The sequence below is a fragment of the Equus przewalskii genome, chromosome 15, assembly GCF_037783145.1.
Source record: "Equus przewalskii isolate Varuska chromosome 15, EquPr2, whole genome shotgun sequence".
In the NCBI taxonomy this organism is placed as follows: Eukaryota; Metazoa; Chordata; class Mammalia; order Perissodactyla; family Equidae; genus Equus; species Equus przewalskii.
In genome coordinates this window covers 72,516,856-72,588,944 of record NC_091845.1, presented here as the reverse complement: position 1 = coordinate 72,588,944, position 72,089 = coordinate 72,516,856, and the positions used below count along the sequence as shown (strand labels likewise).

The 72,089-nt window shown below is 44.7% G+C and overlaps 1 long non-coding RNA gene across 1 annotated transcript; it reads right to left on the bottom strand.

The window, feature by feature from the left end:
* Positions 1 to 21,954: 21,954 nt before the first annotated feature.
* Positions 21,955 to 43,534, bottom strand: LOC139076006 (uncharacterized). The gene is made up of 3 exons (XR_011527181.1): positions 43,361 to 43,534; positions 23,925 to 23,995; positions 21,955 to 22,123 (listed from the first exon to the last, which is right to left on the bottom strand). It is a non-coding gene; the product is annotated as an uncharacterized lncRNA (long non-coding RNA).
* Between the last annotated feature and the right edge of the window lie 28,555 nt (positions 43,535 to 72,089).

Below are 72,089 nucleotides of genomic sequence, written 5' to 3'. Positions count from 1 at the left end.
TCAAGAGAACCTCCTGCAGGGAGCATAAATGAGCGACAGGCACAAGCTGCAGCCCCTGTGAATGCAGTTAGCAGTCTGGATGCTGGGGTGCCCTCCTTCAGGATGCAGCGTGTGTGTTTAATCAGAGACCTCTAGATGGTGCTGTGTCTTCCATAGGAAGGAGAGAGGAGTCTAGGAATGAAGGCATGAAAGCAGGAGAAGCTCCACTTACCATGACTCTCAATGACCCCTTGCGGATATTGTGCTTCTGCTGCCTGGAACTATGGGCACTGCAGGACTGGAGCCTTTATCCTCAGTGGGTGTGTGTGCTTGTCAGGGGGCAGAGTAAGGATCCATTAAACTCCAGGTTATGCTGTAGCCAGAGCATTCTGGACTCCTTGCACCCAGGGCCCAGCAGGCAGGAAGAGGAGTGTCTTGGCTGGGGTAACTGGCTCTGATCAGCAGAAGGGCTACTTTTACGCAATGGAGCGGAGAGACTACTTGTGGAACCCAGGTGACTCCCCACTGTACCTGTGAATGGACGTGTGAAGCAACAGCAGCTTGAAAAGGGTATGACTACCTGTGGTTCAGGCCTCTCCAGAATGAAGGTTTGGATCATGCCACTGTATAAGCCACCAAGGCTTGCCGAGACAATAGCTGAAGATGAGAAGACTTTAGAATACATAGTGTAGAAAGGGAGAGGATGAGTACCAATTGTGGCCTTGAGATCAACTGCAGTGTTGGGTGCTGTAATTTATCCCTCTAAACTCCCTCTTCAAAGTTTTCTTTTGTAAAGAGAGACCCATGGGGACCATGGCATAGCTGCTCCTTGAACATGAGTGGAGGAATGAATCTGTGTGGTATAACTCATGGACGGTGGTGGCCATGGGACCTGCCATTCAGATTTCCTTCATGTGAAGCTGCTACAGGGACCACAGTTGATTGACAGCCCCCAGCTGCTGCCCCGTGAACACTGAATCCAGCGTTCCCCTGCACTGCTCCTCGCCAATGAACGAGCATGGCAGGCTCATTCCTGTCCAATATGGAGTTGTGGAACAGGAATTATGGAGTAGTATCAGTCCCTTCCTGTCCAACACGGAATCCCTCTGATGGGCAGCTTTGCTTGGAAACTCTTTATAGGCCTGATGAAGATTTTCTCAGAAATGTGCTTTGTCTCGGGGCTCCTCCAACCCAACAGCTCCCTCTCTCTGTCTTTCCACAGGGGTTAGACCTGCACGGTGGTCTGAAAGTTCTCCCTGTCTTCTTCTGCTCCACTGCCCCTTCATCCTTCACGGGTATTTCCTCTAGTAAATCTTTTTCATGTATATTGCATCTTGGTGTCTGCTTCATGGAGGGTATGAAATGACACACTGTGTTAGAAAATAGTTTTTAGAAACATCATTTAAGCTTTTCTTGATGACTTGATGTTATGAACATCAAACAAAGTAGCAAACTTTAAAAAAGGCTGCATTGGGATCAACATGTACTTCTCCACTTCATCAGAGGCTTCCCATATTTCTAATGTCTTAAACTTCCTCCACTCCAACCAATAAGATTTTCTTTTCTTGTTTCTTCTTTTTTGAGGAAGATTAGCCCTGAGCTAACATCCGTGCCCATCTTCCTCCACTTTATATGTGGGACGCCTGACACAGCATGGCTTCATAAGTGCTGTGTAGGTCCATGCCCAGGATCTGAACTGGTGAACCCAGGCTGCTGAATCGGAGCACACGAACCGAACTGCTATGCCACTGGGCCGGTCCCAAGATTTTCTTTTTTAAGAGGATGGGAATCTGTTGGTGGTTGTTTCTGAAATGGGAAGGTCATATTGTAAAAGGAGCTGGGATGGCCATTTGTGTGCATGATGGGTAGAAAGAACTGCTCTGAATTAAGAAACAATAAAATGGAGCAGTAGGCAGTGATGAGAGAGAGAGAGAGAGGACCTAAGGATGATGGTTATATAGAGAAATAAGCTCTCTTTTATTAGTATGATATTTGCTCATTTTCTATCTTTCTAAAACTTTCAAACTTCTTGTCTTACGTTTTATGTGCCACTTGAAAAAGCACAGATCTCATTAAAAAAATCCAATTTTGTAATTTTTGCCCTTTAACTGATAAATTTAATCTGATTACGTCTGTAGTCATTACCGATATGTTTGGATTTATTTTTACATTCCACTTATCATAATTTTTCTTGGCATTATTGTTTCCTCTTTCTTTGCTTATTCAGTATTCATGAATTTTTTCATTCCTTCCCCCACCAAATTCATATGGTCTATTTCTATTCTTTTGGTGGTTACTCTTAAATTTTAACATGCATCTTGCCTTAACAAAGCCTTATAGTTAATCATGATTGATACCTTCTTCCTTAATGCAAGGATCATAGAATGCTTGGCCTGATTATTTCCCTCTGATCTTATGTATTGTTCAGAACTGTGGTTCAACCTTATTTTTTAACCCCTCTCATCACTTGTTATTGTTTCATACTGTTAGTGTGAGTTTGATTTAAGCCATGATTACTGATTCCTTTGCTCATCATTCTTCCTTACATCCCATTCCTTCTGGGTTCAGTTTCCTACTTCTTCAAGTTGTACCCTTTAGAATGACCTTCAGCGAGGGGCTGTGAGTGTCAAATTCTCTAATTCATTCTCATTTATTTCATCCTCATTTGTGAATGGAAGTTGAGAAGGAAAAAAAATAGCAGCTTCTGATGTCTGAGACTGGTCTGACTTCACTGTCAGGTCTCGATATTATTATAAACTGATCTGATGCTTACAGCTAAGCCATGTTTTTCTCTTGTTAGACATAAACAGTTTCACAGAACCTCCACTCACACGAGGTCAATGTATAACTTACAAAATACCAAACATGCCCCTCTTTTGCTAAATGAGTGATGCAGTTTTTTTTTTCTTACCAATTGCAGCTTATCCTCACTCTAGCCTTCCCTCCCTATAGATAAGTATTGAGGTACCCAGTTGTAGAATTGCTCTCACTTGCTTATAAGACCCCATCCAGAATGAGTCCTCTGGTTCCTTAGGCCCTCTCCCAAATTACCCAACCAGAGCCCAAATCCTATAATAGATTGTTACCAGCACCCTCATACTGAGACACACCATGGTTCCCCCTTGCTGCAACAAGTCATAAACCCAACTTGTTCAACTATAGGTATGTTTCCTGAAGTCTTCAACTGAAGGGCATTGACAAAGTTTAACGTGGTCCAGGATTTTAGATTGACAGCTATTTTCCTCTAGAGCCTTGAGGACACTATTCTACTGTCTCTGACTTCTGTTGTTGCTCTCAGGAAATGTCAATGTATTTTTGGTAGGTAACCTGTCTTTTCTCCCTGGTTGTCTTAAGATTTTTTTTCTTTTGTTCTGCAATTTCCCTTGGATGTGTCTGCCTATAGATTCATTCTATCCCTCATTTCCCTCAACTTCACTTATAATATTTCCACTTGTCAATTCCTCTGTGCTAGTTTCTGAGTGATTTCTTTGGATTTATCTTCTAATTCATTAATTCTATGTCTAATTTGTTGGTTAACCTATTTAAAAAATTTTTAGATTAAATGATATTTTTCATTTCCCAAACTTCCTTTTTAATTTTTAAAAACAATTAGTATTTTTATGGTGTCTTGTTTTTATCTCTTCTTAAAAGTTCCATCCTTTATATCTTTATTTCAGACATACTTATTCTGTAAGTCTGTAGCCCACAATTCTTCTGTATATATTAATAGCTTGTCTAGTTCTACTGCTTTTTACTTCTTCTGATTCTTGCAAATGGTGGCTTATTTCCTTATGTGAGCTCATATTTGGCAGCACTTTGTATGTGAGACTCCAGGATTGCTTCCTGGGTTAACAGCGTGTTCCTTTGGAGAGTCTGGAATTTGCTTCTGCAGTCTAGGGTCATTTTATTTTTCCAGCTGACTCTTGGAGAAGAAATCCCTTTGCTATTTCTTTTTTTCTTTTTTTGAGGAAGATTGGCCCTGAGCTAACATCTGTCACTAATCCTCTTCTTTTTGCTGAGGAAGACTAGCCCTGAGCTAACATCTGTGCCCCTCTTCCTCTATTTTATATGTGGGACATCTGTCACAGCATGGCTTGATAAGCAGTGCTATGTCTGCGCCCAGGATCCAAACCAGTGAACCCCAGGCTGCCAAAGTGTAGTATGCAAGTATGCAAACTTAACTCCTACACCATTGGGCTAGCCCCATCTGTGCTATTTCTTTTAATGCAGGTTTGATGGCCATGATCCCTCTCACTTTTGGTTTGTCTAAAGACACTTTTATTTCATACTAATTTTTGAAGGATATTTTCTCAAGGTTTAGAATTGTAGATTGGTCATTATTTATTTGCTTTTTTTCCCTGACATAGTTGAAAATCATTCCATTGGTCTTCTAACTTTTATCATTCCTGTTACAAAATCAGATGTCCATCTTAATGTCTCCCTTGAAGGGAATGTGTCTTCTTTTCAGGCCATTTTGAAGATATTCTCTCTCTTTCTCCCTCTCTCTTTCTCTCCCTCTGTTTTCATCGGTCTTACTCTGATGTGCCTAGGTGTACTTTTCTTCGAATTTTTCTTGTTAGGGGTTAATAGAATGTGTGGATTTGTCTTTCAACTCTTTGGAAAATTTTGGTCATTATCTATTCTTCTCATATTGCTCTTTCCCATTCTCATCATTCCTCTAATGATCTTTTCTGCATTTTCTTATCTTTTTTCCTTTACGTACTTATAGATTTTCTATTGACTTGTGTTCCAGTTTCCTAAGCCTGTGTCTTTTCTTTGTCTTCAAGCTTAGCCTTATTGTCTACTGCTTTATCTTCCCGTTCAGTAATACTCTTTTCTGCTGTGTTTAATCTTTGTTAAGTCCATCTAATGTGTTCATAATGTGTTTAAATACATTTTGAGATATTATATTTTCTGATTTTAGAATTAGTTTCTATTTAAATCTTTCCAATAGATTACAATATTCTGAAGAATGTGTGTTGATGTTCTTTTTCTCCAGAGAGGATTTACCTCCCCTTCTGGAAGGAGATAGAGTGGTAATAGATCACTGTAATAAAATTAGGGACTGTCTGAGTTGCAACTGAATTGCAAGTATTTTCTATTAAAAGTAAACTTAAATAAGTATATTAACAACAGTTTACTCATTAAAAATTTTAGTTATTAAAGAAAATACTATTTTAAGTAATATTAAGGAAATACACTAAAAATTTAGGTATAGATTTATGTCTTTTTATCTAATCGTACACACATTCACTGTCTATATAACTTGGGTTTTCTATCATGCTAAATAGCAATTGATTTATATTCACTCAGAATATTCACTTATTAATTAATTTAATCAAGTGTATACTAAACTCTAGTGCCATACACTCCTCAAGATACTCAAAGTTTAGAGAAGGAAATGACATATACACAATTACATATCAGAGTAAAATTCAATCAGTGCCAAAAGACAGGGTTTTCAATGTTTCTCTTTGTTTTTCTTTCTTTCTCACCATTGACTTATGACCTGGACATATATAAGGTAGACTATAGCAGATGGGTAATGCCATAGTAGTTGGTTGTCAGTCCACCATTGCTCTTGCATTTAGGAGAACACACTGGATCACAAATGTCACAGAGACCATTTGGGGAGCTGCTTATCTCACAATGGTGTCTCCCCTCCAGGAATGGCCTGACAAAATAAAGATGGGGCTCCAGGGGCCATGTCTGTGCTATATGGCTCTAGATGTCCCCCTCTGTGCTCTCTGGATGAAGCCAGTCTGTAGTAAGAGAGAAGAAAGCCAATGAATTCAGCATGCAAAGGGAAGCATAGAATCCTGGCAGTGTTTGAGTCCCTGCTTCTGCAATTACATAAGATATCCCAGCGTGGTGGTTTAAAAACATGTCTGAAAATTGTTTTGACACTCTTCCCACTGAGATGTAGGTTATATTTCCCCTCCCCTCAAATCTGAGTGGGCTTGTGATTTGCTAGTAACCAATAGAGTACAGCAGATGAGACACTATGTGTCTTCCAACAGTAGGTCATAAAAGGTGAAACAACTTCAACCTTGTTAGCTGGAAAAATTGTTCTGGAGCCCTGAGCCACCATGTGAGAAGCTCCATTACCGTGAGACTGCCATGCTGTGAGGAAGCTCAGGCCATATGGAAAGGCCATGTGTAGATGCTCTGGTTGACAGCCCCAGCTGAGGTCCCAGATGACAGCTAACATCAGCCACCCAGGCGTGTGAGTGAATAAATCTCCAGATAATTCCAGTCTCCAACCATAAAGTCATTCCCAGCCATTGAGTCTTCCAAGTTGAGGCCTCAGATATCATGGAGCAGGGGCATTCCCACTGTGCCTTGTCCAAGTTCCTGACCCATATAATTCATGAGCATGATAAAATGGTAGTTTTAAGTTACTAAGTTTGGGCATAATATGTTACACAAAAATAGTAACTGGAATATTAAAAAAATCTTCCAACGAATCTTCCTTTTGGCCTAAGCTAGTTTGAGTTAGGTTTTTTCCTTTCCAGTCAACAAGACCTGACTAATAGAGAAAAGGAGTGAAAATGATGTTATTGTGGAAATAAACTTGGTCTCCTTTAATTTATTTTCAGAAAACATACATTTAAGTACTTCAATATTAGTAGCAAAGTCCTCTCAACTTGCCCGATAACTGACAATGCCTTTTGGCATATGGTGACTCAGGTTGAGAACCACTGCCTCAAAGAAGACACAAAGGGAGACGGATTTGTGGGAGAGTGGAGCACGGGAAGAGTGATCATAAATTGTGGGCCTGGTGCAGAGGGCTGTGTATTTGATGCCCAAGCAATCAGAGCACCATAGCCTTCCTCATGCCAGCCTGGCTTTGCATTCAGGCTCACAATTTTGCCCTGCTCTGCTGGTTCCAGCTTTACAAGGGGCCCGGTCTCCGGGAGGCATGACAGTCTTGCCTGTTTGCCCCAGAGCGCGGAAGACCCTTGCCTCCTGCTGCTGCTCTCAGCGCTTTCCCAGGGTACCTGCTTCCTGCAGGTAGCTCCCATTCCTCAGATGGTTTCCAAATTGTTCTTTTATCTCTGACCCTTCTTTGTCCAGAAAAGAAGACATGATGGAGAAAAAGATCATGCTGGATCTCTTTTCCCCACTGTGCCAACTTGTCTCCAACCCATTGATGATCTCCTTCAATCGCGATAGCTTTCTTATGGGAGCACGCAGTTAGTCACCAACTAGGCACCTTTGAGTCCACCAATAACTAAGGAATGTTTGCATGGACCACTCAGGGTAATTACTTCGTAGGTTTCCCCAAAGCCGGAGTCCTTTGCAGTGTTTTCTTCCTCATCTGGATAAAAACATTTTCAATCCCCACAGTCAGCCTTTAAACTTGATAGCATGGCAGCTGGGGTCCAGCCTTCAGTGTGGCCCTGAGCTGCCCTGCGGGCAGTAAGGCTGTGCCAGCTTGGCTTCCCTTGCTGAAACCCCCAACCCACTGTGCTGCTCTCGTTGTGACTTCCTTCTCCGTATTTTTTGTAACCTGGATCTCCAGCTCTCGTTTCCACTCTTGCTACGATATCTCATGTCCACCTATTCCTCCTCCACTTTATCCCTTTGCTTTTTTTATTTTTCATTTCTAAAACTTTTTCTGGGTCCCTGTGTCTTCAGTTTAGAAAATGACCTCAGAGTCCCTGGATGGATTTCATTGGTCAAGGAGGTAAAGGCCCATGGAAGAGGTACAGAGAAATGAAACTTCTCTTACCTGGAGGTTTCTCCAGGCTTCTAGACTCTTTCAGACTCTGAGCTATGGAGACAAATCACATCTTGGCACAGGCTCCCAGCTCCACACAGATGTGAGTGGTGAGGGTGGCACTGGGAACACCCCAGAGAGCTGTGCTCCAAATTCTAAAGGCTAGAGGCTCCAACATATGGGCACTGGGTGGGACTGAGCTCAAACACCTGGGGACTCCAGAGGTGGGGCTGGTGGTTTGGTCAGTTTTCTTTGAAGACAGCTGAGAGCGACAGGACTGGTGAGTAAGGCAGAAGGGCCCTGGCAGGGAGGAGCTCTTAGTAGGGAGGGGGCTGGTTGGAGGGCGTCAGCCATAGGAGTAGACCAAGGACGAGGAAGCGGAGAGCAAGGATCGGGCCGGGGCAGGGGAGAGAGGAGTCTGGGTCTGGAGCAGGAATCTGCAGAGGGCTGCTTAGTGGCTTTTCCTCTGGGAGTCAAGAGGATGGCTCTCTGGTATTCTGACTGTCTAGAGACCTATCTCATGTTTCTCACTGAGAGTCTGCATTGTGCAGGGTGTCCTCCCCACTCCCAGGGCCAGGAGATAACCAAGGTGGAGAAATAGCCCTAATCAAGTTCATACATCACAGCATATTGGATCATCACGAGCCCCTCTGAAAGGAGGGAGGGTGCGGGTAACTATCCCCACTCTCAGGAGAGAAAGCAGAGGGCCAGCAGGAGAGCAGGTGTGTTCTCACGTACACTGTTGTGGGAAATAAGTTAGTGTAAGTTCCCCAAATCTGTGATTCAGCTTATTAACATCGTTTCTGCTAGCGGACAGAATTTTTTAATCGAAACTCTGAGAGGATGAGAAGCTCTCGATCTGTTTTTGAAAATGCAAATCAACGAATAAACTGCAACTCTTCATTGAGAAAGAAAGATAAGATGATTAGTGAATATTTATCTACCAGTTACCAAAAATGTTAAGTTAACCTGTACTTATTCTGTATCTTATCATAAAGTTGTGTTTCTGAAGGTGTATTTACTGAAAGAGGCAAACACTAGCTTTCCTAGTATATTAAAATTTTCTTTTTTAAAGATTGGCCTTGAGCTAAGATCTGTTACCAGTCTTTTTTTTTCCTTCTTCTTCTTCTCCTCAAAGCATCCGCAGTACACAGTTGTGGGTCCTTCTAGTTCTGCTATGTGGGACGCTGCCTCAGCATGGCTTGACGAGTGGTGCTAGGTCTGTGCCCAGGATCCGGACTGGCGAAACTCTGGGTCGCTGAAGTGGAGCACGTGAACTTAACCCCTCGGCCATGAGGCCGGCCCCTAAAAGTTTTGTTCAATAGTTCTAAGGCCAACTGACTTGTAATTGGTAACCTTGAAAAAAAAATATTCATTTAGAATGCTAGATCATTTATTGTAAAACTCTGAATTTGTTTCTTTAGAGTTGTAATTTATGGCTGCTATAGGAAGTTGATTTTATTCACCAACCTTGTGATAATTAACCTGCAACCATGACCTTACTGATCAAACTATAATGAACTCAACCAGTATAAAAGTTTCTCTTAGAATCAGGAATGCGCCTAAGAAACATCTTACAAGTAAAAAAATAAGAATGTCTGTTCGGTTAATTTTCAAACACACACAGAATGTTGATTTTCCATAAAGCCATGATACTTCCCACCTCTGGGCCTGGGGGTGTTTGGCTTCCTCCCTCCTCTGGCTCATTCTTATGGGCCTTCAGGCTCACCAAGGGCTCAGGGTCCTCCAGGAAGCCATCTCTGATCTTCACTTGGGAGGCCTAGGGCCCTATGTCTGCATTCCCACCGCACTCTGAGCTTGCCTTGATCATTTGGTTTATGAGATCAGATTGAGATGGTCTGTGTGCTTGAATCTGTTTCCCACCTCACTGTGAGACCCCAGCAGACCGTGATAGTGTCCTCACCTGCCATCTTTGTATCCTGTGCACAGCATCCTAGGGCCAAAATATTTACTGAACTGCAGCGGGAACAGAATTGGAATCTCCTGGAACAGTGCTCTTTTCATCCCTGCCCTAAGCTGTCTCTTGAGTTTATAGTCCCTAGGGCAGAAATGTTTGTGTGTGTGTGTGTGTGTGTGTGTGTGTGTGTGAGAGAGAGAGAGAGAGAGAGAGAGAAGAAGGGAGATGGGGGATCGGGGGGCTGAGGGGAGGAGGAAGGAGAGGGTGAGAGAACAGAGATGAGCAGGTGACCTAGCTCTGAATTTTCTGATAAAACAGGTGAACTGGACTGGGTACCAAGTGACCTTCAGTGCCTGGTGTGATGGACTCTTCCAATCTTGCTATTCCCTTAACTGCAGACAGTCAACCCTATCACTAATTCAAACCCATTGCTACCCACCAGTTGCTGAGCACCTACTGTGTACCAGGAAACACACTAGGCAATTTACATGTATGTATGTTAACTCCAAAGCTGTAACCCCTGCTCCTTAGAGGTCTAGGATACAGGTGGAGCCTCAATAAATGGAATCCACCAGCTGACTCAAACTTCGTTCCAGCCATTCATTTCCACCTCCTCTGCCATCCAACCTACTCCCAGTGACTAATATGCCCTTCTTCTCCCTGCCCCAATTTGTCTTTTGGTGGAGCTACTAATGAGCAGGGAGAGGCCATAGGAGGACAGGAAGAGAAGGAGGAGGAAATGGAGGAGGGGGAGGGGCAGGCAGCCAAGGGCGTGGTACTCTACAAACCAGGTCATTCATCTTGCATGTCCCTGAGTGGGTGTCCCAATTACTTAAGGTATTTTAGGTTCAAAGATCCATCAAGACACCTTTTCTAAAGGACCTGCCGTATGCCCTATATCTGTCTTGTTTCTCAGCAGGAGATAATGATGTATGGTGCATAAATCTTTTCAGAGTGCCAATTAATGCCTGGTCTGCTTCTTTGAAGTGATGTGAGCACTGATTCCTCAGGCTGGGTTCTGCTTAGAAGCCAGGGGAGGGCCTGCTCCTTTGGCCGAGTGAGCTCCAATCAGCTGAGAGAGACGGAGCTGGAGAAAAGCTGCTTTTTCAGGGTGACGGGTCTGCAGCGCGAGCATGCCCTGTCAATAGCAGGGGAAGCTATGCTGGGTTTTAGTTATAGTCACGAGGAAGGATCCTATTAATCAAGAGCCTAATCAGCTGGCTCTGTGAAATGATGGTGAGGGTGACCATATAATTTATTGTCTAATCTAGGACACTTTTGAGCCTGAAAAGAGAGGGCTATTAATAATTATGTCGAGAGAACAGGTGTAAGTCGGGACTGTCCTAGGCAAACCAGGACATATGGTTACCCTAAGGTAATATATTAACTTTATCAATTAATTCTTAGAAGTCCATGGAACAGGCTCACTCCACACATTTAGTTCTTCAGAGGAAAGCAGGTCTCATCTGAGTGTCCCTCTCCTACATGTTTCTGCTCTGTGTGTTCAACACATATACAGCATTTTGCAGGCTGATGCTTTGAAAGAACAGATAGGCCTGCATTTGCATTCCAGCCCTGCCACTGACTAGCTGAACTCGTAGGGTAACCGACCATCCCGATGCCGTGACTGTCCCAGTTTTAGCATTGAAAGCCTCATGATCCAGGAAGCCCTTTAGTCCCAGGCAAACCGGGACAGTTGGTCACCCTCTTTGGCAACCTCACTGAGTATAGAGTGTGGGCATGGAGTGCTGTAAGCAGTCAACATTGGGTTCCAGCCACAGAGTGGGCCACCTGAACAGAACAGTGATGATGGACTGGTACTGGAAGTGTTAGAATGATGGGGATCCAGAGGCAGGTGGAGAGGGGCCTCCAGGAAGCAGCTGTGAAAGGAGAGATGGCCCAGAGGCTTTATTAGTCAAGTGGAGCATTGATGGTTCAGTGGACAAATGTAAGCAGAATCAAAGCAAAGAGAAGAGTAACCCCAACAATGGCCAAGAGGGAGGGCTGAAGTAGCAACTGGAGGGGAGGACAGGAAAATGCATAGACAGCAGGGGAGATTGTATGTGAAAATCCCCCTCCCTCAACCCTTTGAGCTCACCCGTGAGACACAGAGAGGAGAGCTGAGTTTCTGGCATTTGGCAAGGAGCCCAATAAGCAAGTGGATCAGGCACTAACCACCATAGTGACCACCCAGCACTGGGGTTTGGGACATAAGTAAGGTGCCTTATAGAGTGCAGGGCATGGAGTGGCTGCTCAGTAAATCTGAACTTGTTCTCCTTTCCATTTTGTTCTGTCCAGTACAATGTCCTTCCCATCTTTCCTTTACAGACATGCTGGTCTTCCCCAGAGAACACGTTTGGAGATGTGATGAAGACAGAAAGAATGCAATTATCAAACAGCAACAATAACGCCAAAACCCACCATAATGCCAGATAGGTGAGGCCAATAGGAGCCATACCTAATTCTTCTTTGTTTCTCTCCCTCTTATCTATCTATCACCTATCTTCTAACTAATCATCTATCATCTATCTATCTATCTATCTATTATCCATCTATCTATCTATCAATCAATCATGTATTCGTCTTTTATTGTAAATGTTACTGTACTGCCTAGGACAAGTAAATTAGTTTCTTTGAGAATCTATAGAATGTGGGGGTTTATCTAGCTAATCTCTCACATTCCATTTGACTCTTAGAATTTCTGATTCCGGAACTGTGTACTTTCTGAAGGAATTTTCTTTATATCTTCCCTGTGAAGTTCAGAAGCACCCTCAAGGGCCATGAGCTAAGGATGAAGGTAAAACTCTAGCCCATGGGAGCATCAGCAGGACTCCCACGTGGCATCCTGGGGAGCACTCAAAAATTGGTCTTGCTTGGGGAGCATCAGCAGGAGTGCTGCATCCCGCAAGAGCATCTGGAGGACTGCTGTATCCTAGGAAAGCACCTGCAGGACTGCTCCAGCCCAGGGAAGCATCAGAAGAACCTGTCTGCCCCACAGGAGCACAACAGGACTGATGCAGCCCAGAGGAGCGAGTGCAGGACTGCTCCGGCTCACGGCCAGCTGAAGCCTGACCAGACATGCCGGGTATGGGAAGCTTAGTGTCCTGGCTTTGTTTTCCTGTGGGATAGGGGAGTCTTCTCCCCTCTTTCTTCTGTTTTCTTATGCCTTCCCTCATCCCAGTGCTCATTTCCTAAGGGTGGTGGTAGCGAGGAGAGAGATGGATGTTGAGGACGTGGTATGCTGACCAGTCAAGTCTGATGGACAATGGGACCTTTGCCAGGGCCGCCATGGTCTGAAGGCCTTTCTACAGGTTAAGGACGTATACTTCATGATTCATGAACTTCCTTGCAGAAAGAGACAGCTTCTGCCCAGACCCCGATTAGGTTACACCCTCTTATTGCATGACTTTTTGACATCCAAGGTAGGAATAGCAAGGGAGAGAAAAGGCAGCTAGGGAACTTTGGTGAATCACAAGTTCTGGACCCTCTGTTTGGGTCTTAGGTTTTGCATCTGCAAATGAGGAGCCACACTAAACCACTCGTTCTTAACTCTTTTTTTCTTTTTTGTTAAAAACTCCTCTGAAAATCCATTGAAAACTATGGACATTTGCCCAAGAACAGTGTGCAACTCTGTGTGTGTGTGTGTGTGTGTGTGTGAATGCTTTTCATATGATTTAAGGAGATTTGTAAACTCTTGGAAATCCATCCACGGATCTTATGTTTAAAACCTCAGCATTAGGTGATGTATAAATTCCTCCCAAATTTCAGCCTCTCTGATTCTCCTATAGAGAAAGGGTGGAAAGGTTGAAGGAAGAGAGGGCTGGTGGTTGGTGGTCAGCGGGGGGCAGATCCACTTGATGATGGAAGCCAGCCTCTGCAGCCAGAACACTGTGTCTGGCCCTGGCAGCAGCACCACCTCCAAATGAGCTACTGGAATGTAAGAATGCAGATTGATGAGAGTAATAACCCATTTTCAGATTCTCTGGGCATGGGGATGGCAGGTGTGCAGAGCAGGCAGTGTTCTCTGCCAGTTTTGGAGGAAGAACACCTCGGAGACTGGGCATGCACCAGTATTGGCTACAGCTAAGCCAGTGGTGGGGAGCTGCTTCCTTCCAGTCGCAATATCTGCTGTGTGAATCTGGGGGCCCATGAGGTCCCTGCGTGGTATGCTCCTGGCAGCTGTCATCCTGGGACTTCATGTGACCTTGCTTGGGCAAAGCTACTGGGGCAGGAGTAGGAAGATACCTAGGACCCTTACAAGGCCACCATCATCAGGGTTGTATTTATACAGGGCATGGAGCACTTGGTGGCTGAGTATGGGGAACAGAAGTGAGTTGAATCCTTAGGATGAAGAAAATTTCTCAGAGGTGCTTCCTCAGGGATGGAGCTTGTCATGCCCCTAGAATGTCCATCTTGGTCAAAAAGTCAAAGAAGGATGGATCAAGTTAGTATGGAGCCTCTGTTTCCCAGTCTTCCAGACTGTCCTGAGTCAGGCTTGGAAAACCTCACAAGGCTGCACGTCCTCAGATGAGTTTGTAGCGGCTGAGACTCCAGCTTCTCTCTTTCTTTCCTCCAGAAATGTAGAAAGAGGGCATGCCCTGCTGCCTCTCATGCATTGACAGCCTCTCCCGGCGCAATGGTGTAGAGCTTTGCTGAGTAGTTCTGCCTGGCTGACCCAGAGGCACCCATGTCTCTAAGGAGCATGGACTAGGAGTGACAAGAGAATAGGGTGGGAGGGAAGTGTAGGGTAAAGCTGATGCTGGCCCAGAGACCCGTAGAGGGGAAAGCAGGGGTCAATGTCAGGCCATCAAGGGCAGATATAGACATGGGGCCCTGGAGACAGGAACTGAGCCAGCCTCTAACATGTTGCTGTGGCAGGACACAGGCTTAGGCAAGCCACTTAACTCCTCTGAGCCTCAGTTTCCTCATATGCAGGATGGCACTAATCCCTCCTACCTGGCAATGTGGTTGTCAGAATGAAAACTGAGTGTAACTCACTTACGTTCATGGCACCAAGAAGCAGCTGTAATTAACACCAGCCCATTATCACCATGCGCCAGCTCCCAAACAAGGTCCTTGGATAGGTTGGGGTGGGGTGGTTATGAAAATGAGTAAGATATACTCTCAGTTCTCAATTTGCTTATAACTTCACAATTATTATAGAAATCAGACTGCGATGAGTGCTGCAATAAATGAAACCACTGTGGCTGAATTTCTCCTGTGACCCCGTAATTGCTCACTTGTGGAAAACCTCTCAAGTGACCGAAATCCTCCCAAAGATATTACAGAATCATGCTTCCAATTGTTCTCTCCTAACTTGGATTACAAACGTGGGCTAGAATTTCTCGGGGTCACTGCTGACTGTTTCTTTGGTAACTGGAACTAAAGACTATGCACAATGACATTCTTTGAGGATGGTTTTAAAACTATAAGGATATGTGTGTAGGAGGAACCCTTTCTACCATGGGCCATTGAACCACAATGGGAAAAACTGAGGACCGCAGAACTAAAGGCAATTAGATTTTCTTTTTCTTTTTCCCAGAGAAATACAAAGCTCCCAGTCATTCACTTTCATGATTAGAACAGGTCCTTAAGTAAGTTCAACAAATGAGAAACAACACCCCTTTGTTTATATATAATCAGTTATTAATGGAAATAGATAAGGCAGGGAAGGGTGGAGAGAAACCAGTCCAGGGAGGGCCAGAGATGGAAAAGTAAAGAGTGACAGGGACTCAAGAGACCGGGAGATACAGAAAGGGACTCAGACTAGAAGGAAAGATAAGTCATGGCACAGAGATGGCAGGACAGGAATGTGCGTGTGTGCATGCGTGCGTGTGTGTGTGTGTGTGTGTCATGGTGGGAACGAGGGCAGGAGGGATGTTCTAAACCATACCCTTTAAAACAGCAAACTTTGTCGGCAAAGTGCCAGTAGTAAATATTTTAGTCTTTGTGGACTATATGGTTTCTGTCACAACTGCTCAACTGTGCTGTTGGGGGGCAAAACCAGCAATAGACAATATATAAACAAAAGGACACACTGTGTTCCAATAAAATTTTATTCACAAAAACAGGTGGTAGGCCAGATTTGGCCCAAGGGCCATATTTTGTGACCCCTGCTCTAAGTAGTCAGTAAACAGTGATGTTTCTCCTGGGTCTTCAAGGCTGTGGTTCTCTAAATAGCTCTGTACGTCCAAAAAGCAACATGGCTACTGGGAGGTCCATACCCTTAGGTGCTATCCTCCAGACAACAAAAGTTGGCACTACTTCTACCAGAAAGGAGGAGCCAGGAAGGACAGCTTCATCTTGGGTGGGTGGCGGGGTGAGGTGGGTGGTGAATGCACGCAGGCCACCCAGAGCCAGCCAGCCAGCAAAGTGCAGGGCTGCAGCCCATGCCCAGAGCTCGCCTGGGCTTCCCAGGGAACACCTCCCTCCAGGTGCAAGGCTTCCACTCCAGCCCCTGGCCCTGTCTTTTGTCCCAGCACATAATGATTCCGACCTCTGGCATTTCAAGAGTCTGCTGTTAAAAAATGTGGTACTCTAATCCATCCATTGTTGAAATTCTGGAAAGAGAAATAAATAATTTGAGGCACATGGTGGATTCATCAAGGAAAGCCCTGGGAGAGAAGAAGCAAAAGACAGCAGCAGTGGGGAAGGGAAGAACGCTCTTGAGGATTTATTTATCTCTTCGCTGTTCTTCCTGAGAGCGCTGGGGTGGGGGCGGGAGCTGTGGGCAGGCTGCTCCAGGAGGCTCTGAGACAGACCAGATGTGGACTGACCTCATGGCTGTTTCTGTCTCGGATGTTTAACATTCCCGACGTTTAGATTTATATAATGCTGTTCCCCTGCAGAGTTCAAGGCATTCGATGCGATATATTGGCAAAACACGGTGTTAATTGTTGGAGGATCGGCGACATCATTCTGGTTCTGCTGGGCGTTAGGGATTGGGCTAGCCCAGTGTTTCTGAAAGTGCTCTGAGAGTCCTGTAAGAAGAGGACTCTAACCTGTGAGCTTGGGCGAAGCAGCCCTGAACCAAATTAATCAAGTTTCTTTACTGCAGAACCTCTCCCATGCCTAAATATGCGAACGTGCTTTGTGAATGGCCAATGATCGCAACCACAATCATGGGCCTGTGATATTGTCTCACATCCTTCACGTACCTTTCAGGAGCACAACAGCGTCCTAATTCCTCTCCTCTTAGAGCACATGTTGCCTCTTCTTTTCCTCCTCTCATCCTCTATGGCTGTGACTAATGGTCTGAACCAGGTCCTCTGCTCTTTTCTGTGTGTCTCTTATTCTCTGTGTGCTCATCATTCTCAAGGCTTAAACCCTAACTTCCACATAGTTTAGTCTACATCTCTAGCCTTGACTTCTTGCCAGGACCTCGATTTCCAGAGGAAATTTCCCTGTGAACAACCTTCTATCCATTCAACAACCAAATGCCTAACCCCGACTCATCCTCTGTTCTTCTTCCTCTCCATCCTCGCCTAAGACTCAGTCCCAGGCTCTGACTGCTTCACACCACACCACACCCCACACGTCCGCCCCTCTTCAGATGAGCCCCTTATGTCTAGACTTTCTAGCACATGGCTGCTACACTTATCCTTGCTGAAATCGCCTTCATAACATTTCTTCAAAATATGCAATGTCTTCCTTTTGCCCATGGAACCAGCTACAAACTTTCTGGTCCAGGACTCACGTCACCTTGATCTCCACATGGCTTCCAGACTGAGAACTCAAGGGATGGGGACATCTTGGGCACCCAGGCATAATTTGAGGTTGACTGATATTTTTTAGGTGGCTAAGTGAGCCTAAACAGCAGGAGGAGCAGCAACATTGACAGCAGACATCACCAACAGCATTCTGGGCACAAGAAGTAGCCGGGCAAAGTCACTGCCCTGTCCCCCTAAGTCAGGGTTCTCCAGAGAAACAGAACCAATATGATATATGCATATGGAGAGGGGAAGAGAGAAAGAGAGCAAGATATCGATTTAGTTTAAGGAATTGGTTTATGCCTGTCTAGGTGCTGGCAAGTCCAAAATCTGTGGAACAGGCCTGTAGTCTAGAAATTCAGGTAAGAGCTGATGTTGCAATCTTGAGTCTGAATTCTTTTGGGCTGGAAACTCAGGCAGGGTTCTTATGTTGTAGTCTTGAGAAAAATTGCTTCTTTTTCAGAAAACTTCAGTGTTTTCTCTTAAGGCCTTCAACTGATTGGCTGAGGCCCACCCACATTATGGAGGGTAATTTGCTTTATTCAAAGTCTACTGATTTAAATGTTAATCACATCTTAAAAATACCTTCACAGCAACATCTAGACTTGTATTTGACCAAACAACTGGGACCGTAAGGACTCTGGTTGAGACGATGCATACAATTAACGATTGCAGGTACTTTTGTGAATCTTGCCTGCTATTTACAGGTGACTTATATGGCTTCCTTTCGGCTGGGACAGAATTTCAGAAGACCCGATCAGAGGGAATAGACTTGCTGCTTGTCACCTTGAGGAGAAGGGTGCTAGCCTGGTGTACCCCTGAGGAATGGTATGCCCCAATTTCTTTGTGCATAAAAGATGGTGACTGAGGCCAGCCTGGTGGCACAGTGGTTAAGTTTGCACATTCTGCTTTGGTAGCCTGGGGTTTGCCGGTTCGGATCCTGGGTGCAGACCTATGCACCACTTGTCAAGCCATGCTGTGGCAGGCGTCCCACATATAAAGTAGAGGAAGGTGGGTATGGATGTTAGCTCAGGACCAATCATCCTCAGCAAAAAGAGGAGGATTAGTGGCAGATGTTAGCTCAGGGCTAATCTTCCTCAAAAAAAAAGATAGTAACTAAGCTTCCTTTAGCTCTAATGTTCCACCCTGAACATCAAGTAACCCCTGCATCTCTAAAATGGGAGTAGTAATAACTAATGTATAGCACAAGTTGACTGTGTGCCAGGCACTGTTCAGCATGCTTTATGTGAAATAACTAGTCCTCTCCACAGCCCTATTAGATAGCAATTGTTTCTGTCCTCAATATACAGATGAGGAAACTGAGGCACAGAGAGGTTAGATAACTTTGTCCAAGGTCACACAGCTAGGCAGTGGCAGAGTCAGGCTTTGAATTCAGGCAGTCTGGAGCCAGAGTCTGAACTCTAATCACACACGATGCTGTCTCTCCAGAGCACCTCACAGGGCTGCGGTGCGGAATGAATGGGGTAATGGATGCAAACACTCTGTGTACACTAAGACCTATCTGGCCCTAAGGTATCAGTACTATTAGCGATTTTCCCCTTGGGTAATTCCATGAGCAACCACTCTGGGATGGCCTCATAACCGAATTCCATCTGGCAGCCCGTAGCACTTTGTCAAGTCCGTGGCAAACCCAGGGGATGTACAGTGAACACTGGGGCAGTGGAATGAGTCAAGGATGTGCACACAAACCACTGCTTGATGAGATCTCAGTTTTGAGTCCATCCCCCTGCTGAGTGTGGATGGAGGAAGTCAACCCCATACCCCTCTTATCTTTGTGGAAAGGACCAGAAGAACATCTCCCAGCTATTCATGTTAATCTGTTTATGCTCCTTTATCAATTTCTTGAAAAATAAAGCACTATTTGCAATTCTTTTTTCCTTGAACAGACACTTGAGATGGTCCAGGCTGCAGATCTTTCTAGTGACAGGAGGCCTGAGTGCTGTTTGGCTGCTGGGCATGAGGCTGTATGGCTGGACAGTTGACCTCCACAACAAGAGAGGAGAGGAGAGCGCTGGGTCCTTGAGAAGGCTACCCACGACGGCCCTTGTGACTCCAAGACTGCCATGAGGTGCCCGCTTCTGGGCTGGCAGACCCTCAGCTTCAGACCTTATTCTGGCCAAATTAGGACTTTTTGTGCAAGGGATTGAGGAGGCCAAGGGAAGGTGGAGGGGAATCTGAAGACCTCTGTTGAATGATTCTCTCTGCTTTGGTTTCTCTGTCTGCTCTTTCTTATCATTCATGTTCTCTAAGGTGATGCCCTCCCAGGCATGCAGCCCAGCCCCAAGGGTACTTTCTAGGGAAAAAGGAAGTTCCAGGAGATATAGCCTGTTGCTGCAATGTTCCAGCTCAGTCAGAATCTTCACCATCTCTGCTCCCTTTCACTGGAGGAGAAAGGCCTCTGTCTGCTGATGTCGCTGGGTGGGGAATAGAGTGTCCAGGATACATTCTATGTTGCTTGTGGCCAGGGTGGACTTATATGCCAAGATGCATAGGTCCAGGCTTCCAGAATGCAGAGTTTGTATCACAGCCTTAGTTTCCTCATTGCTTACTCCTTGCTCCTAGTTGACAACTGAACTAGAAGCCTACCTATGCCCTGAGTGACATAGCCTGTTGTTTTCCTTATTTCTCATTTCTATTGGCACCATTGTCTATTTGCTCGGTGGCAGACACTGCTAGACATCTGCTCAACATCCATGCTCTTCTTTTTCCTTAGTGACAGATCCCCAATTAGTGCAGGGCAGCAATGTGTCTAATTAGACAAAGCCCTTGAAGTTAGAGGTGGCCATGGGACCCAGTTCCAGTTAATGGGATATAAGTAGAGTCTACTGGATGGAGGTTTCTGGAAAGCTCTTTTATTCCTGATCAATGTGGCAAACAATTTGCCTTTCCTCTTTGCCCTTCCCTTTCTTCCTGCAGGGAACACAGAGGTCAAGCTGCTTCTTGTGACCATAAGGATGAAAATCACAAGCTGAAACTGGGGGAACAAGGACCTGGAAGGAGCCTGAGTCCTTGAAGCTTCCTCAGCAGTAGCAGCAGCCTTGGACTGCCTACTGCTGGGCTCCTTGTGGCATGAGAGGAGGGGTTCCGCTGTGTGCAGCCAAATGTAACCCAAACTGATACACCTTCTTAAGAAAGAAAGTTTTAGAAAAACTCTCATCTTTCCTGTTCACCATGATGCATTTCCCACCTGTCTTTCCTTGGCTGGCTCCTCTTCCTCCTGCTGCACTGTCTTCCCAGCAGCATTGACCGGGCCAAGTTAAGGATCCCTGACACACTAGCAGGAGACTGCCCCTTATTACCACAGTCACTTTTCTGGGCTTATGTCTCTTGCCCTAATCTAGGAGGAGACCTGTGGTGGTCTGAGGACATAGGGGCCGACTACATTCTGTGAAGAGAAATAGCATCTCAGTCACGTGAAGGCCGGGAACCTCTGCACAGTTTGTCTGACTACCTTGCTTTGCCTAGTGACAGAGAAGCAAACCAAGAGTCCTTTTTTTAATTGGCTAAACTTTGAATTTTGAAGACACCTGTTCCATGTCACTCTCCAGTGGTTTGCACACTGGATTTGGACATAAACCTCTGGCTGCCCTAGAACAGAAATGGCAAACACTTGGTTCTTTTGACACCATTCTGCATTCTACCCCCCTGGAAGAAATCATTAATGGACCACATTATTCTTTTGTTCGTGTGTTTGTTTTGAGCCCAAAGCATTTCAGAATCTTGCTAGAAACACTGCTCAAGGAAGCCGTTCCTGTATCTCTGAGTCAGCATGCAAAACAGACACTTGAATGCAGGTGTGTCTGCTCCTTCTACAGGGTCTCAGGGCTTCTTTAGGTCTGGAATGCGAGGATGCTAAGCCTTTGGGGCTCCCACAGTACTTCTCTTGGGATAAGACTGGGCAAAGTTGCTCAGGCAGACCAAAGGAAATGAGAGGATAACGACATTCTCTTCTCCAACTGCTCCTTTTAATCTTCATATCTAATCCTTCTAAACCCCCAAATTAAAGTGTCTGTGTCCACCGTCCTGAGCCGATGTAGGGAGATGAGTGAGACTGGGGCGGAGGGGAAGCTCATCAGAGACAGCACATTCAGACGACGATCTGCACAAGGGAAGTGTGACAGCCAACTTCTTGGAAGGGGACGGCAGAGCTGTAATTAAATTTTCTGATCTTGTTAGCCAATTTCTTCACTCACTGCCCCTGAACCAGAGGATGGGAGGGAGGAAGGACAGTGTTGCATCAGTGGCGGCCGGGAGGGAAATGAGCTTTTCACGGATTATTGGGTTAGTTCCACTTCTCCCCCTTTTTAATTTATTTGTCTGCATGTTATCCAGAGCTGAAAAGGCTCCAAGTCCTTTTCCATTTTCTTTTAATTAGATCTGATTTTGGAGTCTGAAAACTTGGGAGGGGCTCAGGTTACAATAGCAGGATGACAACAGTTGGAAAGTTCTCTTCTCCCCATTAGATCTTTTTGAACTCTTTTTTTCAGAATTTAAGATTCCTAGTGATGACTTTCTTTTTTCTTTGCATTTCTTCCTTTTTTTCTTTAACAGTTACAGTACCGTTTGCATTGTTTATCACCTTATCCCATTTTGCTGTCTTATGGTTAAAAATCATGAACATTCCTCACGAATTTCAAAAGAAGAGTATGCATTTATTTCCACAGTCCTTTTCTTTGTAGTCCTCTTTTGTATAATGGAACACAGACCAGGAAAGTTGGTTGTGGTCCCTCTGGGTATTTAGCAGGAGTAATACTGACTGTATAGTCTCTCTTCCTTGAAGCACAAAGAAAGAAGGAAAAAACTGGTGAGAAAAAAGACCCAAGTGGTGGATAATCTGGTTTATCACTTAAAATCACTAGTGACTTCATCCTGGTTAGGTTAAGGGCATCTGAGGCCCAGGTGGGACAGCTGAGCATAGAATACTTGGTGGCTTGTGAAATAACAAGAACATATTTCTTTGCTGCAGCCTGGACATGCCGTATGGCAGCAGATGCTCTTACAGGTGGATTGGTGCCAAGATAGGATGTATGCCTGTTATCCATGGAGCCCTTCCACAGGCCCTCTGCACCAGAGAGTGTTCATTTTACAACTCACCCAGGGCAAGAGGCACTCTCTAAAGTCCTACTTGGTGGCTTGGAATGTATGATGCTATAGGGCATGTTTGGGGTGATCTGACTTAACATCTAGGCCACAGAATCTGTGCAAAGAGCACTTTGGGAAGCCAGATTTGGGCACTTCAAATTGGTGGGTAGCCATCCTCCAGAGAAGCTGACACTGAGGTTCTAAAGAGGCCTCAATGACTGCTGACTGGGAGAAACAAGACATACGTGTTCAGTGACTGTGGAACAAGAAAAATGATTCAAATGTGAGCCCAAATTGAAAGCCCCAAAGGCTGAAACTGAACGTAGGTTTTGTTTTGAAGTGAAGCTGCTTTGTACATGGGCAACCCAAAGGAGCCTGCTCCGGGATTAGTAGAGCAGGGGTTCTCAAATTTTGTGTTTTACAGATATTTCATGGGCTCCTGAGAACACCAGATTGCCCAGCTGGTATTCTTTGTAGCCTGTCATGAAAATGCCAACATGTTGCATGTGAGGACAGCATGCAGTTTAGCTCTGAACCCACCCGTCCAGCCCGGGCCTGGCGTGTGTTGAAGGAAGAGATTTTCTCAGGGAGTCTGGAGGGATCACAGGTGGCCTATGGAAGATGTGGCTTTTGACTTGGACATTAAGGGATGAACAAAGTTGAAACTTGAGGACATGGGAAAGGAGGAAGAATGTTTTCAGCAGAAGAAACTGTGAGTCATGGCAGAGAAGGAGAAAAATATGATTGATTCATGAGGAATAGAAAGAAAGCTAGCTTGGGAAACATAAGGGTATGTGACAGGATGCAGTAGAGGAAAGGCTGGAGAGGTAGGTCACAGCGGAGTCCCAGAGAGCCCCAAATGGGCAGCTTGTGTGACTATTTTATTGTGTTTGTAGGAAATGTGGACGCGGAAAGCTGGTGAGCAGGGAAGCCTGGGAAGCGCATTTTCTTTGTAAAACGAGGGTTCTGGTCAAATTGTTTCCTCAGATTCTTTTCTCCAAGCTTCACCTCAGCTGCTCCAGAAAGAGAGGACAAATGGCTTACAAATTCTGGCTTCCCCCGTTCTGGACGACTCTCTGTCTTTCTGCCTTTCCTCAGAATGATGGGGGGTGGGGGGAGGGAGAGACAGAGAGAGAGAGAGTGAGAGAGAGATTGCAAAGCAAAGGGGTTCTAGAATTCATAGGTAAAGGACAAAAATCTTAAAAAATTCTATGGAAAGCAAGTCCTTAAGAATTAGTATTATTGTTGTTATTTTGACTTTTGTTGATAAAAGCGGTGTTAAGTGCACCTGCTGAAAGCAAGCAAAAGGAATTCTGGTATTTTGAAGTAAAATTTTGGAGAGCTGTCAGAGTTAGAAAACAGTTGGGAAACAGATCTTCTGAAACTCAGAGCCATAGAAACATCTGATGCCGTTTGTTTGACGTGCGTTAAGATGCGCGTAAAATACCACATTACCGCACACACGGAGGTTGGACTCCTCGTGGCTCCTCACCTCGCTGCCGCTGCCCTGCACACGCCCCTGGCTGCCTTGGCCCGGCCTGCTCTCCATCTGCCCTCTCTTCCCTGAGAGAAAACGACAGAAAAACCTCTTTGTCTCCCTTGAAGCACAGAATCATAGCATTTTAAGGCTAAGAGGAAACTTACAGCCTTCGGCAATTTTACAGATAATGAAATTCCTACGAATTCAGACCACACTAGGAAGACTGAGACAATGAGACCCATATATGTGGCTTATGTCACCAACGTGTGAGGCAGGGATAATGTCTAGATGTTAATAAAGATGGATGAACTTCCCTGTGAGGTGCTGACCCTAACTTTCCACAAACTCCGTGGTTACAAATGGGCTTTAGGATTTGGAAACTGAGTGGATCTGAAACTCTGGAGGAGTCTGAGGTGGGGACAATTCCAGGAGAGGGATGTCCCATGGTCTCTCAAATCTATCCAGTTCCTTGTGGCCATCCTTCGGCCTGGGCTACTGTGAGGGCAATGAACTTGAAGGAGGGCATCATCCCCCTTTCTCAGAGCCTTCTCTCAGAGGGCTGACCTCCTCCAGGCAGGCGGCCGCACTGACCCACATTGCTCTGCCTGCTCTCAGACTTTGGCTGCCCCTTATGGACAAAGATCAGGGGGGAAATGGCTGGGGTCTCCTGCTGGATCTGACCTGACACTGGAGAGATGGCTGACCAGAGCCCCAGGGCCTCCTGCCTACGGCTCCAGCGCTTCACAACACCAGCCCAGAAAAGGTGGAGAAAAACTCGTGGAAAGCAATATGTGGTATTGTCTGTTGTGGATATCAATCATTTATTATGGACATTAAGCCAAATAAAAGTGCAAGTAAAGATAATAATGATTTTTGAACAAATATTAAGCACGCAGTTTCTGATTTTGGACTGACATATTACAAAAGCAGGGCTCAAACACCCCAGAGCTAATAAAGACATATCAGGCTTTCATTAGAACAGATATTAGAATGAAAACACAGCTTAAGCACATTTTTTACACAGTGAAATAGAGAGTGAGCAGAGCTTTCATCAGGGCTGGGGAAATCAAAATTTAAAACCAATGTCTACTTAGAAGTTTTCCTACTGATCATCAATTCAGCATTCGTTTGCAGTATTAATAACTCTGCTAGACCTGGCAGGAGCCTTTTCTCTGCTGAGTTAATAAATTTTTCTGTGAGCCTTCGTTTGATTGATTACATCATGGTAAGTGTGACCACATAAGAAGTTGCCCTGGAAATACGCTTCTCCGAAGCAACAGTGAAGGAACAAGGAATTGCTGAGGGAGAACACGTTCTAGTTCGGAATTGTTTATGATAGTTCTCAGAAAAATGAAATCAAAATAGGGATAGGAGAAGGGGGATTATTGGCAAGGGGTAACAAAAAATTAAAGGTTTTTTTGTGCATATTACATAGGCATTTGGGGGGAAATATTTTGACCTTAAAAATTCTGGTAGAATATTCTCATCTAGCAGGGAAAATAATTATACTAAATAAATATAAGTAGCAAAGTCAAAGGTAAGGTAGATCAACTTTTTTGTTCCCCATTCCAACCTCTGGGTTTAGGAGCCAGATGCTGAACATGACTCCTGGGTTCAGGCTCACAAATGCAGGAGGGAGCGAGGTGGGGCTCAGCTGCAGATGTCCCCTGGATGCTGTATTTGTTCTTAGGATGCTGGTGAAGGCAGCAGACTCTTGGAATGTCCTTGTTGGGATGAACCTTAGCCTTACCCCGCTCCTCATTTCCTTATTATACTATTAACAATTAGCTCCGTAATTTACAAGGCCTCCAAAATAAAAATGCAGATCGGGCCCCTTATTCAAAACTTACTAAGAATTTCAAGAAGGCAACATTCAGCATGAAACCAAGTGCGAGGGCCTTCTGAGCATGGGGCCCTGTGTGGCTGCACAGGTCACATGCATATGAAGCCAGCCCTGACTATAAATGGGGGAGCAGGGTCCACAGTGGCTGAAAGTTGTCCTCCAATAGACCTCTTTACTCTTCTTACTGGTTACTGGCAGCTCTTGGGCTCCGTAAAGTTTGGGCAGAGGAGGAAGGAAGGGAAAGCACACGGAGAAATCACATTGTGCGCTGCTTTGGTAGGAGGGTCAGTCACATCCTTCCTTCTTGGTTTCCTTTCTTCAGCGACACCTGCAGGTGTCTCCTGTGACCCCAGAATCCTTTATCTATTCGTGTCATCTCGAACGTTGAAGTCTACAGGGCCAGGCACTGTGCCAGGGACTGAAGACACAGAGATGAACCAGACAAGGTATTCGTCCTTGAGAAGGCCCATCTGGTGATGAGAGAATTTGACTTTTATCTGAGAAATTGCAGAGTCGCATTTCATGCAAAGAGGTAGAAAATGTGAGTTGTCATTTTCAGATAGAGAGAATAAAATATCAGCTCAGTTGGCATCAGTTTATCATTTTTCAGGGAGGAGGATGACATGGAAAGGCACAAATCCTTTAGTAAATGAGCTGTCTTTATTTATCAGTGGTTTTGGGTGGAAAGGGAAAGGTGAATTGATCTTTATGGGTCAAGACTATAGGACCTGCAGAAGGGGGTAGAATCTGCTGAGGAATGGGCTCAGAAACCTCCAGAACTCACTGGGGTCAATACCTTGACTCCCAGCAGTTGTGCAGGATGCCACTTGTGATTCAGAACAAAGTGGTCTCCTTGGTGTGGTCTGCACTTTGGGGCAGTTGTCCTGGCAAAGTGGGTAGGAGGGTGAGGAGATTCATGCACACAGGCCTGCATGGAGAAACAGCCCAGTAAACTTGATTTAATCACAATCTGTGTCTTATCAGACAAGTCACGGAAGGGAAAATGAGTCTGTTTAATACCTTTGATCATGGCCTCAGTTTCTTTTACCTCAAGAAAGCCTTCTTAAGGAGGGGGTGTTCTCCAAGTCCATGAGGAATGAACCTCATGGTTGCTGGCTTCAGAACAGAGTGTCTTTTTGGTTTGTATTTAATTGTGACAGACTTTTTCTTTCCCCTTCTGTGAATCTTAACTACAACACAACAGATTTCTTTTGGGTATGGTTGAAAACATTCTGATTTTCATCTTTTCTGTAAATATTTTGAAGATGGATAAAGACAATCTTTAAAGGCTGCTCTTGGAAATATTTTTTTTCTCAAACTGTGTTTACAACATATTAAACTAGATACACATTCTAAAGACAAAGATGTTGGTTTTTCTGTCTGAATGATGTCAAATAAACAGTCAAGTTGTAGGTTGGGATGTGGTGTACGTGGTTGGTTTGCTGCCTGACCTGGACTCACAGGGTTCTAGCAGGAAACATCCCTCCGTCCACAGCACATTTCATTGTGACATACAGATTGGTTCTTCTCTGGTCTTAGATGGAATTTAGGATAAATTCATAACTTTTTTTTTTTTTAAAGATTTTATTATTTCCTTTTTCTCCCCAAAGCCCCCCGGTACATAGTTGTATATTCTTCGTTGTGGGTTCTTCTAGTTGCAGCATGTGGGACGCTGCCTCAGCGTGGTCTGACGAGCAGTGCCATGTCCGCGCCCAGGATTCGAACCAACGAAACACTGGGCCGCCTGCAGTGGAGCACGCGAACTTAACCACTCGGCCACGGGGCCAGCCCCAATTCATAACTTTTTAAGGTGACTTTCAGGGGACAAAAATATCTTCTGACCAGCTCCAGTCTCAAGAAAGATCTCAATTCAATAGTTAAAATGTCCCGTCCAGGTCCATGTCACATAACTCCACACCCTTAACAAGTCTAAAGCGTCTCCCCTCTGTGAGCCTGCCAGGCTGCTTTGGGCTGGGAAGCCTGGAATGGGGTTGGGATGTCAACCGCTTTTTCTCTCTTTGAATTATCGGTTAGTGATTCTCATTATTTGGATTGGTTATTGATCACAATTCTTTACTCCCTCCCTCTGCCATGTGCTCTTTCAGTGCATTAGAAAGGGCAGTATCCCTTGCCACCCCATTGATTTTGGACTTGGCCAACAGAAGGATAGTAGTTATGAAAGAAGCAGAGCTTGGTAAGCTCCCGGGTGGTTTGGCCTGGTCTCTTGGTCTCCTGTGATGGGAGGGAGGGGTATGCCTCAGCTAGCCACTCTTCCTTCAGTCAGAATGCCGGCAGACCCGTTTAAGACAGCTTAGCACGCCCTACGACAGCACTGGATACCATCCTTTGCAATGTAAGGATAACTGGCATTAAATGTTTTTCTTTTTCGCCTTTGGGAACTCAGGAGGAATTGAGTTAAAAATTGTTCCATTTATCACATCCTGATACATAGGAGATATTTTCTACTGTGAAGCTGAGAAAAAGCATAGAGCCACACTGCGCTACAATGTATAGGAAGCACCCTGCACAGTGCCTGGCACATGGTCAACACTCTATAAATAGAAACTTATTGTAGTTATTAGTATTATTAATTGACGTTTTTTCTGCAGCAATTGAAGTACTCAAGGACTGCAAAATTACTGTTTGTGAGTAAAGAGGACGCCTAGGAGTTTGCTAGCTTCGGAAGCTATTCTGGGCAGTTCAAATGCTGCTGATTCCATTTCTCACTGGATATTGATCCAGGGTTAGGACTGGAGAGACAGAAGGTATATAGGCTATTTGTGGTCAATGCTACGACTGTAAGAGTTTATGTGTTTTATTTGTAGGATCTTCATTTATTCGCAGGACATCCCTTAAGAGCCTGAGCTGGATATCTTCCATTTGCCCCTTCAGATTCACTCTCCACATTTTTCAACCTTACTCTGTGCCCAGGGAGGTTGACCTGGATGGGCTACTTCAACTGGGCTCTCTTCTTATTTCGCTGTCAATTGGGCTCAGCCACTGGGGATTACCAGAGGGGGATCAAAGGGAGGAGGAGAGAGGGATCAGGGTGTTTGTTTCTGTGGCTTCCACCCTACCAAACTGGAGTTTACTTCATTCCTCTGCTAAAGGCCTCAGCTCCCGCCAGGAAATGCTCTTCCTGGAGCTGTTCTCCCCGTGTTCCCATAGTCCTCCTGCTGTTACTGCACTGTCTCTTATGATTTCTCTGAACCGGTGCTTCTCAATCTGGGTTGCACATTAGAACCATCTGAGGAGGCTTTAAAACATTCTAATCTGATGCCCAGGCTGTGCTCTGGACCAGTGCTGTCCCTCAGAAATATAATTTGAGCCACATATGTAATCCTAAATTTTCTAGTAGCCACATTATTAAAAGTGGAAAGAAACAGATGAAATTAACTTCTATAATACATTTTATCTAACCCAGTATGGCCAAAATATTACCATTTCAAGAAGAAATCATTCTAAAAAATTCTTAATGAGATATTTTGCATTCCTTTTTTTTTTTTTTTACTAAGATTTAAAAATCTGGTGCATATCTTACACTTAAAACACTTCTCAATTTGGACCTGCCACATTGCAAATGCTCAGTAGGTACATGTAGCTATGGGACAGTGTGGCTCTTGACAAAATGGATCAGATTCTGTGGGGGTGAAACTCAGGCAGCAGTAATTTTTAAGATTCTCCAGGACATTTAACGTGTAGCAAGGTTGACAGCCACTGTCCTAAACCCTGCCCATGTCTTTCTAAATAGAACTTTGTTAAACTCTCTTTAAATCACCTGATTTGAGAATGTCGTCTATTTGGTGCTTGTGTGCAGCCTTGCCTGGGAATATGGAGATGATTCAGGCAGAATGCCTGCCCTCTGGGAGCTTCCACTATTGAGCAGAAGACAGCCGGGTCAGCAGGCCATTACGGTGTGAGGAGCAGGGCTGGATGACCCTGGAGGCAGACCAAACGCACCTTTAGAACACCAGCCAATGGAGCCACCAACAAAGTGAGAAAGGCGAATTTTATTAGAATTCCTTACACTTTATTCATTTGAATGATATATTGTACAGTATTTCTCTCTCCTAGTTTAAAAGAGACACCCTGGGCCAAGGAAGCTCCAGAGAATGTTCTCAGCCCTGGCTGCACATTTGCATCACCTGGAAACTTTGTTAAACAAATTCTCAAAACTAGTGGGTGAAAGTTTGATAAGAAACAGGATATTAACATAATCTTTAGGTATCTCTCTGCAAGATACTTAGGGTTATAAAGAGAAAAATAGAAACATTACAGTGGAGAAGGCTGACAGACACCACCTTAACCAGGTGGTCAAAGTTAACATATTGGAATGGGACAAACTGGCATTGTGGGCCTGCTGATATGACACACCATCACTTCTGTGGTATTTCTGCCCAAGTGTGTAACTTGGATCTAATAAAGAAGAACATCAGACAAACCTCAATTTGAGGGACATTCTGCAAAATAACTGGCCTGTGATCCTCAAAAATGTCACTGCCATGTCAGACAAAAACAAGAAAAATTGAGGATTAAAGCATTTCTGGCTTCATCTACACAAGAAGGAGGTGAAATCGGATGATTAATCTGTAGTCTCCTTGGAAGGGCCAGGAGGGTATCTCCAAGTGTATGGGAGCAAAGAGCCAACGAGACCATGCTGCTCCTGCCTCAGGACCTTTGCACTGGCTATTCCCTCTGTTGGAATGCTCTTTTCTAGGCATCTGCATACCATGCCCAGCCCCATGTTCAACGTACACTTCTCAGTGAAGTCTTCTCTGGCCACCACATCTAGAATTGAGCCCCACTCCTACATCACCCATTCTCCTTCTCAGCTATATTTTTCCCTGTAACACTTACCATCATCGAACCTGCTACAGCTCTTATTTCCCATATTTATTGTCAGTCTATCCTCATTAGAATAGAGAATATCACATTATCCTCCTGCAGTGATTGGCTTAGGGATGGTCATGTGACCCAGTCAGAATCAAGAAGAAACAAGATTGTGCTGGAACCTTGAGAGACCAGCACATTCTCTTGTTCAGTTGATCTTGAGCCTGTGAGGATGTGAGCCTAGCTTTGCTGAGTACCTAATGAATGAAGCTTGTATAGCAGAAGGCAGAGCCAAATGGGGGAGCAGACCAAGGCTGAAGGCATTATTTGAGGTCCTGTATCAAGATGTAATGTGTGAGCCAATATTTTCTCTCTTTGCTTCAGTCAGTTTGAGTTGGTTTTTCTATTGGTAGTAACTGGAAAAATCCTACCTGATAAATAGAGCAACCTTCTTGTTCTGATCTGTCTTCCATATCTCTGCTTATAGGAAAGGGATGCTGACCCAAATGTCTGGGCACCTGGTTAGGTGTTCTATGTAAATGAATCGATTGGCTTTTGGTTGGTAAGAACTGAGGCTTTTGTGAGTTGATTGGGACCAGCCAGGCCCAGGGTTACCTTTGTGCTGCTGAGGAGACTGAGGTTCTGGTCCCAGTAACAAGGCACAGGCTCTGGGATGTGAGAATTGATTAAGGCCCGGGGATGAATGACACAAAGGGAGGCCTTGAGTGGCCTTCACTGTAGGCATCTTGAGAGGACGCTGTTTATCCCTGGAATTCACAGATGGTCTGTACATCGATGCCAGGCTGCCTACATAGCTCTCTAGGGGAGATTCATGGCAGATTGATTATAAAAATGCTCCTAATTTTCATCTTTCCCAAAACCCATGCTTCTTGTAGTGGGACTTTGCAGGTCCTCCCATGAAGAGGCCGAGTCTATTCCTTTTCACCTTGAATCTGGACAGGCCTGATGACTTGCTTTGGCCAATAGAATGAGGTGGAAGTGACAGTGTGCCTGTTTCAAGCCTAGGCCTTAAGAGGTCTTGCGTGCTTTAGCTTCTTCTCAGATGCCCTGTGAGTACGCCCAAGCTAGCCTGCTGGGAGAGGAGAGACCGTGTGGATGGGAGCCCAGAGTCCTGGCCAAGCTCGTTGTAGCCCAGCCTTCAGCAAGCCAATTCCATCAAAAGTGAGAGAGACCAGCCGAGGTCTGTACAACAGCCTGCCCCAACTACAGATGACCACAGATGCATGAATGAGCCCAGCTAAGACCAGGAGAGCTGTTCAGCTCACCTGTAGATTCATGAGAAATAATAAATACTTACTGCTTTAAGCCACTGGGTTTTGGGGTAGTTTGTTATGTAGTAATAGCTAACTAATATTACCTGTTAAAAACTCTCATTCCCAGGCTCTATCACCTGAGATTCTAATTCCATTAGCCGGGGGTGGAACTTTAGAATCTATATTTTAAAAAAGTTTCCATGTTTCCCACCCAGGCTCTGAAAGCAATTATTAACATACCTCCCACCTGGAAGTTCTGCAGGTGTGTTATATACACAGGCCCCCAACACTTTCAGCCAGCCCTTCAGCAGCTCCTCGTGGGCACTGTTTTAAAACAATTGGTAAGCTCCAGTAGCGGCAGAGTTCTCAGGTGAGGAGGTCCCGAGACGTGGGCGGGAAGGGAGCCCAGGGAATTCCTGCAGCTGCCGCAGAAGACGTCGAGGAAGTGAAAAAGCATCAAGGTTTCTGGACACTCAATTTGAACTCTATTAAATGAAACACAGGCCCTTTGAGAGAGGTGTTTGTTCTGGATTCAGCTGCGCTCTGCTCAGACAATGGCCCGTGGGGACAGATCTGTCACAGGCGCGCAGGTGTCTGGTTTGAGATGGAGGACTCCCTCCAGCCTGTTTGTGAGCCAGCCGATTCTGTAATTGAAGGGGAGCCTGACCTGAGCACTCCTGGGCTCTGTGCAGAAGGCCACTCAGCCTGGCCTTTGGGTGAGCTCATCGCCCCCGCGTGCCTACCTTCCTGCGTTCAGGAAGTGCTTGTCTCATCGTGGCCCCTTCCATGTGTCTCCTGGGGGGCCATGGGATGATGTCAGGGTCCCCCACATCTGTGCAGTGACAAATAAGCAACAGACTAAAGCACTAGTTCCCAGAGCTGGCGGCCTATCTCTCCAAGTGGCCTGTTTCAACCTGAGACAGTTGTGACCACGCAAAAGTCCTTTATACATTTAACGGTGGAACACTGTAGAAGGCAATCCATGAAATGGGCAAGAAAAAAAGATCGTCCCTGTTATTTTAGCATTGATCTAGAAGCAACAGCCAACGCAATTACAAGAAAAAAGAAATAAGTATCAATATTAGAAAGGAGAAAACAAAATTACCATTATTTGCAGTTGATACTATCATACAGAAACCAAGAGAATTGACAGAAAAATTATTAGAAACAATAAAAGAATGATAAGGTGGCTAGTTAAAAAGTCGATATATAAAAATCAATAGTCTTTTTACATTTAACTTTTTATTGTGAAATGTATCATATATATAAAAGTAGATGTGTGTGTATATATATAATTAAAAAATACATATATAATTTAAAATTAAGAGAGTAATGAGCATTCTCTGATCACATCCCCTTTGTCCCTCCAGAAATATCCATTGTTAATCGTTGCTTTTCTTTATTAATTTACAGTGTTGCAACAATTGCCCATATGCCTAATAAATATATTGTTAGTTTTGCTATTTTTTTTCCTGCTTTTTCTCCCTAAATCCCCCTGGTACATAGTTGTATCTATTTTTAGTTGTGGGTCCTTCTAGTTGTCACATGTGGGACGCCGCCTCTGCGTGGCCTGATGAACAGTGCCATGTCTGTGCCCAGGATCCGAACCAGCAAAACCCTGGGCCACCGAAGCAGAGCGTGTGAATTTAACCACTCGGCCACGGGGCCAGCCCTAAGTTTTGCTATTTTTTAAATTGAGATATAATTGACATACAACATGATATTGGTTTCAGATGTCCAACATAATATTTCAATATTTTGTGTATACTGTATATATTGCGTAATAGTTTTGCTATTTTTGACTTGCTTCTTTTACTCATCAGTATATTTCGGAGCCATCCATGTTGACGGTGTAGCCATGGTTTAGTCATTTTCTTTGCTCTATAGTATGTCATCATGTGATGATATTTGTAGTACTTACTGATCCAGTTTAGTGTGAAAATTTATGTTTTTACTTCAGAAAATGTTGTGTTTGAATTTGGGGTGTTGCACCATATATATGTATATGTATTTATATGTATATATACACACTCATTCTATTGTCTTTCCAAAATTAAAGAAAACTTTACCACAAGTGTTTTGGATAAAAGATTATTGACCTGTACCGTAATTTATTCACGCATTCCTGTTTTGGTGGACATTTGAGTTGTATACCAGCCACTGTGAGTGTTCTTGTATGTGTCTTTTGGTGCATATGTGCAAGAGATTCTCTAGGGTGTAGACTAGGAGTGGAAATGGTGGGCCACGAGACATGCATGTGTTCAGCTTTGAAAACCCAGTTGTCAAAAATGGTTAAACAAATTTTTACATCTACTGACAGTGTATAAGAGTTCTCTTTGCCCCACATCCTCACTAGCATTTAGTGCTATTAGACTTTAAAATTTCTTCAGTCTGTTGAATGGATATTTATATATCCTTGTGGATTAAAGTTTTGTTTCTCTAGTTGTTAATGAGGTTGGGCATCTTTCTACGTGATCATTGGCCATTGAATTTCATCCTCTGTGAAGTGACTGTACATCTGTTGCTTATTTTTCCACTGAGTTTTTGCCTTTTTCTTATTTATTTGTAAGACTACTTTATATATTGAACATACAAATCCGTTATTTGTTACATATATTGCAAATATCTTCTTCCATTTGTGTCTTATCTTTTTCTCTTTCTCAATGCTATCTTTTGATTAACAGAATTTGTTTATTTTAATTTAGTTGAATTTATTTAACTTTGAGTTTTGTTTTCTTTTGGTGTCTTAATAAATTCATTCCTACTCTGAGGTCATAAACACATTTTTCTACTAAAGTTTTATAGTGTTAACTTTTATAGTTGAGATTTTAATTTACTAGAAAATAAGTTTTGTATGTGGTGTGAACTAGGTGTTAAATTCCTTTCCCTTTTCTATAAAGATAATGCATTGATCTAGCTTTATTTATTGAAAACTCTGTCCTTTCCCCATTGATTTACAGCATCACCTCTGTCATAAAGAAAGTATACATATATGAAAGGGTCTATTTTTGGGTTTCAGTACTGTTTCATCAGTCTATTTGTCTCTCTCTGCATCAAAACCATATTGTTATAATTATCATAATTTCACAAAAATCTTGATATTTGATTCTTCCTTAAGTGTATCTTAGATATTCTAGGTTATTTGTACTTTTGTATAAATTTTAGAGTTATTTGTCAATTTGCACATACACACAGACACACACACACAAACACAAACATAATGAAGAAAACTGACATCTCTATAATACTGAGTCTTCTAAACTGTGAGCAAAGGATCTCTCTTCATTTGCTTAAATCTTATTTACTGTCTTTCAGTAAAGTTTTGTAATTTTCAACACAGAAGTCTTAACACATTGTGTTAGGTACCTGATTTTTGTGCCATTGTAAGTGGTTGGTATCACTCAAAAATTTCAGTTTCTAACTGTTTATTGTTGGTGCACAGAAATGCAATTGATTTTGTAAATTGTTTTTTAAGCAACACAATTAACAGGCTTGATTTAATATTGATGTATTTAGAAATCTTTACCAATTAATTGTAGAATGCATATTTTTCTCAAGCACACATGGAGCATTTACAAATATTGACCATGTTCTAGGTTGCAGAACAACTCTGAAATACCAAAGAATCTGTATCATACACACCACATTATGTGTCCACAGTTTAAGGACAATTATGAAAAAAACGAGATAAAAACTCATGTCTTTGGAAAACTTAAGGCATTTCTAAACTGATCAGGGGAAATATCATAAGGAGAAACAATAACAGTATTCAGAATTAAATAGTAATGAAAACACCACGTATCAAAACTTGTGAGATAGTGCAGCAGTGCTTAAAGAGAAATTATACAAGTATTCTTAAAAACTTAAACTAGAAGAATGGTTGAAATTTAATGATCTAAGCATCAAAGTTATACCAAATTAAGAACTTAGAAAAAGAACAACAGAATAAATACAAAATAAAAATAGAAGTAATGAGATAATAAAAACCAGAGCAGAAAGTAAAGAAGCAGAAAACAAATATACAATAAAGAAGACTAACATAGCCAAAAGTTGGTTCTTTGAAATGGGTCCAGAAAATGATAAAACACACACACACACAAAACAAATTTAGGATTGAATAGGGGGACAATTTAAAGATACAGCATACATATAAAAAAATAGTAAGAGAATAACATGGGTGGCTTATACCTATAATATTAAAAACTTTCTTAAAACATCTAGAAAATATAATTAAACAAAACTGGATCAATGAAAACAGAAAATAATCTTTCCACAAAAGCAGACCCAGGCAGTTTATAGTTGAATTTTTATAAACTTTAAAGTAACAGATAAGATTAATCTTATACAAAATCTTCTGGATAATTGAAAACAATGGAACACCCTCCAATTTATAAAACTAAAATAACCAGGATTCCAAAATTAAACTGAGACAGTAAAAGAACAGTAAATTACAGATCAATTGGCTCGTGAACCTAAGTGCAAAAACCAAACCAAAACAACCCAAAAAGCCAAAATATTGGCAGATTGAATCCAGGCAATATACATAAAAATATAATAGATTACATCAAAAGTTATATTCCAGGCATTCAAGGTTGGTTTAATGTTATAGATTCTATTAATGAATTCACTACATTAATGGTTCAAGAGGGGAAACAAGATGATAGTCTCAAAAGATGCAGAAAAATCACTTATTAGAATTCAAAATCCACTTATCACAAAAACCTTAAGAGAATTAGGAAGAAGAGGGATGGTTTCCCCAGATATTGCAATATGCATCTTTAATTTACAAAAATCTAATATTAATTGGCACTTCTCCCCATCCAAAATAACGCAAAGACCTTAGCACACTTTAATTTTCATTTACCCTCTTTGACTTATATGTGTGTTTAAATTTAAAATTAAATAAAAGGACTTTAAATCTCTTGGGACTTTAGTCCCAGTTTTATACTCAACATTCATATAGATTTATCTCCATTTTTGTTGATCTTTATTCTGCCCTACATTTCTAACCTTCCACTGGAGACCATCCTTTTTCTGCCTCTAGACAACTCTTACTAATTTCTTTAGTGAGAGTCTGCTGGAGATGAATTCTCTCAGATTTTTCCTGTAAATCTTTTTTTTGACTTTTATTTTGGGAGGGTATTTTTGCTGAAATTCTAAGTTGACAGTTTTTTCCTTACAGCACTTTTAAGAACTCATTCAGCTGAATTTTGGCTTCTGTTGTTTCTATTGAGAAATTTAACTTTCAGTTTTATTATTGCTCCTTAGAGGCTTCTCTAGCATTTTTCTCCAGCTGCTTTTAGGATCTTCTTATTGTCTTTGCTTTGCAATAGTTTTACGCTGATGCATCTAGTGTCTTCTTTTTGCCTCCCTTTGTCTAAGATTCCGAGGGGTTCTTGAACTTGTTGATTGATATCTTTCACATGTCTCGTGAAGTTCACAGCTTTCATTGCTTCAAGTATTACTGCCTTTCTTGGTCTATCTTGCCTCCTTCTGAGAATCCATTTTAACATAAATTAGGCTTTACACAATCCTCAATATCTTTCTTCCTGTCTTCTGTTTTTTTCTATCCTTTTGTCTCTTCATGCTTTATTCTGGATATTTTCTTCTAACTTAACTTTCAAGTCACAAATTCACTCTCCAGCTGTTTCTAATCTGTACTTAAATCCATCCAATGAGTAATTTATTATTTTTTTGTTTTATTATATTTTTCAGTGTTGGGATTTCCATTTGATTCTTTTTTATGTTTTCTAGTCCTCATCTGAAATTCTCCATTTTGAATTTCATTTCCTTGAGCAGGAGTACAGTTCTTTCCTTTTTTTTTCCTGCTTTTTTTCTCCCCAAATCCCCCCAGTACGCAGTTGTATATTTTAGTTGTGGGTCCTTCTAGTTGTGGCATGTGTGACGCCGCTTCAACATGGCCTAATGAGCGGTGCCATGTCCGTGCCCAGAATCCGAACACTGGGCTGCCAAAGTGGAGCGGGCGAACTTAACCACTCGGCCATGGGGCCGGCCCCCAGGAGTACAGTTATTTCGAAGTCTGTGTCTGATAACCCCATTATTTGGATCTTTTATTATTCTGTAAAGGAAAAATGAGTGCTGAGGGCTGGGCTAGCTTCCCTGGGCCTCTGTTCTCCCCCAAATCCTGATTTGGTAATTCTTCACTATTTTGTTAGCTTTCTAGTTTTTTAAGCAACTTTAAAAAAAAAAGCAACATTTGGTCCAATTCTAACACTGTCTTGGAGAAGGATTGATCTGAATTACTTAGTCTACCATTTCAGAAAGTGAAAGTCAGTAGATTTTTACTATTCTGTTCCTTTTTTTTTTTTTTACCTTCTGCATTTATTGCTTTTATAATTAAAAAAAAGCTCACATTTGAAAAATAAGGTAGCTCTATATGGTCTGACTGATGTTCTAGTGCTTGAGATTCTGCGCTCTCAATGCAGTGGCCCAGGTTCACTTCCTGGTCAGAGAACCATACCACCCGTCTGTCGGTTGTCCTACTGTGGCAGCTGCATGTTGCTGTGATGCTGAAAGCTGTGCCACCAGTATTTCAAATGCCACCAGGGTCACCCATGGTGGACAGGTCTCAGCGGAGCTTCCAGACTAGACAGACTAGGAATAAGGACCGGGCCACCCACTTCCAAAAGAACTGGCCACGAAAACCCTGTGAAGAGCAGTGGAGCATTGCCTGATAGAGTGCCAGGACACGAGAGGATGGCGCAAAAAGACCCCGCGGGGTTCCCATCTGCTGTCTGCACGGTCACTAGGAGTCAGAATCAACTCTACAGCACCACCGACAAATACACTCTGACGTGGAAAGCGTTCTAAGGCAAGAAGTACAGAATAAGCCACCGAACAATATGTATACAACAATGTTAATACCAATATCTAACATTCATTGAATGCTTATTATGTACCAGGAGCTGTTCTAAGGGCTTTAGATGTATTGGCTAATTTACTTCTCAAAAGATTCCTAAGTGGGTATTAGCCTCATTTTATAGATGAGAAAACTGAGAGGTTAATGAACTTGCTTAAGGTCTCACATCTAGGATGTTACAGACTCAGGATTTGAATCCAGGCCATCTAATTCTAGAGCGCATGCTGTAAACTGCTGTATTCATTATACATGACATATAGCATACTCCCCCGCTCCCAAGTTGTGCAAATAGTATACCAAACCACTAACAATGGTTTCTTACAGACTTTAAAGATGAATGCACTTTTACTGTTTTATTCTGTATCTGTGCTATCCATTATGGTAGCCACTAGCCACACGTAAGTATTTAAACTTAAGTAAAATTAAATAAAAATAAAAATCAGTTCCTCAGTCTCAGTAGCTACATTTCCAGTGCATTCAATAGCCACAAGTGGCTAATGGCTACTTTATTGAACAGCACAATATAAAACATTTCCATCATCACAGAAAGTTCTATTGGACAGTGTGCTTTCAGAGTTCAATAGTGTTTTAATTTTTTATAATAAATTTGTATTCATGATTTACTTTTGTAATTAAATAGGAAGGATCAATGATAGAAAAGGAAAACTATTTATTCAGAGCGGAAATCTTTTTGTCCCCTTATTAAGTGACCATACTGTTTTTTCTTCCACCCTCTGGAGTTGCTTAGAGGGTTTATTTCTCCTACCAATTGTCTCTTTGGCTATTTAAAAGTGACACAATGCGTAAATCAGTGAAAAGCTCATTAGAATAAAACCATGATGGGTTTCCTGGAAATGTAGTGGCATCTACATGGGGCTACATTTCTCCTGACTATTTGGAAGCATTAAAATGTGCATTGTTTTCAAGACGTTAACCAAATCATGTGCATTTTAAAAAGGTTTTCTTGGAAGCATGCTGACAAAATATTGATAATTTATTTTACTAAAGGTCAAGCTCATTGATTGTATGTTTCTGTGAATTTTAAAATTGCAAAATGGGAAAATTTGTTTAAAAAGTACCATTTCCACCTGTGGAATATATAAAGAATCATGGTACCTCTGGATTAGAAGGAATATCTTCGCTTATAGCATTTCTTCTGTCTCATCTTCTGTCTTCCAACAGAGTAGGAACTGGCAATGTTTAGTCGGGACATGACTAAACTTCTAATAACTTGAGTTCTGTCGTATGGAATACAGAGTGGGTTGATCTGGGTGGCTACAGGTACAGGACTAGAACCAGTAGGGGGAGAACCAGCTGAAAAATATTTTAACAATTTGAATTCCAGCAGTGGGATGAACTGACACACAGTCTGATAAGCTCCCTTCTCTGGCACCAAGAGTGCAGGCAGAATTTCAAAGGCCAGGGTGCTGGAAACGAGGCTAATAGGATGACCTTCTAACTGTTATATTCTCAGACCCTATGACTCGTCTTGCACTGTATACCCGTGAGACTGTCACCAGTTGTACCTATCATTCAACTTAGGCTAAGTTATTGTCCAGCAATAAACAACATTCAATCAGTGGCTTTGTAATAACAAGGGTGTATTTCTCCATCCACATGGAGGTCAGCTCCATTGTAAGGTAGCAATAGCTCTGCTCCATGTTGTCTTCTTTTCAGGATCCAGGAGGGAGAATCAGCTCCTATCTGAGACATCACTGATCTTGTGGCAAAAAATATAAATAAATATGGCTAAACCACACAATAACTTTGAAGCTTCAGCTCTCAAGTGTCACATATCCCTTCCACTTGAATGGACAAGGTAAGTCACATGGCAAAATCTGACATTAATGGGGTGGACACTGTAATCCTCCTAGAAGGATGGGCAGTATATACTCGAGAGCAATAATAAAACCCACCACACAAGTGAATGGAAAGGAGAAGTCAAATGTTAGCAGAAAGCGAGTTGTGATGAAGGCACAGGTCGAGTGGAGTTGAATGTGAGGATTAATCCCTCCCTTTCTTCCTACCTTCCTCCTTCCCTTTCCCTTCCTTTCTTCCTTTCTCTCATCCTTCCTCCTTCATTCTTTACTCTCAAATAGTGTATCCAATTCTAGATGCTGAAGTAGGTCTTGAGGATACAGAGGTAAATAAAATGAATACTTGTCCTGGATGAAATCATAGTCTAGTGCAGAAAAAACAAGTAAACATATATTATAACAAACTGTGTCAAGTGCTATAAAAGGGTGAATTCATAGTTCCCCAAGTGTACAAAGGAAAGGCATCTAACCTAGAATTTTGGAGAGGGATGAGTGGCTTATAGAAAGCCTCTCAGAAAAGACCTTAATTTCAAACTGAGAGTACAAAAAAGAGCACATTCCAGATGGAGGGAGCAGCATATGTAAAAGTACAGATGTGGAGACAGCAAGGCTCTATCTGGAGACGTATGACTAGACATATGTGGCTAGTGGCGACCATACTGGACAGCACTGATAGAGTTCAGTGTGGACGGAGCTGGACTTGAGAAAGGAAGACTGAAGAAGGGTGAAGACAAATGAGGCTTTGAATGATGACAGTGTGAGGAGAGGCATTGGCTATTCCACAAAGGGTCTTTAAGTGCTAATTTGGGATCAACCTACTATCTACTAAGCAGCCGTTGTGAGCATTCTGCGCAATAACGTCTGGTAGGAAACACCAATGGTGTAGAGAAAGGGGTGGTATTCATAGATTTTACATAGAGAGACTTCTTTGAAACACGGCAGATTGAACATAAGCACTTAGTTTTTATCTATCCTGAAACATCACTTAAAAGACACTAAAGGAATCCCAAAAGGAGAAAAAATCCTTCAAGAACAAGGAGCACAGGAGAACGGCCTACAACAACATGGCAGCTGGGAAGACTGTGTCAGTGATAACTGACTTAACAGCCACAATAAAGCGAACTCCGAAGCCAGCAGTAGGGAAGGTCAAGAAGTAACTCAACTTTTGTCCCAGAGCCCACAAAGTCTCTGTAACTGGTGGCACAAGGTACCCTTGGAGGTGGGGCTGAAGGTAGAGTTAAAATAGAACGAGTTGAAGGTTTAGTTTAAGATGAGAATAGAAGCTGCACCCCTTGTCTTCCTCAATCCTCTTCACCATTGCACACAGCCAGGCAGAAAACTGGAGGGTTATAGATTTGTTGTCTGGAGAGACTGAAAACAGAAGGTCTCTGGACTGGGGTAACACCAGGCACAGTTGAAGGTAGGGGCACTGTTGTGAATGTAGGGTGATTAAGTGAATATTTATGTATCAAATATTGAGATCCCAGCCTTCCCTCCCACTGGCAGCCAGATTTATCCCTGCCCTTTCTGTAGATTCTGCTCATTCCAAGAGGAAGGACCAAAAGATAGCAACATTGAGGTACCCCAAGAAATGCTCCAGCCAAATTGTTATGGCTTGTTGGCTCACCCAGAACTTCCATTTGGTTCCTAAGTGTCCCACTTCTGTAGCAATTTTAGTTTGCTATCATTGTGCTGTTGTCGTGTTCTCTGAATGTCGCTTTTTCATAGCCTCTTATTTTTTTCTTATCTCTGTGAGAATATTAATCATAATTTTCCCCAAGTTTTCATTTTCTTGAATATTGTGTTTCCTCCTACTAGTGTTGGGTTTGTGCGTTTTGGTTCCAGTCTGTCATATTAGAGACTTCCTCAATTGACTGACATTTCTTAGCTGTCCATTCATGTTCATTTCCTAGAACACACAGCAAAAACACAGAAAGATGGAAAATGAGAAAGAAAAAAATAAGCTTAGAGGATAGTTTGTAAGACAAAACACCCAAATACCCCGAGTTCCAGAAAGGAAGAATCGAGACTTGGCAGCAGGGAAATCATCAAAGAAATAGCTTAAAGATGTCACAGAATAGAAGGAGGTGAATTTCCAGACCGAAAGGGCCTGCCCACTGCCTGCCCACAGGATCGAAATCGATCCAGGGCAAGGCACATTGTGAAATTTGAAAACACTAGAGAAAATGAAGATCCTTCAGGCTCCCAAAAGAAAAACATACAAACCCCAAAATGATCAGGAATCAAAGTGGCATCAGACTTTTCAACAGCAAGACTGAAAGAAGACAGTAGAAAATGCCCTCAGACTTCCAAGGGAAAATAATTTCTATCCACTAATTCAATTCCAAGTCTAACAAAAAACTATCATCAGGATAGAATAAAGACATTTTCAGACATGCAAAGTCTCGAAACTTGTACCGCCTCTGCATTTTTTCTTGGGATGATAGCAGAGTATGTGCTCCTTCAAAACTAGAGTAAACCAAGAAAGTGAATGACCTGGATCTTGGAAATGGGGGATTGAGCAAAGTATAGACACAGAAGGCCTCCCCTTTTGGAGCAGGATGAGAGCTGTGCAGCAGGCCTGGAGAGTAACCGTTCAGATTGCAGCAGGTAGGTCAATAGGCTCCTAAATCAATATCTCCAAGCGGATAAAATTGATCCCTTAATGTGTAAAAATAGATTTATACATCCAGGGAAGAGTTTGTTGAATTAGTATTAAGTACAAAGAAAGTGAAGCAAACAAACAAAAAGGCAATTATAAATGGAAGTGAAAACAAAACGTACAAGAAAGGAAAAGTACTCACAGTGTGCTGCGTGGATAGCTGTATTGATGGGAACACTTGATATTGATCTATAACCCAGATTCAGTGGAGCTGTATGTGCAGGAAACAAGAACTAACAGAGATTGGCGAACTTTTTCATAAAGCACCAGGTAATAAATATTTAGGCTTTGTGGACCATATAGCCTCTGTCACAGCTACTCGACTCTGCTGCTATGGCACCAAAGCGGCCACAGACAACACACAAACAAGTGGGCGTGGCTGTACTCCAACACCACTTTATTTCCAAAAACAGGCCGAGGGCCATTGTTTGCTGACCTCTGGACCAGAAACGTGTGTGTGGAGAGAAGGGGGTGAGGTGAAAGAGAACCAATCCTTCATATTTTGTAGGGGGGAGCCAAGAGTTAATGTCTGAAATTGAAAAAAAAAAAAAAAAACCCAAAGTAGTAATCTAAGTATATTTTTTCAAGATATGGAGATAAATACCATATGAAAATGGGAGTGGTGGAGGTGAGAGACTGCTATTTATGCTATGGGTACAAGCTTTGTAGAACTGTTTGTTTCTTTAACCCATGTGTTCGTGTAACTTGGGTAAAAATAGCTAAACTGAAAAATAAAAATAATGAAAATTAACGTGGGCAGCAAACCGTAGCTTATGCTTGCTTAGGTGATAAAGATGAGGTCACTGAGTGTATGTGGAGGAGGGGACATAGGACCCTGAAGCTCAGGCAGAGTTTTACTGTCTGCAGCTTCCTCCCCACCCCTAGGTGGGCACCCTGAGGCCCATGGACAGGGTGCATGCCTGCTCAGCAAGGATTTGTGACTGGCAAACTAGAAACATCTACACTTGTTAACTTCCTAGAGTCAGGCTTTCGTCAGCAGCTTTCAGGTCTGCGACCTGGCGTGGTGCTGTGGTGACGGGCACACGCCCAGTATGGCTGTCGCTTGTGGGTGGGGTGGGCATCTGTGGTCAAAACCCTCAGGAGTGTCTGACCTGGGATGTTCTTCTGTTGCCACACACGGGTAGGCCTGTTGCCCAGAAGATTGGGGAGGTTCCTGCGGATCAGGGGCAGGGTGTGGGGTGACCACAGAGCAGGGCTAGGTGGGAAGGCCCCGATGCAAGGTGATTGTGCTGGAGCCTCACCTGAGCCGGGCTCAGGCAGGAGTGACAGAAATGCTGAGGAGATTTATGGGTCTGAGGTACTCTTGAGGCCCTAAATCAAAGCAGAGGGCTCACAGCAAATTAATGAAGCTAATTTCTGACTGGAATTGTCGTTTGTGAATCATCGTGTCTGTGCTCATTAAATAAATTATTGGTGTCTTCCCAGGCTTATGGATGCATTATAAATGAGGGCTCTTCATAAATAATTTGTTTCTGCTTGTGTTTAAAGGTAGCTGGGATGAGGGGGGAGGAGGGGCGTGACCAGGGCTGGGGGGTGGGGGTGGGGGGGGGGTTGGAGGCCAGAGCAGCTGAAAGAGGTGGCTGAGGTGGGAGAGGGGAGTGAGAGGTCAGACCTGAGGAGAGTGTGGTCAGACTCTGCCCTGGCCCCCGGGTCAGCAGGGTCCACCCCTGTACCCTGATGGCTCTGCCACTGAATTCAGTACGTATATTAGGTCCTCCACATCTGCTGCCTGCCACCAAATGGGCGAAGACCTTCCTCAAGATGAGACTTAAGACCCCACACCCACCTCTTCCTGACCCCTGTCTCCCAGGCTGTTGCTTCCAGCCCATTGGCAGCTAGGACCTGTGAGGTGAGGATACCCAGGGGCCAACTTGCTAATCCCAGGGGTCCTACCTTAGCTGCGAAAAGACGAGAGGAGTGGCCGAGGGTTGATGATGAGGAGGGAACGAAAAGTAAGTCAAAGCAAGGAGGGACGGGGGATAAGAAGCAGCCTCCCAAACTGGTTCTGGTCACAAGACAGGAAAACTCTTTCAAGCAGGGGCCGTTACCACTGGGTATGTGGTGATGCGTGGACCTCACAGCAGGGAAGCCCTCCAGGGAGGGAGAGCCACACACGGGAGCCGACGGGCACAGATGACGCTCTCTCACTTTGTTGCAGGTCTCCTCTCCTGCAGCCTCCTTCTTCTCTTGTCACTCTAATGGACATTCCAGTAGAAGGGGGACAATCCTAAAGAAGAGGCGAGGGGCGGGGGCTGGGCAGATACCTCCGAAGTATGTTCTTCATAAGACAAGATCCTGAAATGGAGAAAGAGCCAAAAGAAGGAAAAGTGATTTGTCTACACTGTCTATAACAAAGACAAAATATGAAAATAGATGACATGAGGGATACCTAATGGGAAGGAGGGAGGAAAAAGCCCCACAGCGCTTCCATCTCTGAGATGTACTGACAAGTATGGCAAGAGCACAGCAGCCCCTCAATTTGTCCTCTCAATGGATTTTGTGAACCCAGAGTGCTTGTTTCCATAAAAATAATGTGGTAAGTGGAGGATTGTTTCCTGGGGCAGCCTGCAAAAGACCAATGGTCCAATCATGGCCCACACAGCCAGCTGGTCCTCGGATGGCGCGTTGTCCCCAGGGGCCTAGAATTGGGGGGACTGACGCTATCCTTGGAGAGGTGCCCAAGGGCCACAGGGGAGACCTGTATGGAAAAAGAGTTGGCAAAGAAGCTTCCTGAGCTGGTGGCTTGATGGAATATGTTGAACCTGTGTCTAGAAAATGACCCAGCAGTTAGGCAGGCTCCTGGTTAACAGGATGATCCCAAATGGAGAGGGGTGCACCCCAGTGCTGAGCAGTGCAGTGGGGGCTGGGGCTCTGCATCCCTGGCAGCCATCCCGTCTGCCTAGCAGCCAGTCACCTGTTCCTGGGGCGCGTGTGTGTGGAGGGTGGTCATCATGTCCATAAAGCCTTCTTTGGACTTCCCACTTAACAAGCAAACTTTCAGTCATGTGGCCCCCGCATGAGGCTCTGCCCTGACCAGGTGTTCACAAGCATCTAACCATTTAACACATCGACATCTGGCAACTTTATGAGCCTCCGGAAATGTGGTTGGCATCCCCAAGTCAGATCCTCTCTAGGACCTGCCATTGGTGGGGTTTCTGAGCCCTCAGACCAGCTTGCCCTCATGGGCCCTCTGCAAACTTCTTCACACTTGAATACCCATAATCTCAGTAGCAGGGCTGTGTCCTGGGAGGGAGTGGAGGACAGGCCACAGAGTGTGGGGGGCAGAAGAAGGAAGAGTGAAAGGGTTTCTTTTCCTTTTCAGGGTGCAGGGCTGGTCTTGGTGGTGGCGCACTTTGCCACGCAGTCGCCTTCATTCACACCTGCATCTGCCCGTCCATGTTTATGGAGCACTTACTCTGTGCCAGGCACCACTGTGTGCTGGCGTGACCCCTGTGCTCACGGAGTTTACATCTGGATTGTGTCTATGGAGGAGCGTGTGAGTGTGTATGTGTGCGTGTGTGTGTCTCGGGATGTACAGAAAATAAATAAACAAAAATAAGTAGGTCTGACAAATTAAAAATTGATGACTATTATGATGTGACAGAATGACAGTTTGGGTTTGGTCAGCAATGCTTCTCTGAAAGGAGACATTTAAGCATAGACTGAGTGAGCTGGTCAGGGGCGACCCAGGGGCAGAGAGTTCCAGGCAGAAGGAACAGCAAGTTCAGAGCCTGAAGGCAGAAGAAGCCGGAGTGCCGGAGATGCAGACAGGAGGCAGGCCAGAGGCGCTGGGGCCTGCGAATACAGGAGTAGGATTTGGCGAGGCTAGGGGAGATTTCCCTGGGTCTTCTGGTCCAGATCAGGAGTTAAGATTTTATTCTGCATGCAGTGGGAAGGGAATTCCATGACCTGATCTGCATTTTCTAAAGCTCCTCCAGCTGCTAAGTGGAGACTAGTCTGTAGGGGTTAGGGAGGAAATGAGGGGCAGAGTGAGAATGTTGTTGCATTGATCCTGGGGAGTGACTGAAATATCTCCCCTTGGATTTCCCCTGTCTTTTCCAAATAAAACTTCCATTCTGTAAGCACTGGGCATCTCAGGTAAAGGTTCGAAGGAAGAAAGCAATCTCCTTGAACAAATTCTCCTTAGGGCTAGGCCATTAACCCACTCAGAGGCATTTGCCTCTTTAAAGGCTTGTTAACTGCAATGGATTTCTGATGGGTAGAATTTCAGGCGGGGAAGGGAAAGCTCTCGGGCCAACTGGGGGATACTTTGATGGGCGCTGACATTTACAGCAATGCTTCTCAAACTTCACTTTGTTAAGTGCAGACTCCTGGTCAGGAGGTCTGTGAAGGGCCTGAGAGTTTGCTTTTCTAACACATTCCCAGGAGATGCCAATGCTGCCGGTGCACCGACCACACTTTGAGTTGTAAGGTTTTAAAGCTCTTTGTTTCACACTTTAAAGAAAGCTCTGAGTATTAAGAATAGCTTTCTGGATATTCATTCGTTCGTTTGTTCATTTGTTCTGAGGGGGTATCAGAATATGTCACCCCAAAATATGCATGAGGATTATTTTGAGTTTTAGGCAATTGGAAGACAGACACAGAAAGATTTCTCTACCCTCCCTCTAGCCTCCTAAAAGCAGGGCATAAATTTCCCTTTGTGAAGGTGGCGTAAATTCTGTCTCTTCACTTCCCCTCTCCCCACCTTCCTGTACCAGGATGAGGAGAACGACCCTTATCACTGGAGACAGAAGGCCAGCTGAGATAAGTTTCCATAAACAAATCTCACTAAATAACCCTTATTTACCATTAGTGCCGCCTATATATTTACCTTCCCACAATTTATCTCCCCTAAGAGGGGTTATTTACCTTCCCACAATTTATGTCCCCTAAGAGCCCAAACCCCATTTCGTTTGTCTGGTCACCTCTCCACAGTTTATCATCCTCTGTTAAAATGGTATATAAACCCCTGAGTCTAATTGTTTCTTTAGGTTTTTTATTTCTTTCCTATGAAGCCCCTGTGCATGTGAAATATTAAAATCAAATAAAACTTGCATGCCTTTCTTCTATTAATTTGTCTTTTGTCAGTTTAATTTGCAGTCTTCAGCTACAGGACCTAAGAGGGTAGAGGAAAAATTTTTTCCTCCCATACAGTTCATTCTTCAAATGTTTGTTGACTACTAGGGATCATCATATTTAAGGAGATGAAAGAGTTTTCTGAAGAGGTTGCCAAAACATATGTTTTTGTTGAGCCTTTGGAAAACCGGACACATCTGGATTCTGGTGTTCCTGATCCCATGCCAGTGGTGTGCTGGTGAATGTCTAAAACCATCTCTCTGAGAAAAAGGTCTTGATTTACAGCATTTATCAGCTTCTGTGATGTAAATCTTTCACAAAGGCTGACTTCCAGCCACCGACAGGACGCCACTTAACACAGACATAGATAATACCAGATGCATTGGATCCCCTCAAGAGCGAGAGAATTACCAAATAACTAGGAAGTGATGGCCTTTTAGTATTTGATCCTTTTGTTTTTAATTTAATTTATTTCATTGTAAGTTTTGTAATTTAATTTTTAATAATGGCTGTGTTTAACAACTGGCTCACAAAGTTCCTAATAATTTAACAATCTCTTCCTCAGCCCCTTCTTGTCCTCAGGTTCTAAATAGAAGCCCTGTGCTGTGCACACTGTGCATCTCAGGTCTTGGTTTCCAAGGGAAGAAAGCAATCTCCTTGAGCAAGTACTCCGCCACTGCCTCGGGCCCCACCTGTGCTCAGCCCTTCCTCCACTTCTTGCTACCAGGTGAGTTTTGGTTGCAGAATTCTTGTCCCTTTCCAAATTCTTTGGTGGGTGCTGTTAAGTGATGGCAGAGACATTAGAGATGAGAGGTGATAGAGAAAATGAGGATGATAGCGACGAGGTAAATAGGGTGGGGAAAAAGAACTACCTGAGATGCTTCAGGCCTTGTGCCCCTTGCTGTCTTAATTACGTTGTCTACTGAAATAGATGAGCAATCTGAGGCCCAGAGAAGGGATGGTGTTTACTTAAGGTCACACAGCTAGGAGGTTCCAGAACTTAGATACAAATCCAGGTGTCTCTGACACCAAACTGGTCTGCTTAACTAAAATTTTATATATAGAAATATATATTTATATACAGACACATATATATGCAAGTAAACATAGATATGTATATATCTATATCTATAGTTTAAAAAGAAAGTGAATTCTAAAGGCATATAATGAAAAAGCACAGTGCAGTGCCCCATCCCTTCCCATGACATTGCTACTTTGTAGAGGCAAGCATTTTCACTTCCTTTTACTATTCTGTTATTTGCTTCAATGTGTTGAAACAAAATGGTTTTACCACTATTTCTTGATATTTCAGTTTTAAATGTTATCTATTGATCTCTAAGTATGAAAGATAAGGATTTAACTTTCTTATAATCCATTCTCTTCTGTCCCCTCTCTGCCCCCCACACCCGCCCCATACACACACACTCCTGATCCCCTAACTACCGACATATTTTATCATACTGTTGTTGCATCTTCGTTCATTGTGTGCATTATAACTGTGTAAATATTGCTCACAACTGAGTGATGTAATGTAGTATTATTAAATTTACTTTCAGGAGCCAGTATTTATTTTTCCCAGAGTTAATAATCCTTTTCTTTTTCTTGTTTGCCTAGTTTTCTAGCATCAATCACTAATTCATCCTGCAATTCTCTTAACAATTTCTTATTTTTCTAGGGGATATCCATCCTGCATTTCTCTACCCTTTTGCTCGTATCTGGGTTGATTGCCTGCTAAACCTATCGTACAGTGGTTGTCCTGGGACTTCCTTTCACCATTTTCCTGGGAATTCCCTTCACTTTTTTCTTATGTTGGATTCCTTGTTTCTTGGATACCGTATTTTCCTTTGGTTCATTCCCACCGTGTTGGAGGACATCCTCCAGTATCTTCCTGAAAATAAGCACGTGGGAGATGCAATTTTTGAGACCTAGCATGCCTGAAAATGTTTTTATTCTACTTTGAACACCCAATGAATAGTTTGGTTGAGTATAGAATTCTGGGCTGGGAATCATTTCCCCCGAGGATTCTGAAGACAGAACTGCCTTCGAGCTTTGAGAAATTGATGGCCATTGAAAGCCCTGGCTCCTCTCCCCGCTTTGGTTCCTTTAGGGAATCTCTTAGAATCTCCCTTTTTCCCCCTAAGACTATTTATTTTTACTTCAAAGTTTTAATTGCTTGGTGATGAATGTCCTTAATTTATAGTCCAAATAGTCTGTTGAATTTTTCATTTCTGCCATCATGTTTGTAATTCTCAAGAGCTCATTTTTATGGGTGTTTCTTATTTGTACCTCCTGTTCTTGTTTCACAGATGCAATACCTTCCTTGCTTTTACTTTGAGAGTCTCAGTGATCTCATTATCCCCTCTGAATTTTTTTCTGTTTCCTTCAGTTTATTCTTTTGGACACTGGAAGCCTTTTCAAACATTTGATGATCTTTGATTATCAGTTGATATTTAAGTATGGGCCCCTGAACAGCTGGTCAGAAGCTGTGTTTGCCTGGGCTGTGTGTGATGGTGGTGGGCTTCATTGGAGGGAGAACTGGCTTGGTCCTTTCTCTGGGGACCCACCTCTCAGTGTCTGTCTATCTGTTGGGCTGGTTGTTTTTTCTAGCAAGGCACCTGCCAAATTTTTGCCCAGGAGGCTTAAGCCAGGTTGTCTGTATTCTGGGAGCCAAGTAAGGGAAAGAGGCCTGGGGGCTCCTGATTCAGCATATCAACTATCACTTAATTCTCCTGTTTCTGCTGTGACATCCTGGCCCTCTGCTCTTCTAGTGCCTTGGTTCAGAAGCTCTCCAGTTAGACTTCCGCAGAGAGTAAACGTCTAGCTTTCTGCTACAGTGAGGAAGGGATGTGAGTGTCAAAATGCTTCTTTAAAGGTATTTAGCCCATCCTACTGGTTTCTGTTCCACCTGCATCCCCACTTTCAGAGGCAGCTGGTGCCTCCAATTTCTGACTTTCTGTGACTCTACAGTGCAATCAGCTGCTTTCTTTGCCGCTGGCATACATCCCGGCCTTCTCCGTCATCCCTCATCTGTCTCTGTGCTAGCTTTCCAGCTCCGAGAGACAGAGCACGTCCTGATGAAGTCTGTCTCCAGTTCCAGAGCTCCTGAAGACCGTCCTCAGCTCTGGGCTCCTGAGGCTCAGTTATTCTGGAAGTTGCCCAGAATCATCCACAAACTCACTTTTTGTTTCTTCTTAAGCTGGCATAGAGTCTGGTTTCTATCACGACTTGAAGAGCCCTAACTATTACACAAGGCTAGTGGACTGGCTACTTGATTAAACAGGCAACGTACTACCACTTTGATCTTTTCCTTTAGTCATAAGACTGAATGAGAGGCTGCCCCCAGAACTGGCCATTGAGGGCTCTGGGTTGACCTCTGGCTTGGAGGTCATCAAAGCTTCCCTGACAAGTCCGGAAGTAGCCTGCCTGGGCTCAGTTCTCAGTCTGCATCCTTCCTCTTCCCACTTATCTGGCATTTAGCTGACCGTATGGTGCCATCCCCTTGCCATGTTGTTTAACTCTTAACAAGAGAATATCTCATCTCCCCAATTAATTCCTCCTTGGGTCCAGCATAGTGCTGCGAATGTATATAGCTGGTTCAGGTAAAGGAATGAAAGAGGTCATTTATTTTGTTTGTAGTTTTCTACCCTGAATGGGGAAGAGTTACTCTAACTTCTTGCTCTTAGTATATACTTTTAACATCTAAACCACCTTTATAGTAAAAAATGATAATATTATTTATTGAGTGTTACTATGTGCTTGATCCTTAATCTTTTACCCAACCTTTCCAGCAGTGCTCCGAGGTGGGCAGTATTATTCCCATTTTATGGATGAGAAAAGGGAAGCTAAGAGAGGTTATCATATATCAAGGTCAAACCCTTAGTGGTTGGCAAAGCCAAGATTCGAACCCAGGCTGGTGAGACTCCAAGGCCCATGCCTTACACCTCTACTCTGTACTTTCTCTCAGTTTTCCAGTTTACCTTCTGCCCACTGCAGTTTAACCCTTTGATTTCCAATTGCCTCACCACAAAGCAAAGCTTCATGAGACTGTATGTTTCAATTATACAAGCAGTTAGCAAATTTCAGATATATCCATCAGCTCCTCTCCAGAAAAAGAAAGGATTACAAACTACGTGAAGACAAGGCCTCTACAGCCAAGAGCCTCACGGAGAGAACGCAGCGAGAGCTGTTGGAGCCATTTTGGATGGTACAAGGAGCAGCTTATGAAATGGAGAAATTAGGATGGATCTTGGGTACACTTCCGAAAAATGAGATCCATTAGCGCGGTCTCTCCTGGGGAGTTCTGTGATGAAAAGCTCATAGCTGGAGTTATTTAAAAATGAACTATCAAAACTCTTCAGGGACCAATCCTATGCTGATAGGGGGTGGACAAGCTACCTTAATAGGTCATTTTAGTCTCTGATTTCTGTAAAAACTACTGTTCTTATGGTACATTATTTCCGATGCATTTCAATTTCTGCTTAAGTACTCAAGAAGTTTCGCAGACTGAGCTGAGAGAGAACGATGTGTCAGGCTCAGGGATAACTGGAGGTGGCCTCTCCCAGCGGGTGTGTTCCTCTGTGCTCTTCATCAGGGTTTGGTTGGTGGTCAGCCTTGAGGAGCCCGAGTCCTGGCCAGGGTCCCTCCTGGGCGCGCGGCACCATGAAAGCAGCCCCAGCCCCAACCTGACTTTGAAAGCTGTTATTTGAGTACACAAGTCTGTGGTCCCCAGCCAGCGCCCCAAGGCAGCTGGGAACAGTGGCATATGCTAAATTGTCTGGTTCCCAAAGAGCCGGAGCAGGCCTGCTGAGAGGCCTGTAAAATCCCCGCCTGCAATTCCCTGCCTCCATCTGCTCCACGAGGTGTTTGCTCGGCTTAGGGCCGGTGGGGAGAGTGCGAGCTCTGCTAATGGCGTTGTTTGCTGAGTTAATTGTTCTGTTTGATCTGAGGCTCTTCTAGGGTGCAGAGGGAAATGGGGTGTTTGGTCAGGGTTTTCCTTACAACTCGGAAAGGGGGAGAAAGGAAAAAGGAATTGGAGAAAAGGGAAGAAAGGAAGTCGACGAAAGCTTTTCCAGGCTCTGTACAGGGCTAAGGGCTCACATGTTACGAACAAATGAGCGGAGGCAACAGGAAGGGCCCAGAACCAAGTTAAAGCAGAGGCCTTCTCCGACGGGAGAATAAAGGGAAAATAAAGTGTCACGTGCCTCTATTTATTTACAATGTTTACATTATTTGTTTCCAAAGAAGATTTTTATAGGTTGTAACAAAGAGTTCATATAAAATAAAATAATTGAAACAAGAGATCAGATCCTACACTGAGGATGGCGAGGAGTAATCAGACCCAAACCGTAACCTAATTTGGCTACAAAAAACCTAAGTGTTAAATTAGTCCTGGATATTTGGAAATTAAGCTGAGGCACTAATGGAAATGCCTAGGAGAGCTCATTTTCACATCTAATAAAGGGATGTATATCAGCTCAGGAGGAGGGGGAAATGATCTCCAATCCCAAATTCTGAGGAGATGCACCGAGAGGATAATTTTCCTGTCATTGTCGCCATGTATTGTTGTTGTAAAATAACATTATTCAGGAAAAAATATTTTCTAGAATATAGTACACTGGCTTCATGTATGGCGATCTTGTTATGGTTGGTGGCATTCCTTCCACAGCACTTTTGGTTTTGGACTGGCTTCCCCAGGTAAATGAGGCAGGTAGGGTACACTGGAGCCTCCATACCACCCACTGAATTCCATCAGTAAATCTGGATTCATCTATTTTCAAACTAAATGGTTGGGGGTTGAGGAGCTGAAGCCTTTTGTATAGATGCTAGGATCCAAGAACATGTTTCTGGAAGAACAACACACAGAGGGCATCCCAGGAGGGAAGAGGAAGCGAAGATTGAGACAGGCAGAACCTAACTCTAACTGGTAACGACTGCTCCCACCAAATGCCAAGGCTTCATTTATAACCTATCAAACTTTTAGCGCCTTTCATTGCCTCTCTTCCTTTGTCCAGAATAAATGGGAGCCAATGAGTCATTTACAAATTTTGCAAATAACCTGTGTTTCGGTGCTCCTGACAATTTTACCAAACTCGAGGCCAGGAGTTCTTGAGATGGACATAGTGATTCTGACTCTTCAGAAGGCAGAGTCTGGCGCGCGTGTGTTTCTAATCCCAATAGTGTTCTGAGGTAAGGTAGGCTGAACACCACTGCCCCGGGCTCCACTGCGTGTCTGCAGTGTTAGAGCTGAGGGACTGGGTTCTGAACAGGAAGCCAGAGACTGGAATTAAATGGAGATGCAGTTATAGCTCTGTGTTTTATGTACCACTACATCTGTATTCTTTTTCAGGACTGTAGGAGAACCCGGAGCCATTGTAACTTGCTACTTTACTACCCTAAATTGTGAGCCTCTAACCATTTCCAGAGCCACCTGTTTGCATGAGCTGTGTTCACGAAGTAAAGCATGTTGAAAAAGATAGATAGGAAGGAAAGTCTCTTGTCCTGGACTTCACTGTTTGTGCCACTCAGTGTCCAATTTCTTTCTGAGGAGCCGCTGTCAACTCCACTCTTCATCCATACACAGTGGGGGGCGTTGAGTCATCTCTCAGCTCTAGAAGTGAACTGTTGACTCATCTTGGGCACTCAAGCATCATATTCCCTGCTTCTTGGATGAGCATGTGCTTCTTTTAGTGGCAATAATGCATTTGTTGGTACTGCTAGTTACTCCAGGCAGAAAGGATGACATAAGCCTGTAGCTGTACGGGCTATCTTCATGAAGATGAAGTTTCTGAAGCCACTATGGAAGGCAGAAGTTAGTGATGAAAAGGTCTTCACAACATTGTTTGAGTCCCTGGATCAAGCCATTCCTGAAAGACCTTCCCCTGGATTTTTCTGTTTGGGGAATGTGAACTTGATCCCTGATTTCTTCATGTATAAAACAGCAATGCTCATAGTTACTTCATCAGAGTACTGAGATGATTGAGTGAAAAAATCTAGTGAAAAGCACATGGTGCATAGTGGATGCTCAATAAGTGGTAGTCTCCTGTCTTTCTCCTCCTACATTGCCAAGTGAAGGGAGCTTTAAACACTTCATAGTTTCACGGGTATAGACAGACCAATGCCATTCAATTCAATTCAGCAGGTGTTCTCTGCATTCAGCCACGGGATGCTCCCTCCTTTCCTTCATGCTCACCTGGAGCCCAGATGACATCTCTATTAGTGCTCCTATCACATGATGTACCATTTCTTTGCAGCTGATTGTCTGTGTCCCCTGTGGGAATGTGAGTGCCCCCAGACAGGGGTCATGTCCTCTTCAACGCTTCTCTTGGGCTCCATACAGAGTCAGGTCCAGAATTTCTCAAGCACCTAGCGTATGGCAGAGACTATGCTGGGCATACATAGGTCACTGCATTTTACTCTGGCACTGATGCAGACTAAGGCTGCCTTAGTTTGAGTTGAGGAAACTTGTGCTATTAAGCCTGACTGTATGCTCTTTCTTGGCATAGAGGTCAGAACACTTTTTGTGCAAGTGTCAGAAATGCTACCAACTTGCCTTAACCAAAGGGGAAATTTACTGGCTCATCTAACTAAAAAGTCTAGGGGTAGAATTCATTTTAGGCGTAGGTCAGTGCTGGTTTCCCCCAAATCAGGAATCTGCATCGCTAACTCTTTCCACTCTGCTTTCCTCTCGGTTGGGCTCCTTGCATGTGGTGGCGTGAGCCACCAGCAGCTCCAGGCTCCCTAATCCCAGCTGAAAGAGAGCTTCTCCCCTAATTCCTGCAAGAGTCGGGGTCTGATGCTCATTGGCCTAGGATGGCCACGTGCTCATCTCTGCACTGATCACTGTAGCCAAGGGTGGGAAACACTCTGGATAGTTCTGGGTCAAGCACCAGCTTCTGATTGAAGGGTGGCGTCACCCCAAACCACGTGGTTGAAGGTGGGAGGGTGCTGTTATCAGAAGAAAGGGAAAGGATGCTTGTGTGCATACTGGACAGATGCTCTCTTCTCTGGCCTGGCCTCCTCCCCCCTCCCCTCTGCCAGCCCTGAGTCTTCCCTTGGACTCAATGCGGACTGCTGGGCTGCACAGACGTCCACCTGCTACCTGCGTACCTGCAGCAGTTTCTGGGCCTGTCCTTTAGTTTTGCGTGGTGTTGCTTTATCTTCTCAACCTCGCAGGGGCTCTTTGAGGTGGGATTTGCACGATAACACCTTGAAGGACACACAGTCTTGCATCAAACTCCTGATTGTCCCTGGAGACACTTGGGCTTGAACCAGCCACTTGCTCTTCTGGGGTCACTTCCCTCATTTGCACATGAAGAGGTCAGGGGTGGCATACAGAGCTCCTGGCTGCTGCTCCCTTTTCCTGCCCTCCTGCTCCAGGGGACACCTCAGAATCCTTCTTCACCTGAGGTTCCATGTAGCCTCTCTTACCAACTCTTTTAAGAGTTGGGACTAAAGGAATCTCGTCACCTTCTCTGAACCCTTCCATAAGAACATTCTATGTCTCAACATGAGTTCCTTAGTAAAGAATCTACTGTCCAAACACCACATATAAGATGTTCCAGAAATCTCTAGTTTGGCATGAAAATCAGTTACTCCCTTATTCGCAGTGCCCCAGGGTCAAGAATGCAGTTGGAAAACTCCAGTGAAGCAGGTTACAAGGCTTTGACTATCCAGCAAGTGAATCTGAATGTAAAGCATGTCAGAGCCACGCTCCCCCCACACGCTCAGGGAAGGAGCGAGGATCCCAACCTGCTCCAGCAACTCAAAGTAACATTGTCTGATGGGTCTATTCCAGACCTTTCCCCAGGGATGCAAACCGAAAGGCTTGGAAATGGAGCTGCACCACGCTCAGGAAGCTCAGGCAAGGCTAGGTACCTGAGAGCTTTGACGCAGCCCAACCTGCCAGGGAGAGACGAGCACCTTTGCTCTCTGCTCTCTTACCTTTGTTTGCTTCTTCCCTAATAGGGAAACTGGAAAATGTGGGTTATTATGGAGGACTGTGAGGCCAACCTGAGGAGAACAAAGCTACTGATGGAGCAATATCCCACCCACCGAGTGGAGGCGGTGGCCTGACCTTATTCAGAGAGGAGGTGAAGTCTCCATTTGTGTTTCAGGGTGGAAGGGATGGAGAATTCCATGGCTCCCTCTTGTCTGTTTTTGCAGTTTCAATCAATCTTAGTGGCCCGCGGTTGTCCATAAAGCCTCTGATGTTATTTCTGTGGTGTCCTGGCCCTCATCAAAGCCCACCTCACATGCTCCGATGCCCACTGCTCGGCGTCCTGAAGCTCCTGCCTGAGCCAACTCTGGCCTGAGGGAGCTGCGGATGGCGGAGAGGACGCAGCCCCTCAAGCGCTTTTTTGATATGTGCCCTCATCTATTTCCAGTCACAGAGGTCCACGATCACAGGCGAGCCTCACACCACACGCTGTCTGCTTGTGGCTGTGCTCTGCCCTATCTGGGCCTTTGTGGAAAGTGTGCTCCTTGGTGCACAGGCATTTGGTGAGATGAGCAGCTGCCAGTATCTGAGCTTAGTGATGACAGGAGACATTAACGCCAGGCCCTGGGGCCCTTCTCTCAACATACTTGGTGTCCCTTGGGGGATGGAGGGCAGGCTGCTGGAGAGTGAGAACAAGGCTGGCACAGGCCTGCTGTTTACTCATGAGCTGACTGGGAAGTCAAGGGTCCCAGGCGCACACCCTCTGCAGGGTAAAGGCTATCCCCTGAGTGGGCTCGGACACAGAATGGGCCCTTTCTCCCTGACAGTTTACTTTCACTAGATTGGCTTTTTATTTTTTAAAATTTTTCTTTGTTATCATTGCACTGCTTTGTAGCATTTCACATCATTGACAACCTTGTTCTCCTTGATAGTCCTTTCCTTTGCCTCTTGGCTTTTATTCTGTCCCTGTTCTCCTGGGTGGCTGGGCTGGGTGACCCAGGATCTGTCCTTGGACCTAATCTCTTGATTGTCACCACTTCTTTTGTGGTCCCTTCTTTGCAGCAGTGTCTTGAATCCTCAGGTTCATTTCTTGATCCCAGCAGCCTGTGGACCATCTCTGCCCCAAGTGCAGATGTCCAAAGCCAGACTGTCACCTCTCACCCTGGACCGCCGCTGCCCCCAGTGCCCTAGACATGAGACCTGGCAGTCACTGTGGCTGTTCTCTCTCCTGTCCCTTCCCAGCTCTCTGCCACTCTGTCGTCGGAATTTGACGTCAGCAATGCTGCTAGCCTTCGCCTCCGTTCCGTCACTCTCAGCATGACTGCCCTGCTGTCCAGGCTATGGGCTGTTATAAACCTTCAAACAGTTTCTCCATCTTCTGTTTCCTCCCCCTTAACCCCTCCTTCTTCTTGCTAGCAGGTTTATTTTTCTAATACACAGCTGTTAGGCTGTCTTACCCCAGCATCCCAATGCCAACAGAATGAGGTTGAAAATTCGGTGGGGTTACCTTGCAGACTCCCATGAGCCAACTCAGTGAGCCTTGACTCAAGCTGATCTTTATGCATCTGATGCTCTAGTCCCATGGTTCTCAGGGTGTGGTCCCCAGACCAGCAGCATCAGTATCCCTTGGAAATTTGTTGGAGATGTAAATTCTTAGGCCCCACTCCAGGCCTACTGAGTCAGAAACCCTGGGGGTGATGTATGTTTTAACAAGCCTTCCGGGTGATTCTGATGCAACCCACTGCTCTAGCCCGAGGTCTTTGAACCTAGCTGCACATTAGTTTCACCTGGGGAACTATCAAAACTCACTAATGCCTGGGTTCTACCCAAGACCAATGACTCAGAATCTCTCAGAGAGGGGCCCAAGTGTCGGTATTTCTGTAAGCTCCCCAAGTAATTCTGTTACATAATAAAGACGTAGAACCTCTACTGAAACTCAACCCAACAGCTGGAGCTTCCAGAACATGTCCACGCCTTCACTCCCATGATTCTCTCTGCCTTCCACCCCATCAGTCCAAATCTGATTCCTCTTTCAAGGCTCAGCGTAAGTGTCACCTTCTCCATTGATTTCCTGGGTAGAAAGTAATCACCTGCTTTGAGGTCCCTTGGCACTTTGAGAAAATTCTCAAATATTAGTCACAATACTCATATATAATAAAGCATAAGAAATACAAAGAATGTAATTGTCAGGGACTGAATGTTTGTGTTCCCCTCAAAATTCATTTGTTGAAATCCTAGCCCCCAGTGTGGTGGTATTTGGAGGTGGGGCCTTTGGGAGGTGGTTAGTTTACCAGGGCGGTGCCCTCATCAGTGGGACTAGTGTTCTTATGAAAGAGACCCCAGAGAGCTCTCTGCTCTGTGAGGACACGATGAGACAACAGCTGTCTGCAACCAGAGGGGGCTCTCACTAGAACCCAAACCCACTGGCACCCTGATCTTGGACTTCCAGCCTCCAGAACTGTGGAAAATAAGTTTCTGGTGGTTATAAGCCACCCGGTCTATGATATTCTGCGATAGCATCCCGAACTGACTACAACAAATGATATTCTAACCTTTTGACTCCTATGCTAGTTGTAGCTGGCACTTATGGAATGCTGATGCTGTGCCTGGTGCTGTTCAAAGTATTTTAAATGGATTAACCTATTTAATCTTCCCCAAACACTATGGATGAGCAAAGTAAACTAAGGTACAGAGAGGTTATCTAACTTGCCCAATGTCACACAGCTAGTAAGTGGCAAAGCTAGGATTTGAACCCTGGGCTTCTTGGCTCTAGAACTTGTGTCTTCATCTTTGAGCTCTGATAGCTCCATATATACTATCATAGGTAATAATAATAGCTATGTGAGTATCTCAAATATGCATACAATGGCACTTTCTAGTTTATAAATGCACTTTTTCTTTGTGGGCAGTATCTCAGTTTCCTTCAACAACTTTGTGAAGTAGGAGCTATGATTATCCCCCATTTCTCCAGCTCCACATTGCTGGAGTTATCTTTCCCAGGTTCCCGAGAGCTGTGACGCTGTGGTCCTGTCTTCTGCCTGTTGGCGTCTGTGAGTTTGGTCAGTTCCTTTTACCCCATGTTACTGCCCCCTTTTAAGTTTAGCTCCTGATAGTGAGGCAGCTAGATGTACAGATTTGGCACGCCAACCTTGGGACCAGAGACTCCCTGGATTTGAATCTTCGTCTTGTCACTTAGCGGCTGTGTGATCTTGTGCTAATTACTTGACCTCTCTGTACTTCAGTCCCTTCATTTGTAAAATGGGGCTAATAATAGCTCTTGTCTCACAGGGTTGCTGTGGGGCTTAAATGAGTCATTACAGTGCTTAGAACAGTGCCTGGCCCGTGGTAAGCACTATATAAGCCTTAGCTACTTCTCTTTTACTGATCACTTGAGGATGGGGTCGGTGCTGGGAGGACAGAAAGCTCCTGGAAGAACACCACACCACTGACATGGAGGTGGGAGAGCGCTCCACCTGTATCTCAGCTTGCCCAGAATTCATTGGAGATCCTGGGGCCGTCTTACCTCCACAGCCAGGACATGGTTTGCCTGTGGTGGTCGCTGAGAAGGAGAAAGAGTCCCTTTCTCCTTGGCAAGGAGGGAGGCATCGGGAAGGTGGGAAGCAAAACTCCTTGTGGGGCTGCAAAGATTCACCGAGAGGAGACGAGTGTGGGGGGCGATATTTCAAAAATTAACTGGGGGCGTTTCCTGGCCCTCCGATATGTCCCTTGTCCCCAGAGCCTTTTCCCAGCAAGCTAGGCTATTTTGAGTTTATTTCTTAAGGGCAGGGGTTTCACAATGTAAAGAGAGGAAACAAGATCCACGTTTGTTTTTCAGATTGCAAAAGCGTAGTCCTCAGGGTGCCTGGAAAGAACCTTAGGGGGCTACACACGGTGATTTACAGCAGCTTCTCCCCGACTAGGATTCCTCATCCTGGGCGAGGTGGGGGCTGAGGGAAGGTGGAGGGCGTGCAGGTGTGGGAGGCTCTTGTGGAGCCATGAAGGTGCGCCGCCGTAGGGCTCTCCCTTCTGGAAAGAACCAGTGGTTCAGCTGGGAGGAGTGCTGTTGGCTGTGAGCCTGTAGCTGTAGCGCCTCCAGGATTCACCACGGCCTTTGAGCCGAGCCCACACTCTTCCTGGGCAGTTCCATGGGAGGATGACTGAGCCGGGGCACTGGAGCCTGAGCCATTGTCCAGTGCTGCGTCCCTCCAATGGGCGGGCTTTGCTCTGGAGCTCCTGGTGTGTTGGTGGAGACTATTCCATCTTCATGGCAGTGGAAACTCTCCCGCCAATCCGGCTTTCTCCCTCTATCCTTCACAGGCGTTCACACCCCCACCCCCGAATAAACCTCTTAAACTCCTAACTTCACCTCACTGACTGCTTCCCAGGAGGCCGACACAGCCGCTGAGAAAGGTATGGCCCAAAGAGGGAACGATAACCCCCTGGAAAAGTTTGGGGAACCCAAGCAGAAGGAACTTGCACCCCACATCCAGGCAGGTGGACCCCAGAGAAGAAACTTCTCTGGCTTCCTGGTGTACCCCGGCACTCGGGGACTTGGCTTCATGGAGCATCTCTCAGCCTCGTGTAGACCGGGTCTGGACAGGGCATGGCAGTAGCTGAGAGAGCTGGACCTGGAGACGTCTGAGGGTTAGGAGTGGGGGTAACCTGAAGCAACCTGTGTGAACAAATGACTGAAGACCGGATGGCACGAGGACAGCTTTGCAGAGGCCAGAAAGGACTCAGGAGGATTCTCTTACCTGTTACTCTGGCCCTATGTGGTAAACCCCACAACCTTACTGGGAGGGGCCCTATTTTAACCAAGATTGTTTCTATCCTCCAGAGGTCTGGGGGCTCGAAATAGTAATAAAGTTCTATTTTAGAAAAATAAAGGAGATTAAGAGATTAAATGTCTTGCCCACTGGAGCACGTGGCCTAAGGCTTTCACTCAGTCCAAGTAACATCATCTGAAGCGAAGAGGCAGAACCCGAAGAGCCAGGAGGATTTTCAAGGCCAAGTGCACACATATCCCCTCTTGTTCCCATTCAGGATACATGGCACCCTGGGGGTCCTTCCCGTGCAGCTGTACTCCCAACCCCAGTGGTCCTGGAGAGGTCCTCCCTCCCTAACGAACTGTGGGGCCCACGATGGAAATGGATGCTGCTGGGATGCTGGTTTGTGCCGTGGCAGATTGTGAGCAGGCAAGCCAAAACCCAGGCCAGCAGGAGACTCAAGGACGCAGCAGCAGGACCTGAAGTGGTGTGACTTTATCCAGGAATCAGAGGGAGCGGCAGGCGGCCAGGAGCAGAGAAAGGAGGGCAGAATGCAGTGGGGTGGGAGGCGGCTTCAGCAGGTCTTGTCTGTTCTTGGCCAGATGAGAGCAGAGATGAACCAACCACTGATGAGAAGGATGCAAGCCATGGCCAGCCAGCTCCAGGATGTCGTTGGCTCTGCTGTTCCTCCTACCACAGGTGGGAAACATCTGGATACAGAAGAGATGGAGGGCATATGTTCATCTCCTAATGCCTGGACCAGAACAGCAGCTTTGGAGCCCTCAGCTTCTCTGTGAAAGGAGATGGGGAGAAAATATGGTAGTGAATATGCGAACAATTTGGCTTCCAATTTATCCTACTCTTTACCACGTGGAGAATCTTCCTAAATCTCTACTTTCAATGTGTCACAGCCCTGTTCAAACAATTCCAGTGCTTCCTTATGCTCCAAAGATAAAAGTCCAGGCTTCGTCAGCTTGGTGCTCAAGGACCTCCAGGGTCTGGCCCCTGCCTCCTTTCCCACCATGACTGTTCTCCAACTCCCGTCAAAATGATCTATGAGTCGATTGTTTGGGCCTGACCCATTCCTAATCCTGTGTTCTTGGTCAAGCCGTTCTCCAACTGCTGCCTTCCTCCATCTCCACCAAACCAGTTGTCTCTAATGTTCACGACCAGCTGGAGCTTCATCTCCTCCATGAAGCTCTGTGCTTCCATCTGTCTTCCCGTTCTCCTTCTCACTCGGTCTCCTCCCTACCTCTGAACATAGCTGAGCAAGCGGCTCTCTTCACTCACCCTGAAGGAGCATGAGAGTAATCATCCTCGTCCCTTTCTCCTCCACACCCCACGGCACCTCTTTGTTTTTTATAATATTTTTATTTTTAATTTTTTCCTTCTTCTCCCCATAAGTCATCCAGTACATAGTTGTATATTTTAGTTGTAGGTCCTTCTAGTTGTGGCATGTGGGATGCTGCCTCAGCATGGCTTGACGAGTGGTGCCATGTCCGTGCCCAGGATCCAAACCGGTGAAACACTGGGCCGCCGAAGCAGAGCACGCAAACTCAACCACTCAGCCACGAGACCAGCCGCTGCACCTCTTTGTTTTTTGCCCCAAATTAATAACAATGTAATAACCACCAAATATCAATCACCACCACTGGAAAAAAATTCAAATGTTGAATATTTAAGATTTTTAAAAATAGAAGTTCTAGCCATAGGGATAGAGAAAACTCACCTTCATCAGGAATTAGTGTGCTTTTGGTCATTTTTCCTGGTCTCATTTGCAAACACTCACTCCCATGTGAGGAGAGGAGATTATGTTTGCATTTATGCTGTACTGGCTGGCCATTGGTAACATCTGCAAAGACATCTGGATAATTTCACTTTCATAAGCATCCAGTTGTTTGTGGCTCTTCAGACACATTCAAGATGAGGAAGGAAGGTGCATCACCACAAGTTCATGTAAAAACAATTTGTATGAGTGGCAAGGGAGGGCTTTTGAGGATATTCTTTTGGATCGCCCCATGGCTGAGCAGGAATGAGCAGGCTGAGCGGTGGGCAGGGTGCAGAGCCCGGGGGCTGGGGAGTGTTACAGAGCCAAGCTGAACTCTGATTCTAGGGAAGAGGCATTTGTCCTGCATCCTATTTTATCTGTTGTGCTGGAGTTAAGAATCTTTAGCTCACGTGTTATGGGTGTGAGATGGAGCTCGACGGGCAGTTTCTGCAGGAGAACTCTGCTTTTGACAGGGAGGTGACAGCATGCTGGGGACTCACTCATTCAGAAACCTGGTAGCTTCTGGAAAGGATGCTGCTCGGTGGAGTGGAAAGTATGCGCCATTTGGAGCTGGAAAGATTTGGGTTCAAATTGGTTCAAATTAGATTCTGCTCTGCTAGGGGTGTGGTTTGGGGTATGTCACTTCATCTTTTGGGGTACCAGCTCAGCTTCCTGGACTCTAAAATGAGAATAACAACGTCTTCCTCTGAGCCTATAATGGTACCTGACACTTAGTGGAAACTCAGTAAGAGACCAGCCTTTGGCAGCAGGACTGGATGGCTACATGGGTTTCTTTTGGACGCCCCGTGCCCACCACCTTCCCGGCTCTCAGCGCATAGGCTGTTCGCTGAAGGAGAGGCTGCCTTGATGAGAGGAGCTGGGAAACCGTGAGAGGCCATCTAGGCAGGGGGATGTTGGGCCTCTGGCTCCGACAAAACTTTGTTATTTGGAAACCAGAACCTTCCTGCCCTTCTGCCAAGAGACGTGCTGGGTTCCTAGACAGAGTTGTCTAGTTCCTTGCCTATTAGTGTGTTGTTTGTCAGCGTGGGGCCGAGGTAGCAGAATCCAGCGACAGCTTTCGCCTCCTGTCTGCCAGGGAAGGCAGCCACCTCACCTGCGTGTGCTCTGTAGCCAGATCTGAGGCAACCTGCACACATTTGCCTCAAGAGATGTTGGAGTCTTTACCAAGAATCTGCAGGCCGAAACATCTCCCAGGGTTGGTCAGTAAAAGCTGGTTTTATGTCATCCAGGTGAGAAGGAAAAAAATCACCATGTGACACAGACATAGACCACCACTCTAAGTCTCTAAGTGGTTGCATTTTGGGGGTGTAACTTTGATTCAGAAAAGTTAAATCTGAAAAATCCATATTTTAAATTCAGAATGTTGATTCCTTTTTTAATTATAAAACCAAAATAATTCCTATGGGGAAATGACCTCAAGGCATAATAAAAACACATTAAAAATGTAGTAAACCTAGAAAAATGGATCTAATTAAAATTAAAAGTTTCAGTCTCCAATAAAATATCAATGAAATTACTCAGTGTTGCTGCAATCAGTGCTGCTAAATATGGATTCTGGGGTACCCGATTGTTCAGTGTGTGGCTGGATGATGGGAGTGTCCGTGTCTGCCTTCTCTGGCCCTGAGCACAGCCTGACTCACTCACCCTACTCTCAACCAAGCCTGGAAACAGCCCATGCACTCACTCTGTTAATCTAGCCACCCTCTGGGCCCCTCGTCTCCTGTTCCAAAGCATCCTAACATAAATTAAATCACTTTTCAGGTGTGAACTTTGGGCCCAATTGTCTCAGGCGTTTGGTCCTCCAAATTTGGAGTTTGGCCCTCATCTTTCCAGTGAGACTTGGCCATTGCTGGGCTTTTTGTTCTCCTGTGCAGTCACCAGAGAGCTCCCAGCATCTGCACTGCCCTCTGGAACACAACGCTCACCCCCGTGATGCACTTAAATATGAGATGTCTTAAATATAAGTGCATTAGGACAAAACCACATTGGACGAATCAGGACTTCTTGGTCACTATGTGGGTTATCAGTGCACTTATCAGTGGATGGCAGGGGTCAAGGAAAAGACTAAAAGATGCTAAGGGCTTAATGAGGGACAGTGGCTGGCAGGGACGGCTTCAACGTGAGAAGCCAGTGCCATCATCGGGCGGGCAAGCAGACGGCAGGATGCCAGCAGGTCAGCAGGGTGGTCCCCTCTGGGGAAGCTGTGACTCCAGTCTAAGAAGAGTGGCCAGGGCTGGGCAGCCAGTGTACCTGGAAGGGATGAGGAAGAGCAGGAACGACAGAGCTGAGCATGGATTCCTGAGGTGGCCGCAGGCTCCTGCCTTTGGCTCTCCCAGGACTTCTACAAGCAGAGAAAAGTTCTGGAAGGCCAGTTTGGCCTTGGCACTGGGAACAGCCTGCATGATCTGGGAAGGGGAGCCTGGGCTACTTCAGGGGTCTGTGCTCAGCTGACATTTAAGCCTCCTAAGGAATGTGACAAAAGCAAATACACAAGCTTTGAATGCTAATAAGATGTGCATGACTGTTGTGAGCAAAAGACAGGTAAATAAGCTTCTTCTAATACTTTCAAGTCTAAAATACAATCCCAAAGCCGATACTACGCCAAGCCCTCAGAATCTCTATGAAAATAAACTTTATTTTAAAAATAAATGATATGAATTTATGCTGCTATAATGCACAGAGAATTTCTTATAATCTGAAATAAATTATGAAAGAACTAAGAGTGGAAAGAACATGGGACTGGGTGTCAAGAAATGATCTTATTGTCTCAGGGCCACATCTCATTTATTTATGATTTCAAAAATTCTAACATTTATCATTACTTGAAGATTCTCTGAAGACAAATACTCTACAAATCAGATTAACGAAAGCATGTAACAGAGTTTAAAGCAATATTTTTGGAGACAAGCAGTCTTGACTCAAACACTGGTGGAATTTCTTGAAAATCATTTTATTTTTATAAAAAGAAATAAAATTATTCTTGAATACTCCCCTGGTAACCCATAAAAATTACCCATGCTGTTCTGGTATGGGATCAAAACCACGAGCGGGAAACATTTTAAATGGCTCCCTGCTTTGAAGCCTACAGCACGATGTCGTGAAAGTGCCCTGCCAGTTCCCTAATTCCTCCTGTTCTCATGTGCAGCCCTAGGGGGAAGGTTATGTGGCAGCATGAACCTTTCCCACAAATGGGAAGGTTCTCAGGGGAATGGGGATGCCCCTCTGCTTCTGGTGCCTCGACATTGTTATGAGGAAAGTGAGAAGACATTAGCTTCAAATGTGTCCAATTCTATTTAATTGCATATCAAATGTTTGGTGGAGAAAAAGCCTCAGTCAGTTTAAGCATTAGCATCAACTGTATAATAAATTCTAGGATTTAAAGTAACGGAGAGTAGGGGATGCAGTAAAATAGAATTGATGCGCATTAGCTATTTTGCCAACGTGGCTTCCAAAGGGAGAAGAGTAAGCATGAGAAGTGGCTCTGATGGGAACAAATACACAGAAAAGACCATTATGGGGGATTCCCGTGCTAGATGCTCACTAAGTGTACTTCATTTCCTCCTGCCAGCAGAAACAGAGTAAATGGATCATGTAAGAGAGTGAATGCAAAACTTCCCACAAAGAAGGCAGCGCTAGTGCGAGGCTGGGGCTCCAGTTGACCTCGTCTTTGCTCTGTCGAGCCCCGGAGTTAGCTTCAGTTTGCTGAGGTGGTTGCCTGGTTCTGAACAGACAGCAGCATCAGCTCTTCAGGCAAAATGCAGAGGGCTGGATGAGGCTTTTAAAGATCCAGAGGAAGGCAAGGGAGCGACCTGTGCATCTGAGCCTATCAATTCCTACAGCCCTCCCCTGCTGACCACTGTACCTGGCATCTGACTTCTACGGGTGGCCTGGATGCTTTGGATTCAGAATAGTTTTCTTCCTCCTCCCTTCATACTTCCTGTTTTTATCTCTGGCTTGAACCAAGAATGCCACTGCACTTAGCACAAGGGCCTCACCTCCAGCTACTATTCTGAACTGAAGTAAAGAGTTTGACAGTTACAGTTCTTGTGTGTTTCTTTGAGCTCATAATTTAAGGCCGCTGGGATATTTTAAAATATTAATCCTATAATCTATTTATTATATAGCTCTCCTAGCTTTGTGTCATCTACAAAAGTGATAAATATGCCCATTCTTACTTCACAGGAGTCATTGGGTAAAGAGTCAGTACCAAACACAAGGGAAGATCCTTGAGGCAGCATCCATGGAGGCCTTCCTCCACGGTGACTGGATCCATGATTTCCCCAGCTGCTATTATCCGGTCTTCATTTCTTCATATTAACTACAGAAGTCTTTTTCAGAGTTCTTGAAGAAAACAATGTACATTGGGTTTATCTCATTTCCCTGATGAAGTATGATGCCCTGTGGAAACAGAATCGTTTCTTGAACTTTGCTTAATATTGCTGCTCCTGGCAAGCCAGTAGTGACCTCTGCCTTGTTCCCTTCTCTCTTGGGATATTCAAGTTCCTCAGGTTTTGTTTCTTCCCCCTTAGAGGATGGAGGCCATGCAGTTCCCTAGCGTCTGGGAAAACAGTTAGTTTTCTGGCTACCTTTCGATGGAGCACTAGCTGTATTCTAGACGGCTTACACACCTTATCTCTAACGCTCCCGTCAACTCTGAAAGAAAAATATTAAGTTCCCCTCGACCTTTACCTCCATCCCTACATATAACTTTCCATACAAGGAAACCAAGACTCAAAGTGGTTAAATCACTTTCCCCAAACCAGTTGACCAGTGGCTGTACCAGGATTTGAACATTAAACCATCAGGTTCCAAATCTATGCCACAGTGCCTTCTATTTCTGTCCCATACTTGAGGACAGCTTCATGATCTTGTCTGCACGTTCTTTCAGAGCCTTTGGGTGTGATTCATCTGCTCCCGGACATCTGAACTATGCTAGAGGGAGCCACTACCTGAGCAATTCTTTTTCCGTTTGTGACTTTAAGGCTCTCTTGACCAGTAAGCATGTGCTCTGGTGCTCAGGCAGACCAGGGCTCTGGAGGAGGTGCTGTCCACAGGGCTGGCATCCCAGAGCCTGAGGCTGAGGCTGCAGCAGAGGCGGGGGGAAGGGCGGTGGCCCCCAGGAGCCTGCCCTACCCTGGCTAGTGCCGTGGGATCTAGGTGCCTTCCCATCCTTCCTTCTCCCTGGCACACTCTTCTTTCTCCTTCCACGGGGAAGGCTCATGTCAAGAGCCAAGACAGCTTAGCTATAGCCTCATGAGGGCTTTTCCTCTAACTGCATCAGTGATTGAAATTATTCACAGCTCTCCTCTAAGTGGATGAAACCCAGTTTCAAATTTCCTAGCTGTTTCCAGAGCCCCAGCATATTTTACTGCTGGGAGGACAGATGCCTGCTCAAGTGTCTGATGAAAACACTTAAGCTTTATTGTTATTTGACATTCATTAGGGAACCATCTTCCGTAGGCAAAACATAAGACATTTCTTTAGACAGGAGACATAAAAGGACTAATGGTGGGTCATAGGCCAGATGGTAGGGAAACAAGATGAACTGAGGCCTCGAGCCATACTAGTTTGGTCCTGCACTGCCTTTGAGAACTGAGAAGGATGTGGAGAAGAAGGAAAGGGGAAAATTCTGGGGTACCAGTCAAGGTGCCATTGCACAAACATGGAGCCTGACACATTGTGAGGGTAGCGACTGTATCACCTAACTCCCCTTCCCAAGTGAGATTCTTAAGAAATACTTATTGATTTAACAATGAGAAGAGGACTGATGTTACTAGAGACCAATCATATGTCGGCACACTCCTTGGGTTGTCACAATAATCCTGAAGAAGGATGATGCTGGTTCCAGCTTACAGGGCAGGATGGTGAGGCCGAGAAATGAACTTCACCAAGGATGCATGGCTCGTCAGTGATGCTGCCAGGATTTGAACCCACGTCTGTTTGAGTTTCAAGTCCACATTCATTCCCTACACCTCTGGAATCTGAATCCAAATACTTGTTTTACCTCCAAAGAAGGGACAGAATGTGGAGAGAACAGGGAGGGGAAAAAAGCAAGAACCCATGACTACAGGGTAGGGAAACGGAGTCTAAAGTCGGCCTCCCTTTACTCTAGGAGTCTTGAGGCTCTTCCTGTTTCCTGACTCTTAAGGTGTTGATGGAGGACAAAGGAGATTGAGAGGAGGCAGAGAGAGAGGGAAGAGGAGCCTGCAAACACTGCTCGGCATCCAGGTGAGCAGTCACTCCTCCACAGCTTCCACTTAGATGAAGGCGGGAAGAAATGAGATTGACTTGCCATGTGGTGTTTTTAAATTAGATATATGGATGGAGGACTTTATAGTGAGGATTCCTTCCAGATTAAACATTGCTGGCTTCTTTAACCACATCTCCTTGGAAAGTTCCTCTTGCTGCCCCAAATTAGGTCATGGAATTTCACAAGAGGAAAATAGCTATTAATCAGCCTAATGTAAATTTGGGACAATTTGACTTGAAGGTGGGGGCTTCCTTACACGACTTCTCCAGACATGCCCATGCAGAGATGCTGACATTTGTGGCACCAACCCAAGTTTTTTCTAAGTTTCTGTTGCTTGCTCATTCTTCTTACCTGAACTTTCCTTTCCTCCCCCACCCTACCCCAGAAACCCGTGTCCCTTCACCTCCACTCTATGCCCTTGAATTGCTTCATGCCCTTAGATGAAAGGAATCTCCCTCATGTTCAGAAATTCATTTCAAGTTACTGGAGCCATGCTACTTTATTGGGAAGAAGTGAAGGGAAACGCCCTCTCTGGTACCCTCCCAGAGAGAAGGCTGCCATATTCTAAGACTCATTAAACTCCATCTGGTGGGTATGTCTTGATGAGATTTTCCTACAGGAGAGTTCTACCTTAAGGCCAGTTGAGAGTTTTCCGTGTTTTTGGGGCACAAGCCTCGCACTATAAAATGTGGGAATCACCTGCCGCTCTCTGTCCATAAAGCCATGCTGTCAAATTAAGGAAATAAGCGAAGCAGATGTGAATGAACCCACAACCTCAGCATGGTTTCATTTTAATGCTAACTGTCCTATTTGGAGCAAGAGTAATTAGAAAATCAGCAGCAAGTTAGGGGAAAAAAATTGCTGAGCATTATAATTACTCGGGGTAGAGAGAGAATCCGGGATCTGTTTACTGAAGGTCTCATTAAATTCTCCGTTAGGAGAGTCAAGTGGCAATAGTCAGAGCCATGGAAGAAGGGGAGGAGGCAGCTGGGAAGGAAGGAAGCCAGGGATGGGCCTGGGGTCACCTTCATTTTGCCATAGGAAGCCTGAGGCTCTGTGCTTTTCCTGTGTCCTGCTAACATGGTCACTTCTATGCCATCCTTGGCCAGAGACTGAGAGGAGGTTTCCAGGTCCGCATTCTCGTCTAGTTGCTCTCCTTCTGTCTGCCCCTGCCCCTTCCTTTCCTCACTGGTTCTCTCTCCACAGTCCCCACTGATGGATTCTGCCTCATTTCTCTCTTTTCCCTCCTCCCTGGCTGTGGCTGGGTTTAGGTGTATGTTTTCTGGATTGGATATCTGTATCCCATTGGAGTGGTGTCTGTATCTACAGACTTAGTCTATAAGGACACATGCCTTTTCCACATTCATCCTGTTATGGGTCGAATTTTGTCCCCCCAAAAGAAATGTGGTAGCCCTAACTTTCAGTACCTCAGCATGTGACCTTTCTGGAAATAGAGTCATTGCAGATATAGCGTTAAGATGAGGTCATACTGGATTAGGGTGGGCTCTAATCCAATATGACTGATAAGAAGATACATGGCCGCCCCAGGGGAGAATGCCGTGTGATGGTGGCAGCAGAGATGGAAGTGCTGCAGCTGCAAGCCAAGGAACTCCAAGGATTGTCGACTGCCACCAGGAGGCGGAGGCAAAGAAGGATTCTCCACAAGTTTCGGAGGGAGCGTGGCCCTGCTGCAGTCAACCCTGACTCCCGACTTCTAGCCTCCAGAACGGTGAGACAATAAATTACCAGTGTTTTGAGCCACCTGTTTGTGGTATTTTGTGACAGCAGCCCTAGGACACTAATACACAGCCCTTCAACAAAAGCCCTGTGGAGGACTTGTATGCAAAGGGCTCTGGGTGAGACACTGTGGGGGTACAAGGAAGAGCCAGGGAGGGCTCCTGCCCTTTCAGTGACTCTCAGTTTTGTAGGGGAGACTGACAATCATGATTCATACTCATCTAAGGAAGATGTGAACATACATTGTAACAGAAGGACAAATAGACTAGGTGAGAGGGGGTCTAGGAAGCTTTGGGA